Genomic DNA, 72,089 nt, shown 5'->3' with positions numbered 1-72,089 from the left:
TTCCCACAGTATCAGTATGTCATCCACGTACCGAATCCATAGGGTCACGTGTGCCTCCACCCATGCCGCCAGATCTCCAAATACTACCTGGTTTTCCCAGAATCCAAGGTGCAGGCAAGCATAGGTGGGGGCACACGTGGCCCCCATGGCGGTACCTCGTAATTGTCTATAATATTTTCCATTAAACATGAATATATTATTTTTAAGTACAAATTCCAAAAGTTGGATTACAATTTTTGTATGCATGTTAAAGTCATTGCCTGGAAGAAGCTCCTAGCTGCAGATTGGAAGTGAAACGCGCAACAGGATGCGTCAGTGAGCAGCGCTTTCTGTCAGTGGGATCCCCCCACCTTACTTTACCCGTGTTGAGCAGCATATACCAGTGGGACTGTTTCGTCATCTCTGCCGGTCAGAGAGTTGGTTGCGAGTGTGGTACGGTCGTAAGTAATACCTGGAGGATCGCATGTGTGATCAGCATCAGGGGCTTTGAGTGTTATATGAACTGCCTAATAACCGTATTGGATTACATTATTGCAAATATACTTGGCCCTGCTAAGACCTTCTACTTGTTATATCCCCCACACTCCACCATTATCATTACATAACTGATATACTGTTTGCTGCAATATACTGCATGCTTCAAACTTCACCTAAGTCATTTGATTTTGTCATCATCATCTGTTTAATCATTCATCTACATATAATCTGTATGATTGAAGTCACATATTGACTTATTCCTTCATTACCATAACTTACCCAGTTTCATACAACGCATGTTTTTGCTGTTTTTTCATACTCATCTCATCATTATATGGATGGATTTTTTATCTTGAACATCTGTTATGCCTATTTATTTTTGCCGGCTTAGGTTGAATTTAGAGCTGCAAGTGGGGCCCATGTGATTTGTTTGTCTGTCCCTTGTGTTTGTGTGTTTGTTTGTTTACATCATTTTGCTTTCATATTTTGTACAGAGTCATTGACTTGATTCCTTTTTTTGATTCATGTATTATATGAAGGTGTGTTCTAATAAATTGCAAAAATCTTTGAGTAATTATTGTATTTCATTGATATTTTAGTGTTTTGCTTTATACCCTGGTCTTTGATTTGCATCTTATTTTGGTGCAATTCTTTCTCTCTTGCCTATTCAGTGTATAATTTTTTTCAATTTGACTTGTTCTTTCTTTGAAAAATTTGCGGGCAAATTAGGCTCGTGAGGGCGCAAAATTCTGTTATTTATTGCATCATTCTTGGCGCGAGAATTTTTTTGGCCAAGTTCGTCATTTACTGCGTCTTAGTTGACGCTAGGTTTTGTTTAGCACGAAATTGTGTTTGTTATAATGTGAGTTGCGTCATTTCCGGAAGTTTGTTGGCGGCAAAATATTTCTCAGCTTCCTTTTGCGTTGTGCATCATACTTGGCACCAATAAATTTAGTTTTATTTTACCTCACTTCCTATATGCTCATTGCCTTCTTTATGCTCAGAGGGCATTTTACAAGATGTATCGATCTGATCCTATCTCAGAAGCTGCTGTAGGCACCATGCTGCATGAACATAGTTCTACCAAAGCTAAGTGTATCTGTTGTAAGCTAGTGGATATTTTATCTCCAGCTGTAGTATGTAACAGTTGTCATGATAAGCTTTTGAATGCAGAGAAGGTTTCTATTAGTGCTAGTACAGTATCTGTTGTTCCTTCAACATCTAAAGTACATGCTATCCCTGTTGATTAAACGAATAAAACAACAACTTGAGCAGCACACTTGGAAATTACGATCTCTTATATGTACAAAAAATAGATACTAAAAATGAATACTAAAAATTCTGTTATTTCATACTTTTGCAATATAGAAATTCATGGGTACAGTATAGTAAACAAAAATACTACTACAATATTCCTATTAACAATACAATTGACATTAAAATAATAAATAAATAATTAAATACGAACCAGAAATAGTCCCAGTGAGTCCTGGTAATAGTGTCTTACTTATAGAGACCCACTTAAATAGAAACCACTCCTATATGGAAAGGAGTATGTTAACACACTTCAGTGTAAAATCTTGGCTTCCTATATCGAATAGCCCTCCTCTTATAAAGTCGTTGGTGCAGCCTCCACGCTGTCTGGGTTCCAAGGATAACACAGGCAAAGATGAACACTGAAAGTATAAGCAAAAAGAGGCGCAACCACGACTCAAGGTAAAATCGCAAAAATTATTTATTGAGCACACAATCTTATGCACTTACTAGAAGTTAGATAAAATATCGCCTTAACAAACTGCAGTCTGACCATAACCGGCTCCCAGTGTACATACAGGCTCTTGGCACTGTTGTTTAACCACTCTCCGGGTAATCTCTCTTACGAGAAGTCCGTTGGTTATGACTGCTGACAATCTGTTGTGTAAGTGGTAAAACAGCTGCAGACCGATCCGTCCACGCGTTCTGTCTGTCCTTTGCAGACTTTCTCAAGACTCCTGGATCAGCTGAGACGTCACAGTTCCTTGATTCCTTAGACAAGGGTCACCTTTTTGGGTTTCCAGATAGATTCAGTGTCCATGACTCTGTCTTTAACAGACAAGAGACAAATGAAATTGGTTTCAGCCTGTCGAAACCTTCAGTCTTGATCATTCCCTTCAGTGGCTATGTGCATGGAAGTTTTAGGTCTCATGACTGCAGCATTGGACGCGACCCCCTTTGCTCGTTTTCATATGAGACCTCTGCAGCTTTGCATGCTGGATCAATGGTGCAGGGGTTATACTCAGATATCACAGTTGATATACTTAAATCCAAACATTCAACTCTCTCTGGCCTGGTGGTTGGACCATCATCAGATTATTCAAGAAGCCTCTTTTGTTCGTCCTTCCTGGACTGTGATTTCAACAGATGCAAGTCTCACAGGTTGGGGAGCTGTCTGGGGGTCTCTGACAGCACAAGGAGTTTGGAATCCTCAAGATGCAAGGTTACCAATCAATATTTTAGAACTCCGTGCTATTTTCAGGGCTCTTCAGGTTTGGCCTCTATTTAAGAGAGAATCATTCATTCGTTTTCATACAGACAATATCACAACTGTGGCATATGTCAATCATTAAGGGGGGACTCACAGTCCTTTAGCAATGAAAGAAGTATCTCGGATACTTTCTTGGGCGGAATCCAACTCCTGTCTAATTTCTGCAATACATATCCCAGGTGTAGACAATTGGGAAGCGTCGTCAGTCTTTACATCCAGGAGAGTGGTCTCTCCATCCAGATGTATTTTGTCAGATTGTACAGATGTGGGCTTTCCATCTAAACAAGAAGCTTCCATGGTACCTTTCCAGGTCCAGGGATCCTCAGGCGGAGATGGTGGATGCGTTAGCAGTTCCTTGGTTTTACCAACCTGCTTACATTTTTCCGTCTCTAGTTCTTCTTCCAAGGGTGATCTCCAAGATCATATTGGAACAATTGCATGTGTTTCTGATAGCACCAGCATGGCCTCACAGGTTTTGGTATGCAGATCTTGTCCGGATGTCTTGTTGCCAACCTTGGCCACTTCCTTTAAGGCCAGACCTTCTGTCTCAAGAGTGGTTTTTCCATCAGGATGTCAAATTGCTAAATTTGAAGTTATGGAAATGAAACACTTAGTACTTAGTCATAGAGGTTTCTCTGACTCAGTGATTAATACTATGCCACAGGCTCATAAGTATGTTTCAAGGAAGATTTATTATTGGGTTTGGAAAACATATATTTCATGGTGTTTTTAATGACATTTTTTTTTATTTATTTTTTCAACATTTTACAAATATGAAGTCAGACCAACTGTAATACAGCTTCAATAAATTTACAAATCTTCTTGCCACTGTGTACTGTGGCCAAAGGTATGCAACAAAAAGACAACAAGAACAAAAAACAGACAATAAGTAATGAATAAGCACAGCGCGACTGTTAGTTGACGGCCCTATTTCTAAAACACTTTATTGCTCCATTTAGAGCCCCTATGGAGGAGGACCCGGCTCAGACCTGAACAGCTTATCTGGAATTCCAGCCCCTGCCACAGGGAAGTTGGATTCAACTCTGAGAGAGGGGAGAGGGAAGTGTGTTGTGACCCACCCAGACTAGCTGGGCAGGAGCGGAGATGGCAGGGGCTTTGTCCATGACCCCTATCATAATCTCTTTTATCCCTTCTATCTATTTCTGGCCTCAATGTAAATTATCCAGGGCTCCCATATTAGTAAAAACTGTTCTTTATTATCTAATATATCTGCAGATGCGCTGCTCATTTGATAATAATAGTGAATTTTATTCTTGATTATCAAAAATGAGGGTATCGTGGTCTTCCAGTACCTTGCAATAGTTAACTTAGTTACAGTGCAAATCAGCGCTATGAATTTATTTGCTTTTAGGGATAAACCTGGAAGGGGTTCATGTAATAGTGCCTGGGAGGGAGTTAAGTTAATTTGCCTGTCCATCATTTCACTTAAGAGCTCTGACGTTTGGGACCATATGCGTGATACATGACAACAATTCCACCACATATGTGCATATGTGCCGCTTTCATTGCAGCCACATAAACAACTTGTGTTCGCGTGTGCTGCATGTATTCTTGAAGGATGAAAGTACCATTCATGGTGTTTTTCTCATAAATTTTCTTGGCATTCTTTTAGGATTCCTAGAATTTTACAGTTTCTTCAGGATGGTTTGGATAAAGGTTTGTCTGCAAGTACCTTGAAAGGACAAATCTCTGCTTTTTCTGTTTTATTTCATAGAAAGATTGCTAAACTTCCTAATATTTACTGTTTTGTTGAGGCTTTGGTTCGTATCAAGCCTGTTGTTAAATCAATCTCTCCTCCTTGGAGTCTTAATTTGGTTTTGAAGGCTTTGCAGGCTCCTCCTTTTAAGCCTATGCATTCTTTGGATATTAAACTACTTTCTTGGAAAGTGTTGTTTCTTTTGGCTATCTTTTCAGCTAGAAGAGTTTCTGAATTGTCTGCTCTCTCTTGTGAGTCTCCTTTTCTGATTTTCCATCAGGATAAGGCTGTTTTGCGGACTTGGTTTAAATTTCTTCCTAAGGTTGTGAATTCTAACAACATTAGTAGGAAAATTGTTGTTCCTTCCTTGTGTCCTAATCCCGAGAATACTCTTGAAAGATCTTTACATTCTTTGGATGTTGTAAGAGCTTTGAAATATTATGTCAGAAAGCCTCTGCCATTTCTTTGTCATCTTGGTTAAAGCTTTTGATTCACAAGGGTTATTGGAGACGGGACAGTCTCCACCTCAGAGAATTACAGCTCATTCTACTACCATTTCTTGGGCTTTTAAGAATGAAGCTTCAGTTGATCAGATTTGCAAAGCAGCAACTTGGTCTTCTTTGCATACATTTTCTAAATGTTACCATTTTGATTTATTTGCTTCTTCTGAAGCAGTCTTTGGTAGAAAAGTTCTTCAGGCAGCTGTCTCAGTTTGTTTTTCTGCTTATGATTTTAGTTTTTGTCTTGAAATTTATGTGAAATTTATGAGAAAGACTTATTTTTTTGTGGATTTATTTTTTTTCAGCGGAAATAGCTGTTTTTATTTTATCCCTCCCTCTCTAGTGACTCTTCTGTTGTCTTCCACATCTTGGGTATTTCTATCCCATACCTTACCAACTCATGGACTCTTGCCAATTACATGAAAGAAAACATAATTTATGTAAGAACTTACCTGATAAATTAATTTCTTTCATATTGGCAAGAGTCCATGAGCCCCACCCTTTTTATGGTGGTTATGATTTTTGTATAAAAAGCACAATTTTATTTCCAGTTCCTCTTTTTGTATGCTTTTTTACTCCTTATTTTTTCACCCCACTACTTGGATATTCATTAAACTGAATTGTAGGTGTGGTGAGGGGTGTATTCATAGGCATTTTGAGGTTTGGGGAAACTTTGCCCCTCCTGGTAGGATTGTATATCCCATACGTCACTAGCTCATGGGCTCTTGCCAATATGAAAGAAATTAATTTATCAGGTAAGTTCTTACATAAATTATGTTTTTATGATCTGGAGAGGGGGCTGTGTGTGTGACAGAGGGGACCTCTCTATAATATTTTTCTGTATTTCAGGAACTGGGGAGGGGCTGTGTGTGTGACAGAGGGAAACTCTCTATAATAGTATATATTTGTATATAAGGAACTGGGGAGGGGCTGTGTGTGTGACAGAGAGAACCTCTATAATATATGTCTGTATATAAGTAACTGTGGAGGGGACTGTGTGTGTGTGACAGAGGGAACCTCTATAATATATGTCTGGATATAAGGAACTGGGGAGGGGCTGTGTGTGTGACAGATGGGACCTCTCTATAATAGTATATATCTGTATATAAGGTACTGGAGAGGGGACTGTGTGTGAGGCATAAGGAACCTCTACATTGTGTTAAATTTTCATTTATTAGGTTTTGGTGGGTGTTAGACCTCTCTATAGTACTGGGAGATGGGAGGGACAATAGGGTGGAGGAGGGACAGAGGAGTTAGGTAGGTGCAGCAAAGTGAGGGTGGGGGGCCCTGCCACACTTTTGCCCTGAGGTCCTGGTTGGTCTAAGTCTGCCCCTGGAAGGGAGTCTATGTTTTACAACCAATTTGACATCCTGTTGTTCAATAAACAGTTGCTTAATGAGGGAACATTTACATTGAGTTATTGATGGATTATTTCTGTCTGTCCATAGTTGCAAGATATAGTTTCTAGCTAGAATAATAATAAGGGAAAGCATATTGTGGAGTCTCCTTAAAGAAGAGTCTCAGTCTAAAAGACAGATCTGACAAAATCCCAAAAGAATATTGGTATTAAATGTTTTACTAATCCAAAGTTGTAGCTGATTCTAAAATTGCTTGATTTTGGGGCAATATCAAAATTAATGGAAGAAATCCAAAACCCTGAGTTTACATTTTACCCATTCATTGGTGCAGGTAGGATGCCATTTAGCATATTGGTTTTGGATAATATAATCTTTGCAATGTATTCACGACTGAGCTTCCCTCAGAGTCATTGAGATGGAGGCCTTCTTAGCTCTCTCAAAACTACTGGTAATCTGCTGTAATAGTATGTGTTCGTCAACCTCTCTACAGGGAGTGCAGAATTATTAGGCAAATTAGTATTTTGACCACATCATCCTCTTTATGCATGTTGTCTTACTCCAAGCTGTATAGGCTCGAAAGCCTACTACCAATTAAGCATATTAGGTGATGTGCATCTCTGTAATGAGAAGGGGTGTGGTCTAATGACATCAACACCCTATATCAGGTGTGCATAATTATTAGGCAACTTCCTTTCCTTTGGCAAAATGGGTCAAAAGAAGGACTTGACAGGCTCAGAAAAGTAAAAAATAGTGAGATATCTTGCAGAGGGATGCAGAACTCTTAAAATTGCAAAGCTTCTGAAGCGTGATCTTCAAACAATCAAGCGTTTCATTCAAAATAGTCAACAGGGTCGCAAGAAGCGTGTGGAAAAACCAAGGCGCAAAATAACTGCCCATGAACTGAGAAAAGTCAAGCGTGCAGCTGCCAAGATGCCACTTGCCACCAGTTTGGCCATATTTAAGAGCTGCAACATCACTGGAGTGCCCAAAAGCACAAGGTGTGCAATACTCAGAGACATGGCCAAGGTAAGAAAGGCTGAAAGACGACCACCACTGAACAAGACACACAAGCTGAAACGTCAAGACTGGGCCAAGAAATATCTCAAGACTGATTTTTCTAAGGTTTTATGGACTGATGAAATGAGAGTGAGTCTTGATGGGCCAGATGGATGGGCCCGTGGCTGGATTGGTAAAGGGCAGAGAGCTCCAGTCCGACTCAGACGCCAGCAAGGTGGAGGTGGAGTACTGGTTTGGGCTGGTATTATCAAAGATGAGCTTGTGGGGCCTTTTCGGGTTGAGGATAGAGTCAAGCTCAACTCCCAGTCCTACTGCCAGTTTCTGGAAGACACCTTCTTCAAGCAGTGGTACAGGAAGAAGTCTGCATCCTTCAAGAAAAACATGATTTTCATGCAGGACAATGCTCCATCACACGCGTCCAAGTACTCCACAGCGTGGCTGGCAAGAAAGGGTATAAAAGAAGAAAATCTAATGACATGGCCTCCTTGTTCACCTGATCTGAACCCCATTGAGAACCTGTGGTACATCATCAAATGTGAGATTTACAAGGAGGGAAAACAGTACACCTCTCTGAACAGTGTCTGGGAGGCTGTGGTTGCTGCTGCACGCAATGTTGATGGTGAACAGATCAAAACACTGACAGAATCCATGGATGGCAGGCTTTTGAGTGTCCTTGCAAAGAAAGGTGGCTATATTGGTCACTGATTTGTTTTTGTTTTGTTTTTGAATGTCAGAAATGTATATTTGTGAATGTTGAGATGTTATATTGGTTTCACTGGTAAAAATAAATAATTGAAATGGGTATATATTTGTTTTTTGTTAAGTTGCCTAATAATTATGCACAGTAATAGTCACCTGCACACACAGATATCCCCTTAAAATAGCTATAACTAAAAACAAACTAAAAACTACTTCCAAAACTATTCAGCTTTGATATTAATGAGTTTTTTGGGTTCATTGAGAACATGGTTGTTGTTCAATAATAAAATTAATCCTCAAAAATACAACTTGCCTAATAATTCTGCACTCCCTGTATTCTGCTGATCTAACAGGTCACCCAGTGTACTTTCGGTCCCCTTGCAAATTAATATTTTATAAAAGTCAGACAATGAAAATGTACCTAATTGTATGCAACTTGAGGAATAGTAAACAGAGGGGTGACCCAGAAAGCTGAGTAACGATGGATAAGACCATCCATGTAATACCTGAGTTGTAAGTAAGCATAAATTGACTTTGTGGAAAATTGTATTGAGACTGAAGGGTTTAGAAAGGTTTCAGTGTGTGAGACAGATGATCCAGGACATCCCCTACAACTCTTATCCCTCTCTCCCTCCATTCACAAAATGGCAGTGTATCTGACCCCACAGGAAATTCAGAGTTACCCTCTAGTGGTATATATCCAGGGTTTAAATAAGTACGTTTGTAACTTAGATGAATGTCTCAAACACTTATTTATTTTTTATTTCTGCTTTATTTCACAATCTTCATTTCCATTCTTATGTGTGCATACCGGAAACTAATGGTTACTATTTATCAGCTACCTAAAGGGATGTTGATTTATTCCATTAGATGAAATAAGCACAGTAGTTCAAAACCACTTTATTTTTATTTTATTTTTTTATTTTTTGGGGCATTTCATTTTTAGCTTTATTGTGTTCTTATTACTCCATTATTTTCAAAGAGCATTATTGATATTGTCCTATGTATAAGTACTATAACTATATAAAGATCATTTTAACTCTACTTTGTGTCCAGTTTCAGTGAAAAGGAGAATGTTTGATAAGAACACTTGGTGAGAGATTCTCTAAAACTCCCTGTACTAGTAAGATACTATTAGATCCCTTGTCAGTATTATGAGGCCCCTCAGGGATTGTTTTAAAGAAAATTATTAACTTGGGAATTCTATATCTCATTATGGAGAATTCACTAATATGTTTTTTATTAAAGGGATAGTTTAGTCAAAATTACATGTTCATGGAGGGCGTGTCTGGGCAACACCATGCTAAGACGCAGGAGCTCCAAGACTGAACCTTCTTTATAAGTGTCTGCTGATTATATTGCCCTTCAGTTTGCTGTACAAATCACCCTTGGACCCTGCTCAGGACCTTTGTGGCCTATGACGGTGGATCATGAAATAGGCTTCAGTCCCTCATCCCCAGTGAAAATAAAATTGCCACAGAGGGATTATTCTATCATGGAGGACTACAATGGGGAAGTGCATGCCCTACTTGCAAACGTTCGGCTAGATTTAGAGTTTTGTCGGTAAAGACCCGCGTAGCTAACGCCGGCTTTTTTCTGGCCGCACCATAAAAATAACTCTGGTATTGAGAGTCCACATAAAGGCTGCGTTAGGCTCCAAAAAAGGAGCGTAGAGCATTTTTAACGCAGCTTCAACTCTCGATACCAGAGTTGCTTACGCAAGCGGCCAGCCTCAAAAACGTGCTCGTGCACGATTCCCCCATAGGAAACAATGGGGCTGTTTGAGCTGAAAAAAAACCTAACACCTGCAAAAAAGCCGCGTTCAGCTCCTAACGCAGCCCCATTGTTTGCTATGCGTAAACACATCCTAAGTCTGCACCTAACACTCTAACTTGTACCCCGAGTCTAAACACCCCTAACCTTACACTTATTAACCCCTATTCTGCCGCCCCCGCTATCGCTGACCCCTGCATATTATTATTAACCCCTAATCTGCCGCTCCGGACACCGTCGCTACTAACATTATCCCTATGTACCCCTAATCTGCTGCCCCTAACACCGCCGACCCCTATATTATATTTAGTAACCCCTAACCTGCCCCCCACAACGTCGCCGCCAGCTACCTACACTTATTAACCCCTAATCTGCCGACCGCAAAGCGCCGCCACCTACGTTATCCTTATGTACCCCTAATCTGCTGCCCCTAACACCGCCGACCCCTATATTATATTTATTAACCCCTAATCTGCCCCCCACAACGTCGCCTCCACCTGCCTACACTTATTAACCCCTAATCTGCCGACCGGACCGCACCGCTATTATAATAAAGTTATTAACCCCTAATCAGCCTCACTAACCCTATAATAAATAGTATTAACCCCTAATCTGCCCTCCCTAACATCGCCGACACCTAACTTCAATTATTAACCCCTAATCTGCCGACCGGAGCTCACCTCTATTCTAATAAATGTATTAACCCCTAAAGCTAAGTCTAACCCTAACACTAACACCCCCCTAAATTAAATATAATTTACATCTAACGAAATTAATTAACTCTTATTAAATAAATTATTCCTATTTAAAGCTAAATACTTACCTGTAAAATAAATCCTAATATAGCTACAATATAAATTATAATTACATTGTAGCTATTTTAGGATTAATATTTATTTTACAGGCAACTTTGTAATTATTTTAACCAGGTACAATAGCTATTAAATAGTTAAGAACTATTTAATAGTTACCTAGTTAAAATAATTACAAAATTACCTGTAAAATAAATCCTAACCTAAGTTACAATTAAACCTAACACTATACTATCATTAAATTAATTAAATAAAATACCTACAATTACCTACAATTAAACCTAACACTACACTATCAATAAATTAATAAAATACAATATCTACAATTACCTACAATTAAACCTAACACTACACTATCAATACATTAATTAAATACAAAACCTACAAATAACTACAATGAAATAAACTAACTAAAGTGCAAAAAATAAAAAAGAACTAAGTTACAAAAAATAAAAAAATATCTACAAACATAAGAAAAATATTACAACAATTTTAAACTAATTACACCTACTCTAAGCCCCCTAATAAAACAACAAAGCCCCCCAAAATAAAAAATGCCCTACCCTATTCTAAATTAATAAAGTTAAAAGCTCTTTTACCTTACCAGCCATGAACAGGGCCCTTTGCGGGGCATGCCCCAAGAAGTTCAGCTCTTTTGCCTGTAAAAAAAACATACAATACCCCCCCCACATTACAACCCACCACCCACATACCCCTAATCTAACCCAAACCCCCCTTAAATAAACCTAACACTAAGCCCCTGAAGATCTTCCTACCTTGTCTTCACCATACCAGGTTCACCGATCGGTCCTGAAGAGCTCCTCCGATGTCCTGATCCAAGCCCAAGCGGAGGGCTGAAGATGTCCATGATCCGGTAGAAGTCTTCATCCAAGCGGGGCAGAAGAGGTCTTCCATCCGATTGAAGTCTTCATCCAGGCGGCATCTTCTATCGACATCCATCTGGAACGGAGAGGCAGCATCCTGAAGACCTCAGACGCGGAACATCCATCCTGGCCGACGACTGAACGACGAATGACGGTTCCTTTAAATGACGTCATCCAAGATGGCATCCCTCGAATTCCGATTGGCTGATAGGAATCAGCCAATCAGAATCAAGTTCAATCCGATTGGCTGATCCAATCAGCCAATCAGATTGAGCTCGCATTCTATTGGCTGTTCCGATCAGCCAATAGAATGCGAGCTAAATCTGATTGGCTGATAGAATCCTATCAGCCAATCGGAATTCGAGGGACGCCATCTTGGATGACGTCATTTAAAGGAACCGTCATTCGTCGTTCAGTCGTCGGCCAGGATGGATGTTCCGCGTCGGAGGTCTTCAGGATGCTGCCGCTCCGTTCCAGATGGATGTCGATAAAAGATGCCGCCTGGATGAAGACTTCAATCGGATGGAAGACCTCTTCTGCCCCGCTCGGATGAAGACTTCTACCGGATGATGGACATCTTCAGCCCCCGCTTGGACTTGGATCAGGACATCGGAGGAGCTCTTCAGGACCGATCGGTGAACCTGGTATGGTGAAGACAAGGTAGGAAGATCTTCAGGGGCTTAGTGTTAGGTTTATTTAAGGGGGGTTTGGGTTAGATTAGGGGTATGTGGGTGGTGGGTTGTAATGTTGGGGGGGGTATTGTATGTTTTTTTTACAGGCAAAAGAGCTGAACTTCTTGGGGCATGCCCCGCAAAGGGCCCTGTTCAGGGCTGGTAAGGTAAAAGAGCTTTTAACTTTAGAAATTTAGAATAGGGTAGGGCATTTTTTATTTTGGGGGGCTTTGTTGTTTTATTAGGGGGCTTAGAGTAGGTGTAATTAGTTTAAAATTGTTGTAATATTTTTCTTATGTTTGTAGATATTTTTTTATTTTTTGTAACTTAGTTCTTTTTTATTTTTTGTACTTTAGTTAGTTTATTTCATTGTAGTTATTTGTAGGAATTGTATTTAATTAATTTATTGATAGTGTAGTGTTAGGTTTAATTGTAGGTAATTGTAGGTATTTTATTTAATTAATTTAATGATAGTATAGTGTTAGGTTTAATTGTAACTTAGGTTAGGATTTATTTTACAGGTAATTTTGTAATTATTTTAACTAGGTAACTATTAAATAGTTCTTAACTATTTAATAGCTATTGTACCTGGTTAAAATAATTACAAAGTTGCCTGTAAAATAAATATTAATCCTAAAATAGCTACAATGTAATTATAATTTATATTGTAGCTATATTAGGATTTATTTTACAGGTAAGTATTTAGCTTTAAATAGGAATAATTTATTTAATAAGAGTTAATTAATTTCGTTAGATGTAAATTATATTTAACTTAGGGGGGTGTTAGTGTTAGGGTTAGACTTAGCTTTAGGGGTTAATACATTTATTAGAATAGCGGTGAGCTCCGGTCGGCAGATTAGGGGTTAATAATTGAAGTTAGGTGTCGGCGATGTTAGGGAGGGCAGATTAGGGGTTAATACTATTTATTATAGGGTTAGTGAGGCGGATTAGGGGTTAATAACTTTATTATAATAGCGGTGCGGTCCGGTCGGCAGATTAGGGGTTAATAAGTGTAGGCAGGTGGAGGCGACGTTGTGGGGGGCAGATTAGGGGTTAATAAATATAATATAGGGGTCGGCGGTGTTAGGGGCAGCAGATTAGGGGTACATAAGGATAACGTAGGTGGCGGCGCTTTGCGGTCGGCAGATTAGGGGTTAATAAGTGTAGGTAGCTGGCGGCGACGTTGTGGGGAGCAGGTTAGGGGTTACTAAATATAATATAGGGGTCGGCGGTGTTAGGGGCAGCAGATTAGGGGTACATAAGGATAACATAGTTGACGGTCGGCAGATTAGGGGTTAAAAAAATTTAATTGAGTGTCGGCGATGTGGGGGGACCTCGGTTTAGGGGTACATAGGTAGTTTATGGGTGTTAGTGTACTTTAGAGTACAGTAGTTAAGAGCTTTATGAACCGGCGTTAGCCCAGAAAGCTCTTAACTACTGACTTTTTTCCTGCGGCTGGAGTTTTGTCTTTAGAGTTCTAACGCTCACTTCAGCCACGACTCTAAATACCGGAGTTAGAAAAATCCCATTGAAAAGATAGGATACACAAATTACGTAAGGGGATCTGCGGTATGGAAAAGTCGCGGCTGAAAAGTGAGCGTTAGACCCTTTTTTGAGTGACTCCAAATACCAGAGTTAGCCTAAAACCAGCGTTAGGAGCCTCTAACGCTGGTTTTCATGGCTAACGCCAAACTCCAAATCTAGGCCTTTGAAAGCACAATGTTAACTTGCTTTACCACAATCGCTGGGACCATTTCCAGGAGAGCTTATTGTTGAGTCAGCCGAGTGGCTCTGAGGTCTCGGCCTGCTCCATTAGCACTATTGTGTGCTTCATCACATGTGAGTGAATTTATTATCTGCTTGTGCTGTTTTTATCACCTGATGATATTGCACTTAGAGCCGCCTCTCTGTTTGTTTCCTTTTCTAGGATCCTGATTCACTTTGACATCGGCTATATATTAAAGAGACTCTATTGTTGGGATATATATATATATACAGTATATATGAACAAAAAAGCAATATATAAACTTGTTTCAATCACAATATAAGAAATAATAAAATACAAAAACAAATGTGATGGTGCACAAAAAGGATAAAAGTCTCAGGTAATCAAGGTGGTAATGCTCAGCAGGTGAACCTCAGGGGAAAAACAAGAAGAAACACATATAGTGATGTTCTGTGGTTAAGTAAAATTTACAGCAGGACCTAGAAAAGGTACTCACATTGTCTAGAGCTTCAAAATCAAGCTCTAGATATATAGGCACAGGAAGCTCCTAATAGGAGGCAAGGCAAAGAAGGATGTTCCAGCTCCAAATGATGAATAAGAAGTGGTTAAAAAGTATAACAAATTTATTAAAAACAAGTCACAAGACATATACTGAGACTGTCTCAATCATAGACTACTACAAGCAAAAGACTGTGTGTATCACAATGTTCAATGAATGCTCTGTTAGTCTGGTAAGGAACAAGGCTCCGCCCCTTTTGTTACATCACTACTCCAATGTACGTTTCACCAATCACAGCTTGGCTTTTTCAAGGATGACTTCAAGATGGTCCCGATGACCTTTTATAGTTATAACTCCACTTCTGATTGGGTCCTGGATTCTTATGCAGGTGTTTTGACAGAGTCCTCATGTCTTATTGATTCAATTAAGAAAAATACTGCTGCCACATAGCAGAAATATATATAATTGGCACCTTATCAAATACAATTCATTTATACATAATTAACAAACATAAAAGATAAATAAAACATTCAATAAATCTAAAGATTAATATGGGCATCGAACCTCTGCCTTAAGGGTTCAAATTTATTTTTTAAATTATGTCTCTAAACCCTGAGCTAGCATGATAGTACTAAAGATATAGATGCCTTACTAGTGTTAGCAAATAATTATGTTATACAGAAATATTCATAAAATGGCATCTACCTGAAATCGAACCAATATCCTCAAGATTGTAAAAATTATTATTATGTTTCTGTGATAGTCCACCAGGCTATTTAAATTTATGAAATATTCAAAAAGCATAAAGTGATTATAACCAGAGGAAAAAATTATTCTGAAAAATGATGCAATTCAAAATTTATTTAAACTATTGGGAGTAATATAGGAATCAAACCTCAATCTTAAATGTTCATAAGACGGCTAAATCTATGATTTAGCATCCTGAGCTAACAGGATTGTTATAAAACTTTAGACTTTAATATTAACAATTGGTTGTATTGTATAGAGAAATTTATAAAAGAAGCATCTACCTGGAATCGAACCAATGTCCTCAAGATCTTAAAAATGTGTTATTGTCACAACCCACTAGGCTATTTGATTTTATGAAATGTGTTGAAGGTATAGAGTAATTATAACCAGAGAGGAATATTTCATACTTTTGTTGGTTTTTGCTTAACCCTTTGTGCTTAACCCTCTGTGTGGTATATTAGGGATATAGTATCCAGTGCGTGGCGTATGGCAGCCCTGTGATTAGCCATTTGCGTGCGAAGATCATCATTGGTCTTGCCAATGTAATATTTGCCACAATTGCAACAATATGTAACACTACATATTTTGTAGTACAAGTTACCCTATGCTTGATGGCATATTTTTTGTTATGCCATGGATTGACAAAGTATGAACTCTGCATCATTCCACTGCATGTGGTACATCCACTGCCCCTAAAGCATCCAGGTTTAGGTGCCCCAAGCCAAGTAGTGGTAGTGTAGCTGGGCCTGTTGTCAGATCTCATTAGAATGTCATTGAGAGTTCTACCTCTCCTATATCCAATTCTTGGTAGATTGTGCTGTTTGAACGGTAAACCCAGATCACTGGATAGAATATCTTAGTTCTCTTTTATAATGTTGTTTAACCACAGTTTATCAGGGGTATACTTAGTATCAAAGGTCATCCATGGCTTCTCCGTACTTGCGATACTCTTCTTAATTAGCGACGTTTCTTGTGTCAAATCTTTGACATTATCCATTGATGCATTGAGTGTTCATTCAAGATATCCCCTCTCTCTGAATTTTCTGTGCATTTCTCGAAGTTGTGTCATCCTATTGGTTTGTGAAGTGTTATTCCAGACTAGAAGGGCTCTTTTTAGAGCTGGTGGATGACAGCTGTCTGCCCTCAATATTGAATTCTGATCAGTGGCTTTTTGGAATAAAGTCGTGTTGAGCCTGTTCCTATTTTTGTAAATCCTTATGTCTAGAAATTCAATGACCGTATCAGATGAATTGATTTAAACTTTAAGTTGGGCTGGCAATCATTAGGCTGACCAAACCACTCTGTCAACTGTTCGTCAGTCCCTGACCAGATTACAAGTAGATTGTCAATATATTGCTTGAACAGTTTGATGTGTGGGCCTTTGAAGAGAGAGGTGCCGTACATTTCAAATTCTGCCATATATATATATTGGCATAACCCAGTTTGAACAAACCATTTGCATACACTTGAGAGTAACCAGGATGAAGACTGGTTGAATAAACTTAAAGTACAACTGGCCGAGTATGACAAGGAGCTAGTAGCATTCAAGGAGCACAAATGGGAAGTGGTTATCTTGGATTACAGAGAAAAAAGGCTTTACAAATGGACTACACCAAACCCAAAACACTTCAAACTGTGGATAGTTCGGGCAATAGCTCTGAGGGTGAGAACCTACAACCCATTGTGGAATCGACAACCACCAATCAAGGTATGACAAACAGGTTAAAAAAACTACAGTGGCAACGGATACGCCGAGGGCAACACGTGCGCACGTTACAGGAGAGGCAGACCCCCACGTCCTTGGAGGCAATAGCACACAAGGAAGACAACATCATTAATCTCAGCAAATACGAGTTGACCAATGCTGAGAAATCGGTTTTGCAAAAAGGTTTTTCTTTTGTGCCCACCACCACCAATGAATTTGATTTGGACCTCAACATTTTCAAGTTCCAGAGATCTTTGAAACCGAAAGAACAATTTCAGACACAACAAGGTACTGTAGAATTATTTAAAAGAAAAAGTACGTATACACCAAAGAATCAGAACCCAAGTATCAGTACTTATACATGACTAATCAAACAACAGGCAAAGGACTCAATTTTGCAGAACATGGATTCTGCACGCAAGAATTTATCTGGAGATGAATGGAGAGCACTAGACAAACTCAAGAACAATGCTGAGTTGGTTTTCAGAGAAGCAGACAAGGGTGGTGCCCTGGTCATAATGGATTATTCTTACTATAGAGCTGAAGTCCTGAACCAAATTCAAAAGTGAAATCGATTCATTTCAGATCTAGAACAACAGGATTGGATCAACAAGAACCTGGCAGCGTACTTAAGAGTGGATTTCCTAGTGACAACGATCCTATCTACTCTTCCTAAAGTACACAAGGACCCATGCCATCCACTGGGGAGACCAATTGTCTCCACAAGAGGCTCAATTTTACAGCCAATTGCAACCTTCCTGGATGCCACACTACAAATATTGGGGAAAAATATATCATCCTTTATTTTGGATTCAATTGAGGTTATTGAATTACTCAAACAAGAGAGCTGCATTGTAATGACTACTGACATACTTGTAACACTCGATGTCAATAGTCTGTATACAATTATCCCACATGGAGAAGGGATTGAGGTTGTACGTAAACACCTGAACAGATACCCGTATGTGGGTCCCCCAACAGAAGTATTGACACAATTACTGGAATTCTGTCTTAAGTTCAATTATTTCATGTTTGAACGACAGTTTTATCTTCAAACAGCAGGCACGGTGATGGGGTCAAATGTGGCCCCATCTTACACCAATCTATATATGGCAGAATTTGAAATGTATGGCACCTCTCTCTTTAAATGCCTGCCCACACATCAAACTGTTCAAGAGATATATTGATAATCTACTTGTGATCTGGTCAGGGAATAACGAACAGTTGACAGAGTGGTTTGGTCAGCTTAATGATTGCCAGCCCAACTTAAAGTTTAAAATCAATTCATCTGATACAGTCATTGACTTTCTAGACCTAAGGATTTACAAAAATGGGATCAGGCTCAACACGACTTTATTCCAAAAGGCCACTGATCGGAATTCAATATTGAGGGCAGACAGCTGTCATCCACCAGCTCTAAAAAGAGCCCTTCCAGTGTCCCAATTTAAATGAGTGGTCCGGAATAACACTTCACAAACCAATAGGATGACACAACTTCAAGAAATGCACAGAAAATTCAGAGAGAGGGAATATCTTGAACGAACACTCATCACTGAATGATCAATGCATCAATGGATAAAGTCAAAGATCTGACACAAGAAACGTCACTAATCAAGAAGAGTATTGCAAGTACGGAGAAGCCACGGATGACCTTTGCTACTAAGTTTACCACTGATAAACTGCGGTTGAACAACATTATAAAAGAGAACTGGGATATTCTATCCAGTGATCCGGGTTTACCTTTCAAACAGCATGATCTACCAAGAATTGGATATAGGAGAGGTAGAACTCTCAAGGACATTCTAATGAGATCTGACAACAGGCCCAGCTACACTACCATTACTTGGCTTGGGGCACCTAAACCTGGATGTTTTAGGTGCAGTGGATGTACCACATGCAGTGGAATGATGCAGAGTTCATACTTTGTCAATCCATGGCATAACAAAAAATATGCCATCAAGCATAGGGTAACTTGTACTACAAAATATGTAGTGTTACATATTGTTGCAATTGTGGCAAATATTACATTGGCAAGACCAATGATGATCTGCGCATGCAAATGGCTAATCACAGGGCTGCCATACGCCACACACTGGATACTGGTACAAGTGATCGACCAGTGGTTAGACATTTCTCGGCAGCCAAACAAACGGTGCCCGATTTACGGGTCATTATAATTGACCATGTCCCGCCCCTTCACCGTGGGGGGGACCAAGCGAGAATTATATTGCAGCGTGAAACTAGGTGGATCCATACCTTGGACACTTTAGTACCTAAGGGTCTCAACACCCATTTGAATTTGCAATGTTTTTTGTAAATTTGACATTGTGTGAGCTGATTGTTATTAACACCTTTAAAAATGTTTTAGTATGAGTATACGGGTGTATTATATTCCAGTACTAACAAGAATAGTGATCACACTGTGTCCAACACCTGGTCCTCATTGACAGTACCTTTGGGTTAACTATATATATTTGTTTATTTGCATTTTTACATGTTTCTGCATATTTTTGTATAATACTGTATATTTTTGTAAATATATTTGCACTAGTTTATTCCCACATTTGTACCCTTTATGTATCTATGTATTTATGCTAATTATTGGCTATATTAATTTCTATGCTTCCAACATGCGCTGAGTTCTATGTGGATAGCGGTTTTGATGCGCTACACATAGTGATGTACCTTTTTGAGCTAATAGGCACATTTAAGTATGTTTGTTACTACGTTTCAGGATTTAATGCCATAGTTTGCAGTTCCTGAAAGGTTGCCTCGCTCACATATATCATGATCTGTAGCATTTACTACTTAATATTGGCGCAAAGTAAGGCGTCTTCTGTTCAGTATTGTTTCCATTGCGGTTGCTAAGCAATGCATCCTGTTATGTCCAGCCATATTATGCTTCGCTTTTATTTTTGGCATTTCTGGCTCACCATAGTCAGTCCTGCACATGCTCGGTAGCGCAGGGAGGACACTGGTGCACAGCTTGTCACACTTGTGTTAATTGGTGGTGGGGTATTTAAGTTTTGTTCTTTGTTCATGTATGTCTGTCTGAGGAAGGGGCACCACCCTGAAACGTCAAATAAATAAACTGACTGATTTGATTCCAAACGGTTTTGATATATATAACACAGCAATAACTAATAAAGTATATTAACCCCTAATCTGCCAACCCCCACATCGCAATAAACCTAATAAATGTATTAACCCCTAATCCGCCATTAACCCCTTAATGACCGGACCATTTTTCAATTTTCTTACCCTTAATGACAATGGCTATTTTTACATTTCTGCAGTGTTTGTGTTTAGCTGTAATTTCCCTCTTACTCATTTACTGTACCCACACATATTATATACCGTTTTTCTCGCCATTAAATGGAATTTCTAAAGATACCATTATTTTCATCATGTCTTATAATTTACTAAAAAAAAAAATAATAAAATATGAGGAAAAAATGGAAAAAAACACTTTTTCTAACTTTGACCCCCAAAATATGTTACACATCTACAATCACCAAAAAACACCCATGCTAAATAGTTTCTAAATTTTGACCTGAGTTTAGAAATACCCAATGTTTACATGTTCTTTGCTTTTTTTGCAATTTATGTGGCAATAAATACAAGTAGCACTTCGCTATTTCCAAACCACTTTTTTTCAAAATTAGCGCTAGTTACATTGGAACCCTGATATCTGTCAGGAATACCTGAATATCCCTTGACATGTATATATTTTTTTTTAGAAGACAACCCAAAGTATTGATCTAGGCCCATTTTGGTATATTTCATGCCACCATTTCACCGCCAAATGCAATCAAAAAAAAAAAAGTTCACTTTTTCACAAAATTTGTCACAAACTTTAGGTTTCCCACTGAAATTATTTACAAACAGCTTCTGCAATTATGGCACAAATGGTTGTAAATGCTTCTCTGGGATCCCCTTTTTTCAGAAATAGCAGACTTATATGGCTTTTGGGTTGCTTTTTGGTAATTAGAAGGCCGCTAAATGCCGCTGCGCCCCACACGTGTTTTATGCCCAGGAGTGAAGGGGTTAATTAGGGAGCTTGTAGGGAGCTTGTAGGGTTAATTTTAGCTTTAGTGTAGTGTAGTAGACAACCCCAAGTATTGATCTAGGCCCATTTTGGTATATTTTATGCCACCATTTCACCGCCAAATGCGAGCAAATAAAAAAAAAAACTTAACATTTTTCACAATTTTAGGTTTCTCACTGAAATTATTTACAAACAGCTTGTGCAATTATGGCAGAAATTGTTGTAAAAGCTTCTCTGGGATCCCCTTTGTTCAGAAATAGCAGACTTATATGGCTTTGGCGTTGCTTTTTGGTAATTAGAAGGCCGCTAAATGTGCTGCTGCGCACCACACGTTAATTATGCCCAGCAGTGAAGGGGTTAAATTAGGTAGCTTGTAGGGAGCTTGCAGGGTTAATTTTAGAGATCAGCCTCCCACCTGACACATCCCACCCCCTGATCCCTCCCAAACAGCTCTCTTCCCTCCCCAAACCCCACAATTGTTCCCGCCATCTTAAGTACTGGCAGAAAGTCTGCCAGTACTAAATAAAAGAGGTTTGTTTTTTTTTTTAAATAAAAATAATAAAGTATTTTAGCTGTGATGGACCCCTGCCTTAGCCCCAACCTCCCTGATCCCCCCTCCAGCTCTCTAACCCTCTCCCCTACCTAATTACCACCATCTTGGGTACTGGCAGCTGTCTGCCAGTACCTAGTTTGGCCCCAAACCCCCCAAAAAGTATTTTTATTTTATTTTTACTTAAAAAACTATTTCTGTAGTGTAGCAGCCCCCCACAATACCCCCACCCCCACCCCCTCCCAGATCCTTTTATATATTTTTTTTTTTTAAAAATCCCTTTTTTTTCCCCTTTCTGCCCTCATTCATTGGTGTCAGTGTGGCTAATGGGTGCACGTGCACGCGCACATGCATGCTCACGTGCACACGCGCGCATCGTGCACGCGCGCACATCGTGCACGCGCACCCTCACACCCGGCACTATCGCTACCGGTGCAGAGAGGGCCACCGAGTGGCTCTCTCTGCATCAGGGGCTTGTAAAGTGGTATTACAGGATGCCTCCATATCGAGGCATCACTGCAATACCCTCAGAGCTGCTGGAAGCATTTGTGATCGCTTCCAGCACTCTGTTAGACAACTGACGTACCAGGTACGTCCATTGTCATTAACTGCTTGTTAATGCATGACGTACCTGGTACGTCAGTTGTCATTAAGGGGTTAACTCGCATCGCAATAATCCTAATAAATGTATTAACTCCTAATCTGCCATTAACCCACATCGCAATAAACCTAATACAACTATTAATCACTAATCCGCCATTAACTCACAACGCAATAATCCAAATAAATCTATTAACCCCTAATCCACCCTACACCCACAATGCAAATAACTAATTAAATTACTAAGCCCCCTAACCTAACACCCCCTAAATTAAAATAAAAAAGTTAACATTACTTAACAATAAAAAAAAAATTAATCTAAGATTACAAAAATTAAAAAAGTCTAAGGCCTAGATTTAGAGTTTGGCGGTAGCTGTGAAAACCAGCGTTAGAGGCTCCTAACGCTGGTTTTAGGCTACCGCCGGTATTTGGAGTCAGTCAGGAAAGGGTCTAACGCTCACTTTTCAGACCCGACTTTTCCATACCGCAGATCCCCTTACGTCAATTGAGTATCCTATCTTTTCAATGGGATCTTTATAACTCCGGTATTTAGAGTCGTGTCTGAAGTGAGCGTTAGAAATCTAACGACAAAACTCCAGCCGCAGAAAAAAGTCAGTAGTTAAGAGCTTTCTGGGCTAACGCCGGTTTATAAAGCTCTTAACTACTGTGCTCTAAAGTACACTAACACCCATAAACTACCTATGTACCCCTAAACCGAGGTCCCCCCACATCGCCGCGACTCGATTAAATTTTTTTAACCCCTAATCTGCCGACCGCCACCTACGTTATACTTATGTACCCCTAATCTGCTGCCCCTAACACCGCCGACCCCTATATTATATTTATTAACCCCTAACCTGCCCCGTCGCCGCCAGATACCTACAATAATTAACCCCTAATCTACCGACCGCAAAGCGCCGCCACCTACATTATAGCTATGTACCCCTAATCTGCTGCCCCTAACACCGCCGACCCCTATATTATATTTATTAACCCCTAATCTGCCCCCCTCAACGTCGCCTCCACCTGCCTACACTTATTAACCCCTAATCTGGCGAGCGGATCTCACCGCTACTATAATAAAGTTATTAACCCCTAATCCGCCTCACTCCCGCCTCAATAACCCTATAATAAATAGTATTAACCCCTAATCTGCCCTCCCTAACATCGCCGACACCTAACTTAAATTATTAACCCCTAATCTGCCGACCTAATCTCGCCGCTACTGTAATAAATGTATTAACCCCTAAAGCTAAGTCTAACCCTAACACTAACACCCCCCTAAATTAAATATAATTTAAATCTAACTAAATAAATTAACTCTTATTAAATAAATTATTCCTATTTAAAGCTAAATACTTACCTGTAAAATAAACCCTAATATAGCTACAATATAAATTATAATTATATTATAGCTATTTTAGGCTATATATTTATTTTACAGGCAACTTTGTATTTATTTTAACCAGGTACAATAGCTATTAAATAGTTAAGAACTATTTAATAGCTAAAATAGTTAAAATAATTACAAAATTACCTGTAAAATAAATCCTAACCTAAGTTACAATTAAACCTAACACTACACTATCAATAAATAAATTAAATAAAATACCTACAATTATCTACAATTAAACCTAACACTACACTATCAATAAATAAATTAAATACAATTCCTACAAATAAATACAATTAAATAAACTAACAAGTACAAAAAATAAAAAAGAACTAAGTTACAAAAAATAAAAAAATATTTACAAACATTAGAAAAATATTACAACAATTTTAAACTAATTACACCTACTCTAAGCCCCCTAATAAAATAACAAAGACCCCCAAAATAAAAAAATGCCCTACCCTATTCTAAATTACTAAAGTTCAAAGCTCTTTTACCTTACCAGCCCTGAACAGGGCCCTTTGCGGGGCATGCCCCAAAGAATTCAGCTCTTTTGCCTGTAAAAAAAAACATACAATACCCCCCCAACATTACAACCCATCACCCACATACCCCTAATCTAACCCAAACCCCCCTTAAATAAACCTAACACTAAGCCCCTGAAGATCTTCCTACCTTGTCTTCACCATGCCAGGTATCACTGATCGTTCCAGGCTCCGAAATCTTCATCCAAGCCCAAGCGGGGGCTAGACATCCATCATCCGACGGCTGAAGAAGTCCAGAAGAGGGTCCAAAGTCTTCATCCTATCCGGGAAGAAGAGTAGATCCGGACCGACAACCATCTTCTTCCAAGCGGCATCTTCTATCTTCATCCGATTAGGACCGGCTCCATCTTGAAGACCTCCACCGCGGACCCATCTTCTTCTTCCGATGACTTCCCGACGAATGACGGTTCCTTTAAGGGACGTCATCCAAGATGGCGTCCCTCGAATTCCGATTGGCTGATAGGATTCTATCAGACAATCGGAATTAAGGTAGGAAAATTCTGATTGGCTGATGGAATCAGCCAATCAGAATCAAGTTCAATCCGATTGGCTGATTCAATCAGCCAATCAGATTGAGCTCGCATTCTATTGGCTGATCGGAACAGCCAATAGAATGCAAGCTCAATCTGATTGGCTGATTGAATCAGCCAATCGGATTGAACTTGATTCTGATTGGCTGATTCCATCAGCCAATCAGAATTTTCCTACCTTAATTCCGATTGGCTGATAGAATCCTATCAGCCAATCGGAATTCGAGGGACGCCATCTTGGATGACGTCCCTTAAAGGAACCGTCATTCGTCGGGAAGTCGTCGGAAGAAGAAGATGGGTCCGCTGTGGAGGTCTTTAAGATGGAGCCGGTCCTCATCGGATGAAGATAGAAGATGCCGCTTGGAAGAAGATGGTTGCCGGTCCGGATCTACTCTTCTTCCCGGATAGGATGAAGACTTTGGACCCTCTTCTGGACTTCTTCAGCCGTCGGATGATGGATGTCTAGCCCCCGCTTGGGCTTGGATGAAGATTTCGGAGCCTGGAACGATCGGTGATACCTGGCATGGTGAAGACAAGGTAGGAAGATCTTCAGGGGCTTAGTGTTAGGTTTATTTAAGGGGGGTTTGGGTTAGATTAGGGGTATGTGGGTGGTGGGTTGTAATATTGGGGGGGTATTGTATGTTTTTTTTTACAGGCAAAAGAGTTGAATTCTTTGGGGCATGCCCCGCAAAGGGCCCTGTTCAGGGCTGGTAAGGTAAAAGAGCTTTGAACTTTTGTAATTTAGAATAGGGTAGGGCATTTTTTTTATTTTGGGGGTCTTTGTTATTTTATTAGGGGGCTTAGAGTAGGTGTAATTAGTTTAAAATTGTTGTAATATTTTTCTAATGTTTGTAAATATTTTTTCTTTTTTGTAACTTAGTTCTTTTTTATTTTTTGTACTTGTTAGTTTATTTAATTGTATTTATTTGTAGGAATTGTATTTAATTTATTTATTGATAGTGTAGTGTTAGGTTTAATTGTAGATAATTGTAGGTATTTTATTTAATTAATTTATTGATAGTGTAGTGTTAGGTTTAATTGTAACTTAGGTTAGGATTTATTTTAAAGGTAATTTTGTAATTATTTTAACTATTTTAGCTATTAAATAGTTCTTAACTATTTAATAGCTATTGTACCTGGTTAAAATAAATACAAAGTTACCTGTAAAATAAATATTAATCCTAAAATAGCTATAATATAATTATAATTTATATTGTAGCTATATTAGGGTTTATTTTACAGGTAAGTATTTAGCTTTAAATAGGATTAATTTATTTAATAAGAGTTAATTAATTTCGTTAGATTTAAATTATATTTAACTTAGGGGGGTGTTAGGGTTAGGGTTAGACTTAGCTTTAGGGGTTAATACATTTATTAGAATAGCGGTGAGCTCCAGTCGGCAGATTAGGGGTTAATGTTTGAAGTTAGGTGTCGGCGATGTTAGGGAGGGCAGATTAGGGGTTAATACTATTTATTATAGGGTTAGTGAGGCGGATTAGGGGTTAATAACTTTATTAAAATAGCGGTGCGGTCCGCTCGGCAGATTAGGGGTTAATAAGTGTAGGCGACGTTGTGGGGGGCAGATTAGGGGTTAATAAATATAATATAGGGGTCGGCGGTGTTAGGGGCAGCAGATTAGGGGTACATAGGGATAATGTAAGTAGCGGCGGTGTACGGAGCGGCAGATTAGGGGTTAAAAATAATATGCAGGGGTCAGCGATAGCGGGGGCGGCAGATTAGGGGTTAATAAGTGTAAGGTTAGGGGTGTTTAGACTCGGGTACATGTTAGAGTGTTAGGTGCAGACGTAGGAAGTGTTTTTCCATAGGAAACAATGGGGCTGCGTTAGGAGCTGAACGCGGCTTTTTTGCAGGTGTTAGGTTTTTTTTCAGCTTAAACAGCCCCATTGTTTTCTATGGGGGAATCATGCACGAGCACGTTTTTGAAGCTGGCCGCGTCCGTAAGCAACTCTTGTATCGAGAGTTGCAGTGGCGGTAAATATGCCTGTACGCTCCTTTTTTGGAGCCTAACGCAGCTATTCTGTGAACTCTCAATACCAGAGGTATTTAAAAGGTGCAGCCAGAAAAAAGCCAGCGTTAGCTACGCGGGTCGTTACCGACAAAACTCTAAATCTAGGCCTAAGAGTATATAAAATAATAAACAAAATTATCCAAAATTAAAAAATTAAATCTAATCCCTATGAAAATAAAATAGCCCCCCCAAAATAAAAACACCCCCTGGGGGCGTGTCCGAGCAGCGTTCTGAATAGGACGCACAACCTGAGAGCTCCAAGCAGAAATTTTAATGATCCGCTGATTATTATTATTTAACAGCACAAATAAGCATATATCAAGGACAGGTTTCGCAGTTCTAGTAATTGTGATCCACATTGACTTTTTCAGCTGTACATATGACGCTGGGGACCCAGATCGGAACCTAAAGGCCTAAGGCAGCGGCCATATATTAGGCATTCACCTCCCCCCCCGGGAAGAGCCGGGTGATCAGTGCTGCCGGGCAGTCCGGCTTACTGAACCTCTTCACAATCTATCACTACCCAGTCATCAATCTAACATACTGAACTAAGTAGCTGAAAAGCTTGCAGATCGCAGTGACAGGGGCGAGACATTTCTGTGCAGTGCAATACAGCAAGTATGGAGGAAGGGGACTGCACGACAAAATATGAGAAACTTTTTGCAAAATTTGAAAACGCTATGTATAGGCTAATGGAGAGAGCACCGTATGACCATCTGGTGAGTCGCTTAGCACCTGAGAGTGGGCTTACAATATATCTGAGGGTTTCACATGAGGGAGAGGAGCACAGTAGCGACCTTAACGTCGACAACTCCACTCGTGTGCTGCGAGTGCTGCATACCACTAAACAGGATCAACCAGCCTTTGATGTTCTGAGCGGCATGCATGGAGCAGGGCAGCGTCCGAGACTGCAAGAGCAAGGGCTCCCTGGTTTGCGGGTGTCACCGGCGCTGACAGATCTGGCTGCAATCTATAGGGAGGTTCCTCACCCCTCCTACGCTAAAACAAAGACTCGTTCACCAAAAAACATCCGGACCGATCTGCTGGGGGAAAAGATGTTGACGACTCAAGCAGAATTAGCACAGATGTTCGGAAGAGCCCACAACCCGAATAAACTACACTACCTGACTGAGCAACACTATAAGCCGGGTAAGTCTAATACCCACCGTTGTAGTGGATGCGATTCTTGCGGAGCCGGGGACACGCTGACTGTATTTAAAGTCGGCTCTTGGCAGCATACATATGATCTCCACGGCGTTAGCCGGGCCCCGAGGAAAGGAGAGGGATAGCTGGTAAAGGCTCCTCTTAGTCGGACTGCAGCTGGCCCTCAAAAGACATTTGTTCCACTTTTGATATCAAGTGATGGAAACGAACTGGCTCAGTAATATAATGTAATTGGATTGAGTAAGGTTACATTTTTCACTTAGTTACACAAATGTATATATCTTATTGGTTGTTAAAACAAGTCTAATGGGCTATCATATATCAGGCATTAATACTTATGTAGTTTTATCACTTGGGGTATATGTGTCCAGACCTCTATAGGGCCGTCCCTCGTGGCTTGCGGCCGAAGCCGCAGGAGGAGAGGGGAAAAAAAACAAAAAAAAAACTTCTTGGTATTTGAACATACACTGGCCCTTAGGTATTAAGCTCAATAGCGCACACATATAATTTCTGCTAACTAGCCCTGTACACTCACTTCACGCCAATCCTTGCAAATCCCTAACAAACAGTCTCATAACATAAACTCTCTTCAAATAACCCTCTATAATGAACGATTGTTCTCCCTCACGCTTATATTTTAGCTCTCAGCACTACTATTGCCCCTTCCCCATGAATGAAGCAGGAGGCCATTTGTATTTGTTTTACTTGTATACCAGGATGCCCAGCCCTGGCCTTTATTCTACAAATGTATCACCATCTGGTTTATGTAGTTAAGTTTATGTTTAAGCAGGAGGCCATTTGCATTTATATTTGTACTACTTGTATACCAGGATGCCTAGTTTTGGTCTTTATTCTACAAATGTATCACCATCTGGTTTATGTTGTCAAGTTTATGTTTTTGTTTTAGTATAATACCCCTGTCTCTGCTGTTTTCTTGTCTTTATGCAAACAAGGGCACATGAGTGGCCCAAATCACTTTAACAGGGGACAAAAAAGAGGACTGTAGTAAAAAAATGAATATTTTCTTATTTCTTTTTTTTTATCCTTTTTTATGCAATGTCTGTACCATTGCTGAAAATATTTTCTGTTATGTCAATAATTTACCTGTTGTATACTACTCCTCAATAAAAAAAATAATAAAAAAAAAAAAACAAAACACCCCCTAATCTAATGCTAAACTACCAATAGCCCTTAAAAGGGCTTTTTGTTGGGCAGCTCTTTTACCTTAAAAAATACTAAGTCCCCCCTCTAACAGTAAAACCCACCACCCACCAAACCCCCCAAAATAAAACACTAAAAAAACATAAAATACCCATTGACCCTAAATGGGCATTTGTATGGGCATTGCCCTTAAAAGGGCGTTCAGCTCTTTTACTGTCCTTAAAAGGGCATTCAGCTATTTTAAAAATGCCCATTAAAACCCTATTCTAAAAAAAAAAAAAAAAAAAAAAAAAATCCTAACTCTAACCCCCAAATAGGTACTCACCGTTCCTGAAGTCCATCGGAGAAGGTCCTGTTCCAGGTGGTGAAGTCTTCTTCCAAGGGGGGACCTTGGAGCGTGGAGCAGGACCGGCGACCGCGGAGCCATGGAGCATGGAGGATCCTCTTCGTACGATAGCCGCCGTACACTGAATAGTGAATTCAAGGTACGCGTTTAAATATGGTGTCCTATGCATTCCTATTGGCTGATTTGATTCTTCAAATTCAAATCAGCCAATAGGATGAGAGCTACTGAAATCCTATTGGCTGATTTGAACAGCAAATAGGATTTCAGTAGCTCTCATCTTATTGGCTGATTTTTTTATTTAGACTTTTTTATTTTTTGTAATCTTAGATTCATTTTTTTTTATGTAATGTAAGCTTTTTTTATTTTAATTGTAACTTAGTGTTTTTTAATTTAAGTAATTGGGGTTAATTTAGGGGGTGTTAGGTTAGGGGGCTTAGTAATTTAATTAGTTATTTGTGTTGTGGGGGTTTGGTTAATAGGTTAATTAGGGTGCTTGCGTTGTGGGGGTTTGGAAGTTTAGGGGTTAATAGTTTTATTAGGATTATTGTGTTGAATGAGTTTGGTGGATTAGGGGTTAATAGATTTAATAGGGACTTTGCAATGTGGGTTAAGGGCAGATTGGGGTTAATAGTTTTAATAGGGACTTTACGATGTGGGTTAATGGCGGATTAGGGGTTAATACATTTATTAGGTAGTTTGCGATGTTGGGGTTGGCGGATTTAGGGGTTAATATTTTTACTAGGTAGATCGCGATGTGGGTTAATGGCGGATTAGGGGTTAATAGTTTCATTAGGAATATTGCGTTGTGGGGGGTTGTCGGTTTAGGGGTTAATAATTTTATTATTAGATCCGATGTGGGTTTGATGGCGGATAAAGGGTTTTATGCGTCGCGTTTATTTTTGGGAGGCGGGTTAGACTTTTACAGGATATTTAAAAAAAAAATATTTTCTTAGGCACCGGCACATTCTAAAGTGCCGTAAGTCAATGGCAACTCCAGAAATTTGTATTTGCTCTTATTTCTGGACATCGCTAGTTTTTCCGACTTACGGAACTTTATGAACTGCTGGCGTCGTATATGTGATACCCCGATGTGCGAGGTGAAATTACGGCTGTGCGGGTTTCAGCAGTTGAGCTGACGCTTGCGCCGCATATGTAATCTCGCCCTTAAGCTGGAAAAATGTTAATACAAAACACATTGCAAAAATACTATTTCTCATTCCTTTTTCAAATATTGTACTATACTCTTGTAATACCAGATTTTGCATTTTAATTTGTGATAGGTTGCGTGGAAGAAAAAACAAAACACACCTTATGCAATCAATTGAGCTTCTCTTGTAATCAAGTCTTTTTTTTGAAATCTAACGGCTAGATTTAGAGTTCTGCGGCCAAAGGGGTGCGTTAGCTACGCTGGCTTTTTTTCTCCCGCACCTTTAAAATACAGCTGGTATTTAGAGTTCACAGAATGGCTGTGTTAGGCTCCAAAAAGGGAGCGTAGAGCATATTTACCGCCACTGCAATTCTAGATACCAGCGTTGCTTATGGACGTGGCCAGCTTCAAAAACGTGCTCGTGCACGATTTCCCCATAGGAAACAATGGGGATGTTTGAGCTGAAAAAAAACCTAACACCTGCAAAAAAGCAGCGTTCAGATCCTAACGCAGCTACATTGTTTCCTATGGGGAAACACTTCCTAAGTCTGCACCTAACACCCTAACATGTACCCAGAGTCTAAACACCCCTAACCTTACACTTATTAACCCCTAATCTGCTGCCCCCGCTATCGCTGACCCCTGCATATTAATATTAACCCCTAATCTGCCGCTCCGTACAGCGCCGCCAGCTACGTTATCCCTATGTACCCCTAATCTGCTGCCCCTAACATCGCCGACCACTATGTTATATTTATTAACCCCTAATCTGCCGCCCCCGCTATCACTGACACCTGCATATTATTATTAACCCCTAATCTGCCGCTCCGTACACCGCCGCAACCTACATTATACCTATGTACCCCTAATCTGCTGCCCCTAACACCGCCGACCCCTATATTATATTTATTAACCCCTAATCTGCCCCCCACAATGTCGCCTCCACCTACCTACAATAATTAACCCCTAATCTGCCGACCGGATCTCACCACTACTATAATAAATGTATTAACCCCTAAAGCTAAGTCTAACTCTAACCCTAACACCCCCCTAACTTAAATATAATTTAAATCTAACGAAATAAATTAACTATTATTAAATAAATGATTCCTATTTAAAGCTAAATACTTACCTGTAAAATAAACCCTAATATAGCTACAATATAAATTATAATTATATTGTAGCTATTTTAGGATTAATATTTATTTTACAGGCAACTTTGTAATTATATTAACCAGGTACAATAGCTATTAAATAGTTAATAGCTATTTAATAGTTACCTAGTTAAAATAATTACAAAATTACCTGTAAAATAAATCCTAACCTAAGTTACAATTAAACCTAACACTACACTATCAATAAATTAATTAAATACAATACCTACAATTATCTACAATTAAACCTAACACTACACTATCAATAAATTAATTAAATACAATACCTACAAATAAATACAATGAAATAAACTAACTAAAGTACAAAAAATAAAAAAGAACTAAGTTACAAAAAATAAAAAAAATATTTCCAAACATTAGAAAAAACATAATTTATGTAAGAACTTACCTGATAAATTCATTTCTTTCATATTAGCAAGAGTCCATGAGCTAGTGACGTATGGGATATACATTCCTACCAGGAGGGGCAAAGTTTCCCAAACCTTAAAATGCCTATAAATACACCCCTCACCACACCCACAATTCAGTTTAACGAATAGCCAAGAAGTGGGGTGATAAGAAAAAAGTGCGAAAGCATATAAAATAAGGAATTGGAATAATTGTGCTTTATACAAAAAAATCATAACCACCACAAAAAAAGGGCGGGCCTCATGGACTCTTGCTAATATGAAAGAAATGAATTTATCAGGTAAGTTCTTACATAAATTATGTTTTCTTTCATGTAATTAGCAAGAGTCCATGAGCTAGTGACGTATGGGATAATGACTACCCAAGATGTGGATCTTTCCACACAAGAGTCACTAGAGAGGGAGGGATAAAATAAAGACAGCCAATTCCTGCTGAAAATAATCCACACCCAAAATAAAGTTTAATGAAAAAACATAAGCAGAAGATTCAAACTGAAAACGCTGCCTGAAGTACTTTTCTACCAAAAACTGCTTCAGAAGAAGAAAATACAACAAAATGGTAGAATTTGGTAAAAGTATGCAAAGAGGACCAAGTTGCCGCTTTGCAAATCTGATCAACCGAAGCTTCATTCCTAAACGCCCAGGAAGTAGAAACTGACCTAGTAGAATGAGCTGTAATCCTATGAGGCGGAGTCTTACCCGACTCAACATAGGCAAGATGAATTAAAGATTTCAACCAAGATGCCAAAGAAATGGCAGAAGTTTTCTGGCCTTTCTAAAACCGGAAAAGATAACAAATAAACTTGAAGTCTTTCGGAAAGACTTAGTAGCTTCAACATAATATTTCAAAGCTCTAATAACATCCAAAGAATGCAACGATTTCTCCTTAGAATTCTTAGGATTAAGACATAATGAAGGAACCACAATGTCTCTACTAATGTTGTTGGAATTCACAACTTAGGTAAAAATTCAAAAGAAGTTCGCAACACCGCCTTATCCTGATGAAAAATCAGAAAAGGAGACTCACAAGAAAGAGAAGATAATTCAGAAACTCTTCTGGCAGAAGAGATGGCCAAAAGGAACAACACTTTCCAAGAAAGTAATTTAATATCCAATGAATGCATAGGTTCAAATGGAGGAGCTTGAAGAGCCCCCAGAACCAAATTCAAACTCCAAGGAGGAGAAATTGACTTAATGACAGGCTTTATACGAACCAAAGCTTGTACAAAACAATGAATATCAGGAAGAATAGCAATCTGTCTGTGAAAAAGAACAGAAAGAGCAGAGATTTGACCTTTCAAGGAACTTGCGGACAAACCCTTATCTAAACCATCCTGAAGAAACTGTAATATTCTCGGTATTCTAAAAGAATGCCAAGAAAAATGATGAGAAAGACACCAAGAAATATAAGTCTTCCAGACTCTATAATATATCTCTCTGGATACAGATTTACGAGCCTGTAACATAGTATTAATCACAGAGTCAGAGAAACCTCTTTGACCAAGAATCAAGCGTTCAATCTCCATACCTTTAAATTTAAGGATTTCAGATCCTGATGGAAAAAAGGACCTTGAGACAAAAGGTCTGGTCTTAACGGAAGAGTCCACGGTTGGCAAGAGGCCATCCGGACAAGATCCGCATACCAAAACCTGTGAGGCCATGCCGGAGCTACCAGCAGAACAAACGAGCATTCCTTCAGAATCTTGGAGATTACTCTTGGAAGAAGAACTAGAGGCGGAAAGATATAGGCAGGATGATACTTCCAAGGAAGTGATAATGCATCCACTGCCTCCGCCTGAGGATCCCGGGATCTGGACAGATACCTGGGAAGTTTCTTGTTTAGATGAGAAGCCATCAGATCTATTTCTGGAAGTTCCCACATTTGAACAATCTGAAGAAATACCTCTGGGTGAAGAGACCATTCGCCCGGATGCAACGTTTGGCGACTGAGATAATCCGCTTTCCAATTGTCCATACCTGGGATATGAACCGCAGAGATTAGACAGGAGCTGGATTCCGCCCAAACCAAAATTCGAGATACTTCTTTCATAGCCAGAGGACTGTGAGTCCCTCCTTGATGATTGATGTATGCCACAGTTGTGACATTGTCTATCTGAAAACAAATGAACAACTCTCTCTTGAGAAGAGGCCAAGACTGAAGAGCTCTGAAAATTGCACGGAGTTCCAAAATATTGATCGGAAATCTCACCTCCTGAGATTCCCAAACCCCTTGTGCCGTCAGATACCCCCACACAGCTCCCCAACCTGTAAGACTTGCATCTGTTGAGATTATAGTCCAGGTCGGAAGAACAAAGAAGCCCCCTGAACTAAACGATGGTGATCTGTCCACCATGTCAGAGAGTGTTGTAAAATCGGTTTAAAGATATTAATTGAGATATCTTTGAGTAATCCCTGCACCATTGGTTCAGCATACAGAGCTGAAGAGGTCGCATGTGAAAACGAGCAAAGGAGATCGCATCTGATGCGGCAGTCCTAAGACCCAACATTTCCATGCATAAGGCTACCAAAGGGAATGATTGTGACTGAAGGTTTTGACAAGCTGATATCAATGTTAAACTTCTCTTGTCTGACAAGGACAGAGTCATAGACACTGAATTTATCTAGAAACCTAAAAAGGTTACCCTTGTCTGAGGAATCAATGAACTGAATGGTAAATTGATCCTCCAACCATGAATTTGAAGAAACAACACAAGTCGATTCGTATGAGATTCTTCGAAAATGAGAAGACTGAGCAAGTACCAAGATATCGTCCAAATAAGGAAATACCAAAACCCTATTCTCTGATTACAGAAAAAAGGGGCACCGAGAACCTTTGAAAAAAATTCTTGGAACTGAGGCTAGGCCAAACGGTAGAGCCACAAAACTGGTAATGCTTGTCTAAAAAGAGAATCTCAGACACTAAAAGTGATCTGGATGAATCGGAATATGCAGATACACATCCTGTAAATCTATTGCAGACATATAATGCCCTTGCTAAACAAAAGGCAGGATAGTCCTACAGTAACCATCTTGAATGTTGGTATCCTAACATAACGATTCAATAATGAAAGATCCGGAACTGGTCTGAAGGAATTGACCTTCTTTGGTACAAATGAAGAGATAAAATAAAACCCCAGCCCCTGTTCCAGAACTGGAACTGGCATAAATACTCCAGCCAACTCTAGATCTGAAACACATTACAGAAATGCTGAGCCTTTGCTGTGTTAACTGGGACACGGGAAAGAAAAGAATCTCTTAGCAGGAGGCCTTAACTTGAAGCCAATTCTGTACCTTTCTGAAACAATGTTTCTGAAACCAGAGATTAAGAACGGAATTGATCCAAATTTCTTTGAAGAAAACGTAATCTGCCCCATACCAGCTGAGCTGGAATAAGGGCCGCACCTTCATAGGTACTTAGGAGCTGGCTATAGGTTTCTATAAGGCTTGGATATATTCCAAACTGGAAATAGTTTCCAAACTGATACCGCTCCTGAGGATGAAGGATCAGGCTTTTGTTCCTTGTGAGGAAAGGAACTAAAATGATTATTTACCCTGGAAAGAAAGGGAAAGCAAAGATGACTTAGAAGACATGTCAGCATTCCAAGTTTAATCCATAAAGCTTCTCTAGCTAAAATAGCTAGAGACATATACCTGACATCAACTCTAATGATATCAAAAGATGGTATCACCAATAAAATTATTAGCATGTTATAGAATAATAATAATGCTATAAAATTATGATCTGTTACTTGTTGCGCTAAAGCTTCTAATCAAAAAGTTGAAGCTGCAGCAACATCCGCTAAAAATATAGCAGGTCTAAGAAGATTACCTGAACATAAGTAAGCTTTTCTTAGAAAGGATTCAATTTTCCTATCTAAAGGATCCTTAAATGAAGTACTATCTGCCGTAGGAATAGTAGTACATTAGCAGGAGTAGAGATAGCCCCATAACCTTAGGGATTTTTGTCTCAAAAAACTCTAATCTGTCAGATGGCACAGGATATAATTTGCTTAAACGTCTAGAAGGAGTAAATAAATTACCCAAATTATTCCATTCCCTGGAAATTACTTCAGAAATAGCATCAGGGAGATAAAACACTTCTGGAATAACTACAGGAGATTTAAAAACCTTATTTAAACGTTTACATTTAGAATCAAGAGGACCAGAATCCTCTATTTCTAATGCAAATAACACTTCTTTAAGTAAAGAACGAATAAATTCCATCTTGAACAAATACAAAGATTTATCAGCATCAACCTCTGAGACAGAAACCTCTGAACCAGAAGAACCATTATCAGTATCAGAATGATGATGTTCATTTAAAAATTCATCTGAAAAAAGAGAAGTTTTAAAAGACTTTTATGTATACTAGAAGGAGAAATAACAGACATAGCCTTCTTAATGGATTTAAAAAATAAAATCTCTTATGTTATCAGGAACACTCTGAAAATTAGATGTTGACGGAACAGCAACAGGTAATGTAACAGTACTAAAGGAAATTTTATCTGCATTAATAAGTTTGACATGACATGCAATACAAATAACAGCTGGAGAAACAGATACCAAAAGTTTATAGCAGATACACTTAGCTTGGTAGCTCCAGCACTGTGCAGTGATTTTCCTGAAGTAACTTCTGACTCAGTTGCAACGTGGAACATCTTGCAATATGTAAAAGAAAAAAACAACATATAAAGCAAAATTGATCAAATTCCTTAAATGACAGTTTCAGGAATGGGAAAAAATGCCAAAGAACAAGCTTCTAGCAACCAGAAGCAATAAAAAATGAGACTTAAATAATGTGGAGACAAAAGTGACGCCCATATTTTTTCGCGCCAAATAAGACGCCCACATTATTTGGCGCCTAAATGCTTTTTGGCGCCAAAAATGACGCCACATCCGGAACGCCGACATTTTTGGCGCAAAATAACGTCAAAGAATGACGCAACTTCCGGCGACACGTATGACGCCGGAAACGGAAATAGAATTTTTGCGCCAAAAAAGTCCGCGCCAAGAATGACGCAATAAAATGAAGCATTTTCAGCCCCCGCGAGCCTAACAGCCCACAGGGAAAAAGTCAAATTTTAAGGTAAAAAATGTTAAATTAAAATGCATTATCCCAAATATGAAACTGACTGTCTGAAAAATAAGGAAAGTTGAACATTCTGAGTCAAGGCAAATAAATGTTTGAATACATATATTTAGAACTTTATAAACAAAGTGCCCAACCATAGCTAGGAGTGTCACAGAAAATAAGACTTACTTACCCCAGGACACTCATCTACATATAGCAGATAGCCAAACCAGTACTGAAACGAGAATCAGCAGAGGTAATGGTATATATAAGAGTATATCGTCGATCTGAAAAGGGAGGTAAGAGATGAATCTCTACGACCGATAACAGAGAACCTATGAAATAGACCCCTTAGAAGGAGATCACTGCATTCAAATAGGCAATACTCTCCTCACATCCCTCTGACATTCACTGCACGCTGAGAGGAAAACCGGGCTCCAACTTGCTGCGGAGCGCATATCAACGTAGAATCTAGCACAAACTTACTTCACCACCTCCATCGGAGGCAAAGTTTGTAAAACTGAATTGTGGGTGTGGTGAGGGGTTTATTTATAGGCATTTTAAGGTTTGGGAAACTTTGCCCCTCCTGGTAGGAATGTATATCCCATACGTCACTAGCTCATGGACTCTTGCTAATTACATGAAAGAAATATTACAACAATTTTAAACTAATTACACCTACTCTAAGCCCCCTAAAAAATAACAAAGCCCCCCAAAATAAAAAAATGCCCTACCCTATTCTAAAATTAAAATAGAAAAGCTCTTTTACCTTACCAGCCCTGAAAAGGGCCCTTTGCGGGGCATGCCCCAAAGAATTCAGCTCTTTTGCCTGTAAAAAAAAACATACAATACCCCCCCCAACATTACAACCCACCACCCACATACCCCTAATCTAACCCAAACCCCCCTTAAATAAACCTAACACTAAGCCCCTGAAGATCTCCCTACCTTGTATTCACCACGCCGGGTTCACCGATCGGTCCAGAAGAGCCTCCGAAATCTTCATCCAAGCCCAAGCAGGGGCTGAAGAGTGACGTCCATCCTCCGGCTGAAGTCTGGATCCAATCGGCAAATAAAGAAGTCCATCTTCGGGAAGAAATCTTCATCCTATCCGGGCAGAAGAGGACATCCGGACCGGCAAACATCTTCATCCAAGCCGCATCTTCTATGTTGTTCCATCGGATGACGAGCGGCTGATCTTGAAGACCTCCGGCGCGGATCTATCCTCTTCGTTCGACGTCCAACTGAAGAATGAAGGTTCCTTTAAGGGACGTCATCCAAGATGACGTCCCTCGAATTCCGATTGGCTGATAGGATTCTATCAGCCAATCGGAATTAAGGTAGGAAAATTCTGATTGGCTGATGGAATCAGCCAATCAGATTCAAGTTCAATCCGATTGGCTGATTGGATCAGCCAATCAGATTGAGCTCGCATTCTATTGGCTGATCAGAACAGCCAATAGAATGCGAGCTCAATCTGATTAGCTGATTGGATCAGCCAATCGGATTGAACTTGAATCCGATTGGCTGATTCCATCAGCCAATCAGAATTTTCCTACCTTAATTCCTACCTTAATTGTAGGTATTTTATGTAATTAATTTATTGATAGTGTAGTGTTAGGTTTAATTGTAACTTAGGTTAGGATTTATTTTACAGGTAATTTTGTAATTATTTTAACTAGGTAACTATTAAATAGTTATTAACTATTTAATAGCTATTGTACCTGGTTAAAATAAATACAAAGTTACCTGTAAAATAAATATTAGTCCTAAAATAGCTACAATATAATTATAATTTATATTGTAGCTATATTAGGGTTTATTTTACAGGTAAGTATTTAGCTTTAAATAGGATTAATTTATTTAATAAGAGTTAATTTATTTCGTTAGATTTAAATTATATTTAACTTAGGGGGGTGTTAGTGTTAGGGTTAGACTTAGCTTTAGGGGTTAATCCATTTATTATAGTAGCGGTGTTGTCTGGTCGGCACATTAGGGGTTAATAATTGTAGGTAGGTGGAGGCGACGTTGGGGGCGGCAGATTAGGGGTTAATAAATATAATATAGGGGTCGGCGGTATTAGGGGCAGCAGATTAGGGGTACATAGGGATAATGTAGATTGCGGCGGTGTACGGAGCGGCAGATTAGGGATTAAAAAAATATGCAGGTGTCAGCGATAACGGGGGCGGCAGATTAGGGGTTAATAAATATTATGTAGGTGTCGGCGATATTAGGGGCAGCAGATTAGGGGTACATAGGGATAATGTAGGTGGCGGCGGTGTACGGAGCGGCAGATTAGGGGTTAAAATTTTTTAATTTTTTTAGGGGTTTAGGGGTACATAGGTAGTTTAGGGGTACATAGGTAGTTTATGGGTGTTAGTGTACTTTAGAGCACAGTAGTTAAGAGCTTTATAAACCGGCGTTAGCCCAGAAAGCTCTTAACTACTGACTTTTTTCTGCGGCTGGAGTTTTGTCGTTAGATTTCTAACGCTCACTTCAGCCACCACTCTAAATACCAGCGTTAGAAAGATCCCATTGAAAAGATAGGATACGCAAATGGCGTAGGGGGATCTGCGGTATGGAAAAGTTGCGGCTGCAAAGTGAGCGTTAGACCCTTTCCTGCCTGACTCCAAATACCAGCGGGCGGTAAAAACCAGCGTTAGGAGCCTCTAACGCTGGTTTTGACGGCTACCGCCCAACTCTAAATCTAGGCCTAAGTTTGTGTTTACCATATCTTTTAACATTAATGTTAAGAAAAACATTTTACCACTATCTATACTATAACTGTGTTTGTAATGTCCGTCGCCGTCAGCAGTTGCGCACGCATCCTCAAAGGAATGTTGGCAGCGCGAGGCATCCAACAGAATGTTGGCTGCGCGAGCAGCAGAAGAATTCACTTGGATGCAGCGACGCTGCATCCAGGTGAATTCTGAAAATGGCAGGGTTGTGAAAGTGCCCGCAATAAGTATGAAAAAAACACCTAACACAATAAGTATTAAAAACCTAACCGCCCACATGAAGTATTAAGAAAAAAACAACTACCTAATAAAATTATTAACCCCTAAAATCCGCAAACCCCAACATCGCAAACTACCTAATACATTTATTAAACCCTAAACTGCCAACCCCCCACAACGCATTAAACTTAATTTACCTATTAACTCCTACTTTTCAGGGCAATGGGTAGTTTAGGTTTTTTTAGTATTAGTTTTTTTTATTTTGGGGGGTTTTACTGTTAGGGTGGACTTTGTTTATTTTTAATGTAAAAGAGCTGTTTAACTTAGGGCAATGCCCTACAAAAAGCCTTTTTAAGGGCTATTGGTAGTTTTTATTTTGGGGGGGGCTTTTTTTATTTTCATAGGGATTAGGTTTAATTTTTTTATTTTGGATAATGTGTTTATTTTTTTCTGTAGTTCTATTTTTTTTTTTGTATTTACAACATATAGACTGCCCTCTGGGCAGGCTTACCAACTAGTAGTAAATAATCGGCTAGATTACAAGTTTTGCGTTAAGCTGAAAAAGCAGCGTTAACAGGTCCTAAGGCTGCTTTTCCACTACCGCTGCTATTACGAGTCTTGCAGGTTTAGGGGCACCGCACACTTCTTTGGCCTTACCGCAAACCGACACGTAAACTTCGTAAACCCTTTTTTCTATGGGACTTCCATAGCGCCGGTATTATGAGTCTGTCCTGGGAGGCCAAAAGCAAAGATTCCTAAAGCATTTTAAAGTCAGTAGTTATGAGTTTTACACTACAACGCCGTAGCATAAAACTCATAACTAAAGTGCTAAAAAGTACACTAACAGCCACAAACGACCTATTAACCCCTAAACCGAGGCCCTCCCGCATTGCAAACACTGTAATACAATTTTTAACCCCTAATCTGCCGCTCCGGACATCGCCGCCACTAGAATAAACATATTAACCCCTAAACCGCCGCACTCCTGCCTCGCAAACACTAGTTAAATATTATTAACCCCTAATCTGCCACCCCTAACATCGCCGCCACCTACATTATACTTATTAACCTCTAATCTGCCGTCCCCAACGTCGCCGCCACTATATTAATAGTATTAACCCCTAAATCTAAGTAGAACCCTAACCCTAACACCCCCTAACTTAAATATAATTTAAATAACTCTAAAGAAAATTACTATAATTAACTAAATTATTCCTATTTAAAATTTACCTATAAAATAAACCCTAAGCTAGCTACAATATAACTAATAGTTTCATTGTAGCTAGCTTAGGATTTATTTTTATTTTACAGGCAAGTTTGTATTTATGTTAGAATAGTTACTAAATAGTTATTAACTATTTAATAACTACCTAGCTAAAATAAATTCAAACTGACCTGTAAAATAAAACCTAACCTAAGTTACACTAACACTACACTACAATTAAATAAATTAACTAAATTAAATACAATTAAATAAATAAATTAAATTAAATACAATTAAATAAATTAAATTAGCTAAATCACAAAACCCCCCACTAAATTACAGAAAATAAAAAAACCAATTACAGATCTTTAAACTAATTACACCTAATCTAATAGCCCTATCAAAATAAAAAAAGCCCCTCCAAAATAAAAAACCCTAGCCTAAACTAAACTATCAATAGCCCTTAAAAGGGCCTTTTGCTGGGCATTGCCCCAAAGTTATCAGATGTTTTACCTGTAAAAAAAAAACTACCCCGCCAACAGTTAAACCCACCACCCACACAACCAACCCCCCAAATAAAATACTAACTAAAAAAACCTAAGCTCCCCATTGCCCTGAAAAGGGCATTTGGATTGGCATTGCCCTTAAAAGGGCATTTAGCTCTTTTGCAGGCCCAAAGCCCTAACCTAAAAAATAAACCCACCCAATACACCCTTAAAAAAAATCCTAACACTAACCCCCGAAGATTCACTTACTGGGCGAAGTCTTCATCCAAGCGGCAAGATGTCCTCAACGAAGCCGGCAGAAGTGGTCCTCCAGGCGGGCAGAAGTGGTCCTCCAGACGGGCAGAAGTCTTCATTCAGACGGCATCTTCTATCTTCATCCTTCCGGATCGGGTCCATCTTCAAGACATCCAACGCGGAGCATCCTCTTCAAATGACGGCTTCTTCGTAATGAATATCTTTTTAAGTGACTTCATCCAAGATGGCGTCCCTTAGATTCCAATTGGCTGATAGGATTCTATCAGCCAATCGGAATTAAGGTAGAAAAAATCCTATTGGCTGATTTTATCAGCCAATAGGATTGAGCTGGCATTCTATTGGCTGTTCCAATCAGCCAATAGAATGCAAGTTCAATCCTATTGGCTGATTGGATCAGCCAATAGGATTGAAGTTCAATCCTATTGGCTGATCCAATCAGCCAATAGGATTTTTTCTACCTTAATTCCGACTGGCTGATAGATATTTCAATTAGGGGGTGTTAGGGTTAGGGTTAGACTTAGGTTTAGGGGATAATAAATTTAGAATAGTGGGGGTGACGTTGCGGCAGATTAGGGGTTAATAAATGTAGGTAGGTTGCGGCAACATTGGGGAGGGAGATTAGGGGTTAATAAATATAATATAGTTGTCTGCGATGTTGGGGGCAGCAGATTAGGGGTTCATAAGTATAATGTAGGTGGCGGCGATGTCCGGAGCAGCAGATTAGGGGTTAATAAATATAATGTAGGTGTCAGCGATGTCGGGGGCGGCAGATTAGGGGTTAATAAGTGTAAGATTAGGGGTGTTTAGACTCAGGGTTCATGCTCGGGTGTAAGGTGAAAACATAAAATGTGTTTCCCTATAGGAATCAATGGGGCTGCGTTAATGAGTTTTACGCTGCTTTTTGGCAGGTGCTAGACTTTTTCTCAGCCGGCTCTCCCCATTGATGTCTATGGGCAAATCGTGCACGAGCACGTACGACCAGCTTACCGCTGACTTAAGCAGCGCTGGTATTGGAGTGCGGTATGGAGCAAAATTTAGCTCAACGCTCACTTCTTGCCTTTTAATGCTGGGTTTGTAAAAACCCGTAATACCAGCGCTGCAGGTAAGTGAGCGGTGAGAAAAACTGCTTGTTAACACCGCATAGCTCCTAACGCAAACTCGTAATCTTGCTGAATGTTTTTTAAATTTTAAATAAACTTTAGATGCAAAAGAAAGTGCTGCTTTTTTACCCACATTCTAATAATTACCCCCCAAATTAGCCCCCCAAATTAAAATTTTAAAACAAACTTCAGTAAGTTGGTTAGATCTTTGTTTGATCAGGTTTGTTATTTTCATTAGATCTAGCATACAAGGAGCGGTACTAACATTTATTTGGAGCTGCATCCCGGTGGATTCCGAAAATGGTAGGGTGGTGAAATCCACCGGGATGAAGCGAAGGCAAACGGAGCATTAAAAAAAAAAACTGCCCGCAATAAGTATGAAAAAAACACCTAACCGCACGGAATAAGTATTAAAAAAAAACCTAAGCGCCCGCAATAAGTATTTTTTAAAAAAAAATAACCGCTCGTACGAAGTATTAAGAAAAAAATAAACTAACCGCCCGCACAAAGTATTAAGAAACCCCCCCAACTACCTAATAAAATTATTAACCCCTAAAATCTGTAAACCCCAACATCGCAAACTACCTAATACATCTATTAACCCCTAAACCGCCAACCACCCCCACAAGCAATAAACTTTATTTACCTATTAACTCCTACACCGCCAACCTCCACAATGCAAAAAACTAATTTAATGACTAAGCCCCCTAACCTAAAACCCCCTAAATTAACCCCTTAATTACAATAAAAAATAAACTACATTACAAAAAATATTACATTACATTAATCTAATTACAAAAAATAAAAAAGGCTAACATTACAAGAAATAATAAACACATTATCCAAAATAAAAAAATTAAAAGTGCTTTTTGTAGGGCATTGTCCTAAGTGAAACAGCTCTTTTACATTAAAAATAAACAAAGTCCACCCTAACAGTAAAACCCCCCACCCACCAAACCCCCCAAAATAAAAAAAAACTAACACTAATAAACCTAATATACACATGAAAAGAGCATTTGTATTTGCATTGCCCTTAAAAGGGCATTTAGCTCTTTTTCACTGCCCTAAAAAAGGGCATTTAGCTCTTTTTCCAAGTGCCCAAAAAAACCCTAAGTTAAAAAATAAAATAAAAAATTAAAAATTAAAAAAAAACTAACACTAAAGCCCCAAATAGGTACTCACGATTTCAGAAGTCCGGGGCAGAAGGTCTTCTTCCAGGCGGGTCCATCATCTTCATCCACAGCGAAGGTGGCGTGGAGCGGAGGTCCGGAGCGGTCTTCCTAGAAGTGGTGATCCTCGGCGGTGGCGCTCCTCGGCAGCGGCAGTCCTCGGTGGGGTGTCATAAAACCAGAGAATTTATCCCTAGAGTGTTCAAGTAGTAAAATATAGACTAGGGCTCTGGCCTAGTCTTTGTCTAAGAAGGACACTCCCATGTAGCCTTTTGATTGGTGTATGGTAGGACACACCTTAAGTGAATTAAGTATACAATGGGAGCCAACAGTTAGTATACACACTTTTTTATCTTCCTCACCTCCTGGAAGCAACTGATGAGAGAGAGAGAGCATTGGAGGACTGAACTGGCTGAGTATATTAGCATTCATATACATTTACTTTGGGATAAATTCTCTTGTTCACTATGTTTAGTTAATATTGCTTAATCTGGGTTTGTTTAAAATAGAGTTGCCCTATATAATTTGGACTGTACTTTATGTTTGTAGCTCTTGGTATTTCTTGAGACTTGTTTTATATTTTGTAGCTTTTAGATAATTGTTAATCTTCATACCTATATTATTTGTCTTCCAATAAAATAATTTTAAAAAGTGGACAACCCCTTTGGTTTAATATTCTGGTACTAATTACCACCACATTTTGGCAATCACGAAGTGTAGACATTTTCCATGTAAAAAATTTTTTGGGAAGATTAAATTATATAGGAATTTATAGTTTAATAAATTGAGGAATATTTCAGGCTCCTTGGCTACTTTTGCTACAAGAGTGTGGTATCTACTAAATATTACTTATCCAGTTTCCATTGTGTTTTTTTGTAATTTAATTTTTATTTTACATGTTGAATTTGATTCTGAATTAAAGCTACAGTCTAAGTGGTCTCTTAGTGAAAAAAAAAGAAAATATTTGATTTGGTTTTGTAAATACACAAACATTCAGTTTCTACTAATTGGTTTTTTTTTTTGGTTTTTTTTGAAATATTGAATTTTATTCTTACTTATTCTGGAATTTGTGTCTGCTCATATTTGCATGGAATTTGAACTTAAAAATATATAGTCTAGTACAATTCAAATTTGGTTTTGTTTGAATTTTCACTTTGTGAGCAAATGTTTCAGATTATATGGAAATTGTGTAGAATTTAAAGTTAGGAAAATACAGTTTAACTTGGGGAGTATGCTAAGCCATCAGCAGTTTGAAGCATACAACCTGAACATCAGCAGTTTGAAGCATTAACAAACAAGCTTCCTCAGCACAATATGCAGAGCTAGCAGCTGTTGTGCAAGTTCTTTACCAAGAATCAGGAAAAAGTGACAGGGTGACAATAGTCTTGGACAGTGACTGGGTTTTCAGAGGAACATGTCTGTTGCTGAAATGGTGGGCTAGCAATAAATTCTTGGCTACAGATGGATCAACAGTAAAATTTCACGGTCTTTGGCATATTGTGGAGACTCTATCCCATGACTTTCAAAGAATCAATATGATTAAAGTACGTGCCCACAAAAAAACAGGGCCTCATCGAATAGGAAATAACCTTGCAGATCATCGAGCAAAACAAGCAGCAAAGTGGGCTGAGGAATGGAAACCAGACTATGAAGAAAGAAAGCTAACTGTAGCTGCAACAACAAGGGGAGAATCTAAAGTGATACAAAAGAGAATGCAAGAATTGCAAGAACTTCAAGATGAAGATGCTGAAATTAAAGAACTCAGAATGAGGATAAGAGGAGGAGAGGAAGTACATCATAAAGGGAAAATTATAGTTGAAGAAAAGGGTCTGGTTTGTGTACTAGAAGATGGCTTTCCTGTCTGGGTTGTACCATTCCATATTAGGAAAGACATCCTTAGATGGATACATGGGTCACAAGCAGGAGGACACCCAAAGATAAAGGAAGCAAAGGAAAAAATACAGAAGATGGGATGGTGGCATGGACAGAATAAGGACCTTGAAGATTTTTTGGACGGCTGCCTCACCTGTGCTAGATTTGATCACTCTAACAGAAAGAAAAGAGGAGAACTAATGAGACAGCCACCTGTAGGACCATGGAAAAGAATTCAAATTGATTATACCGGACCACTGCCAACAACCAGACGAGGGAATAAATACATTTTGATGGTAGTGGATAGTTTTTCAAGATGGATGATCGCAATCCCAACAAGGAACTGTACAGCGGTAACAACTGCCATGAAACTAGTGAATGAAGTAATTACTGTGTGGGGGGTCCCAAAAGTAATTGATTGTGATAATGGAGCTGCATTTATTGGAAATGTAATGAAGGAAATGTGCAAAATGGTTGGAATAGATCTGAAATATCACATACCTTACCATCCACAGGCAGCAGGTCAAGTTGAACGGATGAATGGGACTGTAAAAAGAGAACTTATGAAATTGGTTGCAGAACATGGGTCAGCCTGGGACAACTATGTACCTTTGGTATGTGCAAGGCTTAGAGCCAGACCCTCTAGATCTACAGGATTTTCACCCTATGAAATCCTTATGGGGAGGCCAATGCCATCCTGGACCAACTGGATGACCATTCCAGCACCAGTGGCATTACAAACTGCAGCCATCACAGATGAATGGGTAAAATAGCTTGCCACACATCTAGAAATTGTGCACAAAGCAGCAGCAGTAGAAGATGAGAATCAGTACCAGCAACGGAAGAGATGGCATGATGCCTCAGGAGATATAACTACATACCAGGCTGGTGACAGGATTATGGTACAAAACCATGATTGAACTTCTACCATGGGGTAGAGCAAGATGGAAGGGTCCATATACGGTCATAGATAGATTAGGGGCTGCAGTATACCTGATTGACCATGCAGAAAAAGGAGAAGTCTGGCTGCATGCAAGTCAATTAAAAAGATTTTAAAAAGACAAGGTTAGGGACCCAGCAAACAACATGCCTTAGTAAGTACACATACACCCTAAGACCTAGAAAATCATAATAGTTAGGTCAGGAAAATAAAATGGGTGTAAGTTAAAGGCAGCAAATGATAATTCATTTTGGGAAATTGAGTATGTGGGTAGCAAAAAAAAAATAAAAAATGAAGAGGGATGAAAATGATTTTAATAGTCATATCATAAAGTTCCTATAACGATCTATACATTTCCTGTTTTCTATGCCTTATGTTTATATGCTAACTATATTTTGGTACTGTTTTGTGTTTTGTTTTTTTATCTTCTCTCTCTTTCACCCAGGGAAATACAGAAGAAATAAGAAGAGAATGAGAAAAATATATTTCCCCATTCACTAATTACAAATTATTAGTTTATTCACAGGCTCGTCAGAAGATTGAAATGAAACCTAGCCAAGGAGGATGGTGTCTTTTTCTGGCACAACTGATGAGTATAAACTGTATCGGAATGGGAAGAGGGAGACCACCAATTAGACCAGAGGATACAGCATATAAGGGACTTATTTTAAAAGGAATAGAGGATAGATATATACAGGCAGATAGATTTATTTGGCCGAGGGAGTTAAAAGTAAAAGAAATTGGTGACTTACATTTGAATATCATGTTGCCAAATGATAGTATGGGGTTAGCTCTTAGGGCACCAATAAATGTAACCAAGGGACAAGAATGGAACTGGGTGGTTAGAAATGGGCAGGTAACAGCTAATGGAATATTTATAGATCGTGTGAAATTGACTTCAACCTCCCAAGGATACTATAAACATATTAATATCATAGTAAGCAACATATCTTTAAATGAGGGTGGTGAATGGGAGGTTGCCACTATAGCTTCACATCCCAATAAAGAATTGAAATGCAATCTTAACACTGGAGAGGGGTGTGTATTAACAGTAGATGAGGTAACACTTTCAGTACAGAAAAGGGAACATTGTAAAGATCAGATAAGAATTCCATGGCCAAAAAGGGGAATCATTGTAGTCCCTACACATGAAACTGTGGTACAAGGTGTGGGATGGACATATTACCCTATAATGTTAGATTTTAATTATTTCATGATTCCTTTAAGGTGCTCAAGACAGCAGCACGAATGGTTCAAAGGAAGGACACAGGAGATTATTGATGAGTGGACAGAAACAAAGAGAAGGGACAAGCAAGATACCATAGCAACAATTTTGGGAGGAGTCGGAACCGGATTAGGTGTGTGGAACTCAGATGATATCATAGGACTTAATAGCAGAATTAACTCTCTGACAGATGGTTTTGGCCATGCCATGAAAACAGGTGGAGTAGCCGACTCACTTATTGTAGAGAAGTTGGGAGACAATGTAGATGACATACACACCATTGCCCAAAATTTACAACTAGTGGAGGAGAACATTGCCGACATCTCAAACAGCATTAAAAACGAAGAAATAGGAGCTGCCATCTTTTGCTCCATGACCGGGAATAAACTATTATCTGATCTGAAGGATACTTGATATTAAAGAAGATGAAGAGGAAGCTGAAAGCAAGGAACCAAAATGACTTTATTTAAGTGTTATTCTTGTTGTTCAGGCACGACTGCATACTCTTCTAATAAAGTGTATCCATAAATTCACACACAATCACATACACATCCCTCATCAGGTAAGTATGCTTTGCCAAACCCACCGTCATGCACCCACATTTCTCTCTATCTTCTGATAATTTGTTTTTCTGACTTGTATTAATTTGTTTGGATTGTGTTGGGAGTAATAGTTAGTTTTTATTATTAATTGTATACAATTTAGGTTAGCAGTTGACAGTCCTAGGAAAGTACAGAAGAGCTCAAGTCGCCAAGGGATTTATTCCGGAGGGACGTTGGGTTGAATTTTTCCTATAAGGTCTTCGCTCCCACTGGGTTCTTCTGTATTAATGGGTATAAATAGAAAATGGGGCAACATAGGAGAAATTAAAGTGGGGGAATGTGGTGTCATAAAACCAGAGAATTTATCCCTAGAGTGTTCAAGTAGCAAAATATAGACTAGGCCTCTGGCCTAGTCTTTGTCTAAGAAGGACACTCCCATGTAGCCTTTTGATTGGTGTATGGTAGGACACACCTTAAGTTAATTAAGTATACAATGGGAGCCAACAGTTAGTATACACACTTTTTTATCTTCCTCACCTCCTGGAAGCAACTGATGAGAGAGAGAGCATTGGAGGACTGAACTGGCTGAGTATATTAGCATTCATATACATTTACTTTGGGATAAATTGTCTTGTTCACTATGTTTAGTTAATATTGCTTAATCTGGGTTTGTTTAAAATAGAGTTGCCCTATATAATTTGGACTGTACTTTATGTTTGTAGCTCTTGGTATTTCTTGAGACTTGTTTTATATTTTGTAGCTTATAGATAATTGTTAATCTTCATACCTATATTATTTGTCTTCCAATAAAATAATTTTAAAAAGTGGACAACCCCTTTGGTTTAATATTCTGGTACTAATTACCACCACACTCGGCAAAGGTGTGGAGGTTCCTCTTCATGCGATCGTCCGCTGCACAATGAAGAAAAAATTCAAGGTAACCCATATTTATTGGGGAACCTTGAAATCCTATTGGCTGAAATTTTCAAAATCAGCCAATAGGATGAGAGCTACTGAAATCTTATTGGGTGATTTGAACAGCCAATACGATTTTAGTAGCTCTCATTCTATTGGCTGTTTTGAAAAATTCAGCAGCCAATAGAATGAGAGCTACTGAAATCTTATTGGCTGATCTGAACAGCCAATAGGATTTTAGTAGCTCTAATCCTATTGGCTGTTTTAAAAAATTCAGCCAATAGGAATGCAAGGTATCCCAAATTGATTGCGGTACCTTGCATTCTTTCTTCAGTATACAACGGATGATTGGATGAAGAGGAGCCTCCATGTCACCAAGGACCGCCGCTGCCGAGGACCGCTGCCGCCAAAGACAGCCGCCAAGGATCACCATATATGGGAAGACTGCTCCAGACCTCCGCTCCGCGCCACCTTTGCTGTAGATGAAGATGATGGACCCGCCTGGAAGAAAACCTTCTCCGCCGGATTTCTGAAACCGTGAGTACCAATTTGAGACTTTAGTGTTAGTTTTTTGGGATTTTTTAACTTAGATTTTTTTGGGCACTTGCAAAAAGAGCTGAATGCCCTTTTAAGGGCAGTAAAAAGAGCTAAATGCCATTTTAAAAGCAATTCCCATACAAATGCCCTTTTCAGGGCAATGAGTATTTTAAGTTTTTTTAGTGTTAGGCTTTTTATTTTGGGGGGTTTTACTGTTAAGGGGGACTTAATGTAAAAGAGCTGTTTAACTTAGGGCAATGCCCAACAAAAAGCCCTTTTAAGGGCTAGTGGTAGTTTAGCATTAGATTTGGGGTGTTTTTATTTTGGGGGGCTTTTTTATTTTCATACGGCTAGATTTAGAGTTCTGCGGCCAAAGGGGTGCGTTAGCTACGCGTGCTTTTATTCCCCCGCACCTTTTAAATACCGCTGGTATTTAGAGTTCACAGAAGGGCTGCGTTAGGCTCCAAAAAAGGGAGCGTAGAGCATATTTACCACCACTGCAACTCTAAATACCAGCGTTGCTTACGGACGCGGCCAGCTTCAAAAACGTGCTCGTGCACGATTCCCCCATAGGAAACAATGGGGCTGTTTGAGCTGAAAAAAAACCTAACACCTGCAAAAAAGCAGCGTTAAGCTCCTAACGCAGCCCCATTGTTTCCTATGGGGAAACACTTCCTAAGTCTGCACCTAACACCTTAACATGTACCCGAGTCCAAACACCCCTAACCTTACACTTAACCTCTAATCTGCCGCCCCCGCTATCGCTGACCCCTGCATATTATTATTAAACCCTAATCTGCCTCTCCGTACACCGCCGCAATTTACGTTATCCCTATGTACCCCTAATCTGCTGCCCCTAACACCGCCGACCCCTATGTTATATTTATTAACCCCTAATCTGCCGCCCCCGCTATCGCTGACCCCTGCATATTATTATTAACCCCTAATCTGCCGCTCCGTACACCGCCGCAACCTACGTTATCCCTATGTACCCCTAATCTGCTGCCCCTAACACCGCCGACCCCTATATTATATTTATTAACCCCTAATCTGCCGCCCCCAACGTCGCCTCCACCTACCTACAATAATTAACCCCTAATCTGCCGACCGGATCTCACCGCTACTCTAATAAATGTATTAACCCCTAAAGCTAAGTCTAACCCTAACACTAACACCCCCCTAAGTTAAATATAATTTAAATCTAATGAAATAAATTAACTCTTATTATGAAATTATTCCTATTTAAAGCTAAATACTTACCTGTAAAATAAACCCTAATATAGCTACAATATAAATTATAATTATATTGTAGCTATTTTAGGATTAATATTTATTTTACAGGCAACTTTGTAATTATTTTAACCAGGTACACTAGCTATTAAATAGTTAAGAACTATTTAATAGCTACCTAGTTAAAATAATTACAAAATTACCTGTAAAATAAATCCTAACCTAAATTGCAATTAAACCTAACACTACACTATCAATAAATAAATTAAATAAAATACCTACAATTATCTACAATTAAACCTAACACTACACAATCAATAAATTAATTAAATACAATACCTACAAATAAATACAATGAAATAAACTAACTAAAGTACAAAAAATAAAAAAGAACTAAGTTGCAAAAAATAAAAAAATATTTACAAACATTAGAAAAATATTACAACAATTTTAAACTAATTACACCTACTCTAAGCCCCCTAATAAAATAAGAAAGACCCCCAAAATAAAAAAATGCCCTACCCTATTCTAAAATTAAAATAGAAAAGCTCTTTTACCTTACCAGCCCTGAAAAGGGCCCTTTGCGGGGCATGCCCCAAAAGAATTCAGCTCTTTTGCCTGTAAAAAAAAACATACAATACCCCCCCCCCAACATTACAACCCACCACCCACATACCCCTAATCTAACCCAAACCCCCCTTAAATAGACCTAACACTAAGCCCCTGAAGATCTTCCTACCTTATCTTCACCACGCCGGGTTCACCGATCGATCCAGAAGAGCCTCCGATGTCTTGATCCAAGCCCAAGCGGGGGGCTGAAGATGTCCATGATACGGCTCAAGTCTTCATCCAAGCAGGAGCTGAAGAGGTCCATGATCCGGCTGAAGTCTTCTATCAAGCGGCATCTTCAATCTTCTTTCTTCCGGATCCATGTTCATCCCGCCAATGCGGAACATCCATCTTCACCGACGACTTCCCGACGAATGACGGTTCCTTTAAGGGACGTCATCCAAGATGGCGTCCCTCAAATTCCGATTGGCTGATAGGATTCTATCAGCCAATCGGAATTAAGGTAGGAAAATTCTGATTGGCTGATGGAATCAGCCAATCAGAATCAAGTTCAATCCGATTGACTGATCCGATCAGCCAATCAGATTGAGCTCGCATTCTATTGGCTGTTCCGATCAGCCAATAGAATGCAAGCTCAATCTGATTGGCTGATCGGATTTAAGGGGGGTTTGGGTTAGATTAGGGGTATGTGGGTGGTGGGTTGTAATGTTGGGGGTGTATTGTATGGGTTTTTTTTTACAGGCAAAAGAGCTGAATTCTTTGGGGCATGCCCAGCAAAGGGCCCTTTTCAGGGCTGGTAAGGTAAAAGAGCTTTTCTATTTTAATTTTAGAATAGGGTAGGGCATTTTTTTATTTTGGAGGTCTTTGTTATTTTATTAGGGGGCTTAGAGTAGGTGTAATTAGTTTAACATTGTTGTAATATTTTTCTAATGTTTGTAAATATTTTTTTATTTTTTGTAACTTAGTTCTTTTTTATTTTTGTACTTTAGTTAGTTTATTTAATTGTATTTATTTGTAGGTATTGTATTTAATTAATTTATTGATAGTGTAGTGTTAGGTTTAATTGTAACTTAGGTTAGGATTTATTTTGCAGGTAATTTTGTAATTATTTTAACTAGGTAGCTATTAAATAGTTATTAACTATTTAATAGCTATTGTACCTGGTTAAAATAAATACAAAGTTGCCTGTAAAATAAATATTAATCCTAAAATAGCTACAATATAATTATAATTTATATTGTAGCTATATTAGGGTTTATTTTACAGGTAAGTATTTAGCTTTAAATAGGAATAATTTATTTAATAGGAGTTAATTTATTTAGTTAGATAAAAATTATATTTAACTTAGGGGGTTGTTAGGGTTAGGGTTAGAATTAGCTTTAGGGGTTAAAAAATTTATTAGAGTAGCGGTGGGCTCTGGTCGGCAGATTAGGGGTTAATGCTTGAAGTTAGGTGTTGGCGATGTTAGGGAGGGCAGATTAGGGGTTAATACTATTTATTATAGGGTTATTGAGGTGGGAGTGAGGTGGATTAGGGGTTAATACATTTATTATAGTAGCGGTGCGGTCCGGTTGGCAGATTAGGGGTTAATAAGTGTAGGTAGGTGGCGGCGACGTTGGGGGCGGCAGATTAGGGGTTAATAAATATAATATAGGGGTCGGCGGTATTAGGGGCAGCAGATTAGGGGTACATAGGGATAACGAAAGGTGGCGGCGGTGTACGGAGCGGCAGATTAGGGGTTACATTTTTTAATAGAGTGGCGGCGATGTGGGGGGGGCCTCGGTTTAGGGGCACATAGGTAGTTTATGGGTGTTAGTGTACTTTAGAGCACAGTAGTTAAGAGCTTTATAAACCGGCGTTAGCCCAGAAAGCTCTTAACTACTGACTTTTTTCTGCGGCTGGAGTTTTGTCGTTAGAGTTCTAACGCTCACTTCAGCAAAACTCTAAATACCGGCGTTAGGAAGATCCCATTGAAAAGATAGGATACGCAAATGGCGTAGGGGGATCTGCGGTATGGAAAAGTTGCGGCTGCAAAGTGAGCGTTAGACCCTTTCCTGACTGACTCCAAATACCAGCGGGCGGTAAAAACCAGCGTTAGGAGCCTCTAACGCTGGTTTTGACGGCTACCACCAAACTCTAAATCTAGGCCTCAGGGATTAGGTTTAATTTTTTTATTTTGGATAATGTGTTTATTTTTTTCTGTAGTTCTATTTTTTATTTTTTGTATTTACAACATATAGACTGTAAATAATGTTTTTTAAATTTTAAATAAACTTCAAATGCAAGTGTTGATTTTTTACCTACATTCTAATAATTACCCCCAAATTAGCCCACCAAATTAAAATTTCAGTAAGTTGGTTAGATCTTTGATCAATTGTTATTTTCATTAAATCTGGCATACAAGGAGTGGTACTAACATTTATTTGGAGGGGGGGATAACCCATTATCAGCCCTCCCTTATAAAAAAATTGGACAACATTTTATTTAAATTGATAGATATGTGTTACATCGGGTATGATCAGCTATTTGTTTTGTTAAATCTAACATAATTACAGTGATATTAGGTATTAAATTAGGGGGGCTGTCCCCTCTCCCAAATCAAATTTTTAGTCAAAAAAATCATTCAGGCTAATAGATTATTGTTAGATCAGGTGTGATCAATTGTTTATTACGTTAGATCTAACAAGCTAAAGCTGGTATTAACAATTATTTGGAGGGGGCTAACCCATCATCAGCACCCCTTAACAAAAATTGGATGAAAAGTTATTTAATTTGATAGAAATTTGTTAGATTGGGTATGATGATCAGTCAGTTGATTTGTTAGATCTAACATAATTACAGAGATATTATATACTAAATTAGGGGGAGGGCTGGCCCCCCAAATAAAAATTTCAGACAAAAAATCATTCACGCAGATAGATATTTGTTAGTTCAGTTTAGTTCTAGTGTTTAAAATGTTAGATTTAACTTGCAAAGGTGGTATTAATAATCATATAATGGAAGCTTCAGCGCACGATAATTAGCCAGCCATTACAAGTCTAGCGAAAGTTAGAGAGTTTTTGTTTTTTGTTTTTTTGTAATCCTTGCCCTTACTGAATTGAAATTCACAGGCTTGCCTTGAGTGAGATGAATGTGAAATAGGGTATTGATTTAGATACATTATCTATTAAAGGGACATTCCAGTCAAAATTGAAATCCACATGATGCATTTCAGTTTTGAATAAAATAATTTTTATAATATCCAAGTTTTAGCAAAAATGCTTCTAATGATAGCTATAGCTGTTTCAAAAATATATTAAAGTATGCACCGTGCACCAGGATTTTACAGGTATAGTAAACACCAAAAACATTATTGTTTAAAAAGATAGATAATCCCTTTATCAACCCCCAGTTTTGCATAACTAACACTGTTATATTAATATACTTTTTACCTCTGTCATTACCTTATATTTAAAGGGACATAATACTCATAAGCTAAATCACTTGAAACTGATGCAGTGTAACTGTAAAAAGCTGACAGGAAAATATCACCTGAGCATCTCTATGTAAAAAAGGAAGATATTTTACCTCACAATCTCCTCAGCTCACCAGAGTAAGTTCTGTGTAAAAAGTTATACTCAGCTGCTCCCAGCTGCAGGTAAAAAAATAAAAAAAAATGAAGAAATGAACAGCAGTCAATCAACATCAGCAGTGCTGAGGTCATGAACTCTTACTGTGATCTCATGAGATTTGACTTAACTCTCATGAGATTTCATAGTAAGCTTCCTTTACCTAATTGGTGAAATAATATGAGAGTGCACGAAGCTCATCCTTTCAGTTGTCACGGGACAGACATACTAATATGCTGCTTAGAAATCCTTTACAATGGGAGGTGGCTACTGAGGAACTTTTGAGGTAAAATATCTTTCTTTTTTACATAGAGATGTTCAGGAGATATTTTCTAATCAGCTTTTTACAGCTATACTGCATCACTTTCAAGTGTTTAAACATTTGGGTATTATGGCCCTTTAACCCCTTAACGACACGAGTCGTACAGGGTACGTCGCACACAACCTGGTCTTTAAAGACCAGCGACGTACCCTGTACGACTTTGGGGATTAAAGCGGCTGGAAGCGATCCTGATCGCTTCCAGCCGCTTTACAGTTATTGCAGTGATGCCTCGATATCGAGGCATCCTGCAATAACATTTTTCCCCCATCCGATGCAGAGAGAGCCACTCTGTGGCCCTCTCTGCACCGGCATCGATGGCCGCAATCGTTGGTGGGTGGGAGCTGACGAGGCGGGTGGGCGGCCATCGATGAAAGGCTGAAGAGAGAGGAGGGCGGGATCGCGGGTGGGGTTGTCGGGAGTGCGCACCGGAGCGCGCGCGTGCACGGGGGGCGGCGGGCGGGCGCGTGCACGGGGAGGGAGCAGGTGGGAACCGCTTCACTACGGAAAAAGACATTGTACAGAAGTGGCAGTAAGGGGGGATAAAATCCCTAATAAAAGTTAATCTAAGGGATCTGGGAGCGGGTGGGGGATTGGTGGGGGGGGGGAAGCTACACTACACTACAGAAAAAAGGAAAATAAATAAAAAAAATTAAAAAAAAATACATTTTTATTTGCAAACTGGGTACTGGCAGACAGCTGCCAGTACCCAAGATGGCTCCCAGTAAGTTAGAGGTGGAGGGTAGAGAGCTGTTTGGGGGGGATCAGGGAGGTTGGGGGCTAAGGGGGGATCCTACACAGCTGCATATGTAAATATGCTATACAATTTTTTTTTATTTTTTAAATACACCTTTTATTTTAGTACTGGCAGACTTTCTGCCAGTACTTAAGATGGCGGGGGCAATTGTGGGGTGGGGGAGGGAAGGGAGCTGTTTGGGAGGGATCAGGGGGTGGGATGTGTCAGGTGGGAGGCTGATCTCTACGCTAAAGCTAAAATTAACCCTGCACGCTCCCTACAAATGACCTAATTAACCCCTGCACTGCTGGGCATAATACACGTGTGGTGCGCAGCGGCATTTAGCGGTCTTATAATTACCAAAAAGCAACGCCAAAGCCATATATGTCTGCTGTTTCTGAACAAAGGGGATCCCAGAGAAGTATTTACAATCATTTATGCCATGCTTGCAAAAGTTGTTTGTAAATAATTTCAGTGAGAAACCTAAAATTGTGAAAATTTTAAGTTTTTTTTTATTTAATCGCATTTAGCGGTGAAATGGTAGCATGAAATATACCAAGATGGGCCTAGATCAATACTTGGGGTTGTCTACTACATTACACTAAAGCTAAAATTAACCCTAGACGCTCCCTACATGCTCCCTAATTAACCCCTTCACTGCTGGGCATAATACACGTGTGATGCGCAGTGGCATTTAGCGGCCTTCTAATTACCAAAAAGCAACGCCAAAGTCATATATGTCTGCTATTTCTGAACAAAGGGGATCCCAGAGAAGCATTTACAACCATTTATGCCATAATTGCACAAGTTGTTTGTAAATAATTTCAGTGAGGAACCTAAAGTTTGTGAAAATATTTGGGAAAAAGTGAACATTTTTTGATCGCATTTGGTGGTGAAATGGTGGCATGAAATATACCAAAATGGGCCTACATCAATACTTTGGGATGTCTTCTAAAAAAAAATATATACATGTAAAGGGATATTCAGGGATTCCTGAAAGATATCAGTGTTCCAATGTAACTAGCGCTAATTTTGAAAAAAAAGTGGTTTGGAAATAGCAAAGTGCTACTTGTATTTATGGCCCTATAACTTGCAAAAAAAGCAAAGAACATGTAAACATTGGGTATTTCTAAACTCAGGACAAAATTTAGAAACTATTTAGCATGGGTGTTTTTTGGTGGTTGTAGATGTGTAACAGATTGTGGGGGTCAAAGTTAGAAAAAGTGTGTTTTTTTTCAATTTTTTTCTCATATTTTATCATTTTTTTAAAGTAAATGATAAGATATGATAAAAATAATGGTATCTTTAGAAAGTCCATTTAATGGCGAGAAAAACGGTATATAATATGTGTGGGTACAGTAAATGAGTAAGAGGAAAATTACAGCTAAACACAAACACTGCAGAAATTTAAAAAAAGCCCTGGTCCTTCAGGGAAAGAAATTGAAAAATGGCCGTGTCCTTAAGGGGTTAAGCTTCTGCAGACTGCCCCCTTATTTCAGTTATTTTGACAGACTTGCATTTCAGACAATTAGTGCTGACTCTTAAATATCTCCACGTGCATGAGCACAATGTTATCTATATTAAACACATAAAATAACGCCCTCTAGCTGTGAAAAACTGTCAAGCGCATTTAGATAAGAGGCGGTCTTCAAGGGCTTAATTAGCATATGAGCCTACGTAGGTTTAGCTTTCAACTAAGAATACCATGGAAACAAAGTAAATTTGATGATAAAAGTAAATTACAAAGTTGTTTTAAATTACCTGCCCTATCTGAATCATGAAAATTTAATTTGGACTTTACTATCCCTTTAAATATAGCTCTTGCTCATAGAGCCTAAGGTGCTTGTACCATCTGGTAATTACTTAAAGGGACATTCCGGTCAATATTTAAATGCACATAGATGAATTACATCTTTGAAAAGAAACATATTTGCAATATACACATATTGGCAAAAATACTTCTAGTAAAAGCTGTCACTGTTTTTCTCGTAACATGAATGTGAATCATAGCTATATATAATTAGTGCACTAGCATTTTAAATACTTCAGTTGCTCAGACCTCCAGTGGGGCTTGTATTATGTCAGCAATTAACAAATTGAGTCATTACCAGATGATACAAGCACCTTAGGCTCTATGAGCAAGAGCTGTATTTAAAGGGATAGTAAAGTCTAGGGGCTATCGGCCCCTATTTAGGCTCCCTTGCACATAGAATCGCGCAGGCGTTTTTTTTTAACTTCCTTATACTTAAGCAACATTGCTGAATACATTACTTACATTCAAGCTTCCTGGCTCCGATTTTGCTACTTGTCCTCTTGGAAATACTCTCTGCGCAAGTGCTTTGTTTAAAAAGCTGGTGCACGGAGCATACTTAAAGGCACAGTATACACTCATTTTCATATAACTGCATGTAATAGACACTACTATAAAGAATAAGATGCACAGATACTGATATAAAAATCCAGTATAAAATGGTTTAAAAACGTACTTAGAAGCTTTCAGTTTAGCTCTGTTGAAAAGGCAGTTGGAAAGCCCACTGAAAGTGGGAAATAAGACACTCCCCCCCCCCCTTCTTTTGCATATGAAAAGACCCTTTACACAAACAGGAGCAAGCTGGAGAAGGTATCTGTCGGTATTCACATAAAACTTTGGGGTTTGGTTAGGAGTCTGAAAATCAGAGCAATGTTATTTAAAAATAAGCAAAATTATACATTTAAAAAAAAAAAAAAAACTTTATGGGCTTTATAAATAGATCATCTACAAAACATTTATGCTAAGAAAAAATGAGTGTATAATGGCCCTTTAAATACACATTTGAAATGGCTATAGCTTTTAGTTGATGCATTTTTGCCAATACATGTATATGGCAAAAATGCTTCTATTCAAAACTGAAATGCCTCCATGTGAATCCAATTTTGGCTGGAATGTCAATTTAATTTAACTGTTGACATGATATAAGCCCTACTAGCCCTTGCTGCAGTATTTAAAATGCTGGTGCACTGAGAATATCTAGCTATACATGCACGTTCAGAGAAAAATGTTAACACTAAAACAGTGATAACTTTTACTAGAAGCATTTCTGCCAATACAAGTATATTGCAAATATGTTTCTATTCAAATATGTAATTCATATATGTTCATTTCAATTTTGACTTGAATATCCATTTTATTTTAAATATATATTAATAAGAATTATAATTTTCCCTTTTTCACTACATGAAGCAAATACCATATAACCCCTTCTACTAATGCCTATTTTTACCTTGGACAGGTGTTAAATGGCAGGCACTTCAGAACGTGTTTGTACAAGTTGGGGAATAGTGTTTAAGTTCTGGAACATGCAGGATTGAATAAAACCCTACATAGTTCTTCCAACATCTGCTTTTCATAGAATGCATAAATCTGAAAGCTTCACCCATTATTCTTCCTTTCAAAGATTTTATGGCAGCACAAAGAAACACATTTAAGCTTAACTCTGAGAACTAGAAGCAACTGAATTCTCATATTACCATGTCCCATATGTTTGGGTAGGAGCTCTCTGTAAGAGGTAAAATCTTCCTTCAGTTCTTTCCTATCTTTAATAATTTCACTTTTAGGGAACATTTAAGCAAATTAAACTAATCAGTCATCAATGCCATCTGTCTGCCTGAATTTCCTTTTTCAGTCTCTATGAATTAAATCTGATTGAGTTTTAAACTGAATTTAAACAGTTAACTCTAACCAAGATTGTCATTTTTAATTTGATATTTCCTGCACATCAAGGTAAATGTAGTGAAGATCTGGTGTAGGAAATTTGATGTTTGAGTTCCATTTTTAATGTGAGAACAACATTTTTGTGACACTTTATATCTCCAAATCTACTGAATAGATTATCACAAAATAAAGCAAGGGAATACTACCCCATAAATTCTACTATTCTGATAAATGTCCTCATAATTTGAAAACAAAATTGATGCTTACCTGATTAATGAATTTCTTTCATGGTGGTGAGAGTCAAAAATCCATTACACATGGGATTCACTTCCTAGCCACTAGGAGGAGGCAACATTTTCCAGAACTCTCAAGAGCACTTCATCCCACTCACCTCACTAGTATGCCAATTATATGTATAGCCAAGCAAGGAGAATAGAAATAAAAGTTAGGAAAGGACAAAGCAGGGTAAACAGAGGTGCAATTTGGAACCATCACCAGAAAACTGACGTTCTTCTCCATAAAAATTGGGTGGGGCCTGTGGACTCTCACCACCATGAAACAAATTATTTTATCAGGTAAGCATACATTTTGTTTTCTTTCATAAGGCGGTGAGAGTCCACAATCCATTACGCATGGGATCTTATACCAAAGATATGGAGTCCACAAGTAATGATGGGCGGGATAAAAACAAAAATAAAATAAAAGGAGCAGAAATCTATTTTTCAGACACTGCTACCTGGAGGACTTTCCTACAAAAGGCCGCTTCAGAAGAAGCGAAAAACATCAAAATAGATACATTTAGTAAAAGTATGTAAAGATGGCCAAGTCGCTGCCTGACAAAACTGCTTTACAAAGTCTCGTTCTTAAAAGTTCAAGAAGTAGAAACAGATCTAATAGAATGTGATACATTTTGGATTTACCTGCCTCCAAGTAAAACCTTGGGAATCAGGAGCTTAAGCCAAGCAGCTAAAGAAAGAGCTGAAGCCTTTAGAACTTTCCGTGGACCCAAGAAATTGACAAAATTCTTTGGTAGCCTGTAAGTAAAACTTTAAGGTCATAAACACATGCAAATTATGAAGATTTTTTTGTTTAGAATTTTGAGGATTAGGACAAAGAGAAGGAAATACAATCTGTTGATTTATAATATCAACTGAGACAACTTTTGATAAGAAATTCAATTTAGTCCTCAAAACCACCTTTTCTTGGTGAAAAACAAGATAGTAAAGCTCAAGGGAAAGAGCTGACAGCCCAGATACTCTTCTAGCAGAAGAAATAGCTAGTAAAAACAAAACCTTCCTTGAAATAAATTTCATATCCAATGTAAAATTCAATAATAACCAAATTAAAATTCTTTGGTTTGAACACAGAACAAATTATTGCTAAAGCCTCAAAGTTTTGAATATCAGTTAGTTTCACAATCTTTTTTAGATACAACACAGACAAGGCTAAAATTCGACCTTTTAGAGAGCTGGCAGATAAACCTTTATCCAAACCCTCTTGTAAAAATTGAAGAATTCTACGAATTCTAAAACTGCCAATTGAAGTTATTATTTTTACATCACCTTAGAAAAGTTTTTTTATATTTTGTGATATTTTTTTTCTAGTAACAGATTTTCTGGCTTAAATTCAAGTTTATATAACCTCATCTGAAAAAAAAAACCTTTGTTGGTGAATCAGATGTTCAAGTTGAGAGACTTAAGATTTTGATGATAGAAAGAATCTTGCAATAGAAGATGTTGTCTTGGAGGAAGAGGCCATGGAGGACAACTGGACATCAGAATTAAATTTGCATACCAAGTTTTTCAAGGCTAAGCAGGAGCAATCAAGATTAAAAATGATTATTCCTTTTTGATTTTAGATATTACTCTGGACAGAAGAACATTTGGTGGAAAAATGTAAGCCAGGTGAAATAACCATGTAGCTGCTATACCACAGTCTGATTACAAGCAAAGATAAATCACTTTTCTCAAAAGAGGCCAGCTTTGAAGAGCCCTGAAGATAGCACTCTTTCTCTGATCATATCAGTAAAGCTCAACTCCAGCCCTCATATGTCACTAAGCGAGATATAAGCCTATATAAGGTTTTACAAATGTGAGGTGAATGAGTGATTGAGCAGTGGTCCTATCTAGGCAGGGAAATACTCACACTCTGACCTGTTACGAGTGCTTGAGGGTAGAAATGAGAAGCACAGCTTTCTTTGATATGTCATGTTTACAATAGCTATATCAGGGGGAAAAAATAATGAAGACCAATCCCTGGAGTACCCCTTGCCAATGCCCCAAGTACCCCCAGGAGTACACGTACCACAGGTTGAGAAACTAGGCTCTAGAGGAATATTGCACTGTCAAAGGGAAAACTTTTTTGAATGCAGAAGATGGATTGAAAGGAAGCCCAGGCCTTAATCATTCCTTAGAAACAATTTCAGTGACAGCATCAGGAATAGGAAAAACTGTTTAAATTATTTTTTCCTCAGTAAGATTGGAATCCTGCACCCCTAAGGTAAGCAATACCTTTGTTAGAAAAGATCTAAAACATTCAACCTTAAACATAAAGGTGGAAGAGTCAGTATCTTGATCAGAAACTGTGTCACGATCATCATATAGAATTTCACTCTCAAAAGACGAATCTTAGAAATCAGAATCTGAATCTAAAAGCAACTAAGTATTAGATTTGATCCTCTCAGATTCAAAAGGATCTGTAACATTACAGGGTTTTTTTTGATACTCTCTTGCACTTATTTGGAGGAGGCATGGACCTGATGAAACAGCTTGTATTGTTGCTGAGAAACGCGTCACTATTGCTACGCTCTGTGTAAAAATAAAGTTTACACTTCTACACTATCCGTGCTCCTGTATTTCTATTATTACCCGTGATTGCGGTCTCCACTTTGAGTGCATCCCCTCTTCTTGACTCACCCGATTGGCCTATCCGGTCACCTGCCTCCACGTCGGACGTATCCTGACGCCTCTCTGAGTCATACAGGCGACTGTGTAGGTCCCGTGCTGTACTGGATGGCACTCCGTTTGTGCCGCTGCATCTGGTTAGTGGCCACTACTAGAGGCTCTGGGTCTTCTTATTGCTGGACTTTCAAGACTTTACTACTCGATGTGGCGCCTCTGGTTTTCCTTTACAGGTCTTCTTTGAATTATCCATCTACTAAGAGTGCGGCCTACCACTGACTTACTACTCCATCTGTTTGCGGCCACAAGCGCACCTCCTGTTGGGATCTGTGCAATCTCTCCTTTTGAATCGATTTAAATAAATGGTCAGAGGACCTACCCTCTGGATCAGATAAAAGGGTGACAGCTTTAGACAGACAGACAATATTACAGTTGAAATAAGGCAATATAAAAGCGGGAGACAGGAGAGACAGGAGAAAAAATAACTATACACGGACCTAAATGGTAAAGTTCAAGAGGCACACACATAAATAAAATAGTTTTCACAAAAAAAACAACAGCAAGATAAATAAAAAAATCCCTGGCTCTTGAAAGCTTTAGAGAAAACTTACCATCTCCACAGAGAAGATGCACATTGAGGAGAATAACAAAAAGACTGTATTGAGCTTATATGCAAGAAGCTCTTTGACAGATATAAAAGGCGGGCGTTATGGTGGCGTGAAAAGATTTAATAATAAATAATACTAAATAAGTTCAACAGGCAAAGGCACTTGATAAATGCTCAAAATCCACAGATTGACTGATAAAACATATGGGCCAACAATCTGCGCATGGTCAAACCATTAGACCAAAAAATTAGACCACTCTTGAATCTCACACGCTTATAAACTGAATAAAATGTACTCATTGATCTAGAAATTGATGAAAAACTAATATGTTGCATATCCCCAATTGAACAATCAAGGGAACCAAGTCTAGCATACAAAATTACGAAGAGAACATTTGCTAGATTTTTCTAATATGATGGCAAATGAAAAACATGCACATAAAAATATAAACCTGATCTAGTATAAAGCTTGCATGCCCTCTTCCCAACAAAATACTATTTCTCATAACAATTAGCCAAAGGTAACTTGCCAGCATTTTCTGGAAAATAAAGATAACAATAATAAGACACCTTCTGCTCTTCCATGAAGACATGAAATAAGTAGCCTCATCTGAATTTATAGGAACCTCTTATCCCTACACAGTAATCAAGACAACCCATATGACACCTAGAAAAGAAGAAAAAGCCTTGCTGCCTTTGCCACATCAATATAGAAAATGTGTCACCTAAGAGTAAGGAAGTAATTAAGAGGCACTAACTCTGTTACACATCCACTGTTTTGCCCCAATATGCACCTAGATAATAATAACATTAGGTCAGATTACGAGTTTTGCGTTATGAGCTGTGCGGTGCTAACGAGCAGTTTTTTCTCACCTCTCACTTACCTGCAGCGCTGGTATTACAGGTTTTTACAAACCCGGTGTTAAAAGGCAAGAAGTGAGCGTAGAGCAAAATTGAGCTCCTTACCGCACTCCAATACCAGCGCTGCTTAAATCAGCGGTTAGCTGGTCATACGTGCTCATGCACGATTTCCCCATAGGGATCAACGGGGAGAGCCGGCTGAGAAAAATTCTAACACCTGCAAAAAAGCAGCGTAAAACTCAGTAACGCAGCCCCATTGATTCCTATGGGGAAATAAAAGTTATGTTTACACCTAACACCCTAACATGAACCCCGAGTCTAAACACCCCTAATCTTACACTTATTAACCCCTAATCTGCCGCACCCAACATCGTCGCCACCTACATTATATTTATTAACTCCTAATCTACCGCTCCAGACATCGCCGCCACCTACATTATACTTATTAACCCCTAATCTGCTGCCCCCAACATCGCCGACACCTACATTATATTTATTAACCCCTAATCTCCCTCCCCCAATGTCGCCGCAACCTACCTACATTTATTAACCCCTAATCTGCCACCCCCAATGGGGCTGCCACTATTTAAATATTATTTAAATATTATTAACCCCTAATCTGCCATCCCTAACAACGCCACCACCTACCTACATTTATTAACCCCTAATCTGCCGCCCCCAACGTCGCCGCCACTATACTAAATGTATTAACCCCTAAACCTAAGTCTTACCCTAACACCCCCTAACTTAAATATATTTACAATAAATATAAATAAATATTAATATTATTACCTAAATAATTCCTATTTAAAACGAAATACTTACCTGTAAATAAACCGTAAGCTAGCTACAATATAACTAATAGTTACATTGTAGCTATCTTGGGGTTTATTTTTATTTTACAGGTAAGTTTGTATTTATTTTAACTAGGTAGAATAGTTACTAAATAGTTATTAACTATTTAATAACTACCTAGCTAAAATAAATACAAATTGACCTATGAAATAAAACCTAACCTAACACTACACTACAATTAAATAAATTAACTAAATTAAAAACAATTAAATAAATTAAATTAGCTAAATTACAAAAACAAACAAACACTAAATTACAGAAAATAAAAAAACAAATGACAGATCTTTAAACTAATTACACCTAATCTAATAGCCCTATCAAAATAAAAAAAGCCCCCCCAAAATAATAAAACCCCTAGCCTAAACTAAACTATCAATAGCCCTTAAAAGGGCCTTTCGCAGGGCATTTCCCCAAAGTAATCAGCTCTTTTACCTGTAAAAAAAAAATACAAACAACAACCCCAACAGTAAAACCCACCACCCACACAACCAACCTCCCAAATAAAATACTAACTAAAAAAACCTAAGCTCCCCATTGCCCTGAAAAGGGCATTTGGATAGGCATTGCCCTTAAAAGGGCATTTAGTTCTATTGCAGCCCAAATCCCTAACCTAAAAAATAAACCCACCCAATACACCCTTTAAAAAAACCTAACACAAACCCCCTGAAGATCGACTTACAGTTCTGAAGATCGGACATCCATCCTCAAGGAAGCAGCAGAAGTCTTCATCCAACCGGGCCGAAGTCCTCAACCAAGCCAGGAGAAGTCTTCATCCAAGCCGGGCGAAGTGGTCCTCCAGACGGGCAGAAGTCTTCATCCAGACGGCATCTTCTCTCTTCATTCATCCGACGCGGAGCGGGTCCATCTTCAAGACATCCGACTCGGAGCATCCTCTTCATCCGGAGTCTTCTTACTGAATGACGGTTCCTTTAAATGACGTCATCCAAGATGGCGTCCCTTAGATTCCGATTGGCTGATAGAATTCTATCAGCCAATTGGAATTAAGGTAGAAAAAATCCTATTGGCTGATGCAATCAGAAATAGGATTGAAGTTCAATCCAAATTTCAGATTTAGTGCAGATATATAATCGTGTGATTTTTAGTCCGTAACTAGCTTTAGTGAACGTTCACTCCAAAATTGGAGTCCCACCTCTAGCGGGAATTACACTTAGCTATTAGAAAACTTGTGTCAAATATCCTTATTGTTAGACGTGTCAAAAGTACAGAGGCTGTTATGCCGTGACGGCAACTAGTAAATGTAACAGTTGTGAAACTTGATTGCAAACAGTAGCAAGAGGTTGGGTAAGTATTATTTCACTTACCCTCCAAATCCGTTACGGCGTTCACACCACTGGCTCACACAACAGGTAGGTGTGTCTGTTGTTGGCTGTCCTATACTCCGGAACTATTTGGGCTCACCTGGACCCATAACAACACAATTCAAATACCAAACAGATTCACAGTTCCAGTGTAGGAAGGAGAGAGAGAAGAATATGGGTATAGTAAAACGTATATTTTATTGGTAATTCATAAAACAGACCTGGCACAGCAAACAGAGAGATCCTTCTGCAGAAGGATCTCTCTGTTTGCTGTGCCTGGTCTGTTTTTTGAATTACCAATAAAATATACGTTTTACTATACCCATATTCTTCTCTCTCTCCTTCCTACACTGGAACTGTGAATCTGTTTGGTATTTGAAGTTCAATCCTATTGGCTGATCCAATCAGCCAATAGGATTGAGTTTGCATTCTATTGGCTGATTGGAACGTTGGGGATGCAGATTAGGGGTTAATAAATATAGGTAGGTGGCAGCGATGTTAATAATAGCAGATTAGGGGTTAATAATATTTAACTAGTGTTTGCAAGGCGGGAGTGCTGCGGTTTAGGGGTTAATATGTTAATTATAGTGGCGGCGATGTCCGGAGTGGCAGATTAGTGGTTAAAAAATTTATTTTTGTATTTGCGATGCGGGTGGGCCTCGGTTTAGGGGTTAATAGGTAGTTTATGGGTGTTAGTGTACTTTTTAGCACTTTCGTTATGAGTTTTATGTTACGGTGTTGTACCATAAAACTCACTACTGACTTTAAAATGCGTTAGGGATCTTAGAAGTAGAGGGTGTACCGCTCACTTTTTGGCCTCCCAGGACAGACTCGTAATACCGGCGCTATTTAAGTCCCATAGAAAAAAGACTTTACGAAGTTTACGTAAGTCGTTTTGCGGTAAGGCCAAAGAATTGTGCGGTGCCCCTAAACCTGCAAGATTCATAATAGCAGCAGACATAAAAAAGCAGCGTTAGGACCTGTTAACGCTGCTTTTTTACCTTAACGCACAACTCGTAATCTAGCCGATAGTAAATAAGTTGGAGCACATTGCAAATAAAAAGTTCTCCACTAAAGTTCTCCACTAATGCTTCTTAATAGCAATAAAAACATTTAAATTTAGACATACAGTATAACAATAACATTAGAACTATGCAGGGCTAATCCATAAATTAAGTAAACTTACTGAAATAACATTGTTAAATCCTGTCTATTTACAATATTATTCAGTCTCTCACATCTTAGTGTCCATTACTCATGAAAAATAGGATGATATCTATAATAGGGTTATATCCCACAGCACAAATATTACTATATTTTAGAGGTTGATGAGATTACTTTGAAATCTCCAAGCACGTGCGAAACAATGGAAGTTGTACTACTCAATACCACTTCTGAGGTCTGATTAAACACTGCATTTAAAGTCCATATGTAGGTAAAGGAATCTCCGAATCATGATTGAGAGGATGCACCCACCCACTCATTAGTTGATGGAGGAATACGTTCACATATTAAATAAAGACTCAAACATCCCAGCGCAATAAAACTAATGGGGAGCGCTAACGCGACATGGGAGCGAGTAACAGTAGCGCACTTCGACTTTTCAACTGCGTAGAAATAAAAAGCCGGAGTGCGCTGAATAAAATATATGTCTGACAAAAGTAATATGTTCACAAACTAATAAGAGATGGAAAATGCAAAAGAGATTGACAGTATGGGGCATATGTATCAAGCTCCGAATGGTAAGCATAAATTTTCTTTTCTTTTTTAAGACACGATGAGTCCACGGATCATCTTAATTACTAAAGGGATTCAATACCCAAGCTAGAGTACACAGATGATAAAGGAGGGACAAGACAGGGAACCTAAATGGAAGGCACCAGCAGTTATGAAGCAGCGGTCACAGACGGACAGACATTGCCGGAAATCAACCCGATCGAGTACAATCGGGTTGATTGACACCCCCTGCTGGCGGCCGATTGCCCGCGAGTCTGCAGGGGGCGGCTTTGCACTAGCAGCTCTTGTGAGCTGCTGGTGTAATGCTGAAAACGGCGAGCGAATTGCTCGCCGTATTCAGCGAGGTCTGGCGGACCTGATCCGCAGTGTTGGATCAGGTCTGCCAGACCTTGATAACTAGAGGCCTATACGTCATTATATATAGGTATAAATATATACATATATATGTATGTATATATATATATATATATACAGTCATGGCCAAAAATATTGGCACCCCTGCATTTCTGTGAGATAATGCACCACTTTGCCCACAAAATTGTTGCAAATCTAACACATTCCACACAAAACTCTTAAAATAGACTGGACAAGTTTGTGATGCTCCTGTAATTTGTAATTAATTTCACCTGTATCAATTAACAGGTGCTGACAATATAGAAATCACACCGGTAACCAGTTAAAATGGTGAAAAATTTACTCAACCTTTCTGATTTGTGTCTCTGTGTGCCCCACTAAGCAAGGATAAAAGAAAGAGCAGCAAAGAATTTTCTGAGGATTTGAGAACAAAAATTGGGGAAAAGCATGGACAATCTCAAGGTTACAAATCAATCTCTAGAGAGCTCAATGTTCCTGTGTCCACTGTGAGCAACATTGTCAAGAAGTTTACAGCCCATGGCACTGTAGCTAATCTCCCTGGATGTGGGCGAAAGAGAAAAATGAATCAAAGATTGCAACGAAGAATTGTCCGAATGGTGGATAAAGAACCTTGATCAACTTCCAGACAAATTCAAGCTGACCTTCAGGCACAGGGTACAAATGTGTCAGCTTGAACTATATGTTGCCCTCTGAATAAAAAGGGATGCTATGGTAGGAGACCCGGGAAGACCCCACTGCTGACACAGAAACATAAAAAAAGCCAGATTGGAGTTTGCCAAAACTTACCTAAGGAAGCCAAAATTATTTTGGGAGAATGTGCTGTGGACAGATGAAACAAAATTTCAGCTTTTTGGTAAAGTCCAATATTCTACTGTTTTCAGAAAAATAAATTTGTTTTTTAAAGAAAAGTCCCTATCTAATATCCCTCCAGTCCCTATCTAATAAACGATTGAATTATACCGACTACAGGACTTTTATATCTTAGAAATTAACATATGAGCCTACCTAGGTTTAGCTTTCAACTAAGAATACCAAGAGAACAAAGCAAAACTGATTATAAAAGTAAATTGGAAAGTTAATTAAAATGAAATGCCCTATCTGAATCATGAAAGTTTATTTTTAACTAGACTGTCCCATTAAGTTTACAAATAGATTGTGAACGCTATTTGCCTTGTATTGAAAGCCAAAAATCACTTACAGTTCTACCAAGTAAGAGGAAGTAAGCCTATAGTTCTGCTAATTTTAAGCACAAAGTGCTATTTTAAAATTTCTCTAGCATCATACCACAAGCACTGCCTAAAATAACTTCAAATGACATGTTGACATGAACTCCGGAGTGTAAGTACTTCTATAGCTTTTCACATTACATGTACAGAGTAGTAGCTGAGGACTGGGGAACTGATTAATGCAGGCTGCTTAAGAGTAGCATCTATTTCAGTCTACGTGTTGCAACAGATCAAATAGCACAGCTTATCTGCTACATGTCAAATAGGGTTTGACTGGAAATACAGTTACCAGCACTTTTTTCTGCATTCACCCTAAAAAGAAGTAGTAAAATGCAACCAGCTAATTCATTGTTACTGAAATGTTTTATTTGCTTATCTTGCAGAAATAAAGCAAAAAAGATATAGCTGATGAAAATAATGAAAGTAGTCTACAGCATCAAAAAAGAGGTGCAAACTCAGCACCCTCCTCCCCATCACTCTCTCTTTACTTTTCATCTCTCTCCTTCACTGACTTCCCCTTTTTCTTAACATTTCACTCACTTTATCCTCTATTTCTTTCCTTGTTTTACCCACTATCATTCATTCCTCTTTCTCCCTCTAGTACTTCTTTAATCACAATCTTTTTCTCCCTCTATCACTTTGTTTTTCTCCCTCTTCTCACTTTCACCACTTCTTATCTCTCTTGCCCTCTCTCCACTAATTGCACACTCTCACCACATGCTGTATGTATGTCAATAAAAAATAATTGTGTGCGTGAGAGTATCTGTGGGCACTGTATGAGTGAGTGTATACTGTATGTGTGTGTGTGTCTGTGTGTATATTGTATGTGTGTATATTGTATGTGTGTGTGTGTGTGTATATTGTATGTGTGTGTGTGAGAATATCTGTGTGTATACAGTATGTGTGTGTGTGTATATACTGTGTGTGTGTGTGAGTCTGTGTGTGGTATGTGTATACTGCATCAGTATAATAACACCCAGCACTATATAATGACACAGTAGTGACACTGGCACATGGGTATAGCCAGAGGAGGGCTGGTTATAGGATCAGTGGTATCTGCATCAGTATAATAACACCCAGCACTATATAATGACACAGTAGTGACACTGGCTCATGGGTATAGCCAGAGAAGGGCTGGTTATAGGATCAGTGGTATCTACATCAGTATAATAACACCCATCACTATATAATGACACAGTAGTGACACTAGCTTATGGGTATAGCCAGAGGAGGGCTGGTTATTGGATCAGTGGTATCTGCATCAGTATAATAACACCAAGCTATATCTAATGACACAGTAGTGACACTGGCACATGGGTATAGCCAGAGGAGGCTGGTTATAAGATCAGTGGTATCTGCATCAGTATAATAACACCAAGCACTATCTAATGACACAGTAGTGACACTGGCACATGGGTATAGCCAGAGGAGGGCTGGTTTTAGGATCAGTGGTATCTGCATCAGTATAATAACACCAAACACTATAAAATAATGTTTTTAATTTCAAATGTACCTTGGTGTCCTTCACTAAGGTCTGTACCTTGGAAAATGTCCG

Source organism: Bombina bombina, chromosome 4 (genome assembly GCF_027579735.1).
Source record: "Bombina bombina isolate aBomBom1 chromosome 4, aBomBom1.pri, whole genome shotgun sequence".
In the NCBI taxonomy this organism is placed as follows: domain Eukaryota; kingdom Metazoa; phylum Chordata; class Amphibia; order Anura; family Bombinatoridae; genus Bombina; species Bombina bombina.
Note: the sequence above shows the minus strand (reverse complement) of the source record.